The 60,948-nt window shown below is 33.3% G+C and overlaps 8 protein-coding genes across 8 annotated transcripts; 2 read left to right on the forward strand and 6 right to left on the reverse strand.

The window, feature by feature from the left end:
• Positions 1-4,193: 4,193 nt before the first annotated feature.
• LOC11418384 (auxin efflux carrier component 8) lies at positions 4,194-7,836 on the reverse strand. Its single transcript, XM_003621065.4, has 6 exons — positions 7,296-7,836; positions 6,333-6,510; positions 5,844-5,929; positions 5,464-5,621; positions 4,585-4,661; positions 4,194-4,490 (listed from the first exon to the last, which is right to left on the reverse strand). Exons 1-6 carry the CDS (start codon positions 7,834-7,836, stop codon positions 4,424-4,426), a joined length of 1,107 nt encoding a protein of 368 aa, XP_003621113.3. The 3' UTR covers positions 4,194-4,423.
• Positions 7,837-15,948: 8,112 nt separating this feature from the next.
• On the forward strand, positions 15,949-17,870 carry LOC11406962 (pectate lyase). Its single transcript, XM_003621067.4, has 3 exons — positions 15,949-16,331; positions 16,450-17,143; positions 17,270-17,870. Exons 1-3 carry the CDS (start codon positions 16,138-16,140, stop codon positions 17,735-17,737), a joined length of 1,356 nt encoding a protein of 451 aa, XP_003621115.1. The 5' UTR covers positions 15,949-16,137; the 3' UTR covers positions 17,738-17,870.
• Positions 17,871-21,956: 4,086 nt separating this feature from the next.
• LOC11406963 (AP2-like ethylene-responsive transcription factor At1g16060) lies at positions 21,957-24,342 on the forward strand. Its single transcript, XM_024770259.2, has 8 exons — positions 21,957-22,364; positions 22,456-22,538; positions 22,688-22,696; positions 22,786-22,874; positions 23,161-23,234; positions 23,349-23,399; positions 23,493-23,569; positions 23,675-24,342. Exons 1-8 carry the CDS (start codon positions 22,144-22,146, stop codon positions 24,256-24,258), a joined length of 1,188 nt encoding a protein of 395 aa, XP_024626027.1. The 5' UTR covers positions 21,957-22,143; the 3' UTR covers positions 24,259-24,342.
• A 2,233-nt stretch (positions 24,343-26,575) lies between these two features.
• LOC11422955 (receptor-like protein 6) lies at positions 26,576-31,994 on the reverse strand. The gene is made up of 6 exons (XM_039827564.1): positions 31,954-31,994; positions 30,220-30,350; positions 29,176-29,389; positions 27,977-29,017; positions 26,755-26,998; positions 26,576-26,626 (listed from the first exon to the last, which is right to left on the reverse strand). Exons 1-6 carry the CDS (start codon positions 31,992-31,994, stop codon positions 26,576-26,578), a joined length of 1,722 nt encoding a protein of 573 aa, XP_039683498.1.
• A 4,022-nt stretch (positions 31,995-36,016) lies between these two features.
• Positions 36,017-38,737, reverse strand: LOC11409111 (receptor-like protein 7). Its single transcript, XM_003621073.3, has one exon. The coding sequence runs from the start codon at positions 38,735-38,737 to the stop codon at positions 36,017-36,019; it is 2,721 nt and encodes a 906-aa protein (XP_003621121.1).
• Positions 38,738-43,073: 4,336 nt separating this feature from the next.
• LOC11420299 (receptor-like protein Cf-9 homolog) lies at positions 43,074-44,471 on the reverse strand. Its single transcript, XM_024769791.2, has one exon. It carries the CDS (start codon positions 44,469-44,471, stop codon positions 43,074-43,076), a length of 1,398 nt encoding a protein of 465 aa, XP_024625559.2.
• An 81-nt stretch (positions 44,472-44,552) lies between these two features.
• LOC112416328 (receptor-like protein 7) lies at positions 44,553-45,685 on the reverse strand. Its single transcript, XM_039827227.1, has one exon. The coding sequence runs from the start codon at positions 45,605-45,607 to the stop codon at positions 44,678-44,680; it is 930 nt and encodes a 309-aa protein (XP_039683161.1). The 5' UTR covers positions 45,608-45,685; the 3' UTR covers positions 44,553-44,677.
• A 1,607-nt stretch (positions 45,686-47,292) lies between these two features.
• Positions 47,293-57,479, reverse strand: LOC25497487 (V-type proton ATPase subunit d1). Its single transcript, XM_013592074.3, has 9 exons — positions 57,363-57,479; positions 57,035-57,142; positions 56,813-56,915; positions 56,364-56,444; positions 56,171-56,256; positions 56,026-56,085; positions 55,872-55,920; positions 47,820-47,954; positions 47,293-47,682 (listed from the first exon to the last, which is right to left on the reverse strand). Exons 1-9 carry the CDS (start codon positions 57,410-57,412, stop codon positions 47,551-47,553), a joined length of 804 nt encoding a protein of 267 aa, XP_013447528.3. The 5' UTR covers positions 57,413-57,479; the 3' UTR covers positions 47,293-47,550.
• Between the last annotated feature and the right edge of the window lie 3,469 nt (positions 57,480-60,948).

Raw genomic sequence — 60,948 nt, forward strand, 5'->3', positions numbered from 1 at the left:
CTTCTACGTTTTCGCGCATAAAAATCAAACCGTTAATCTGTTTTCGATGCCGTTTTCACCTACTTGTTTATGACACTTAGCCCTATCTTAATGTACAGAAAAAGTCAAGTTTCAACATCCTCAAATTCATTTTACAAACCTCACACAAACACTCATTTTCCAAAACGGTTAACAAATAAATTTTCAAACGAAATTCCCGTTTTCTCCCAAAACGACTCGACTATCATAACCACAACATAAAAACAGAAATTCCATCAAGTTTAACTCATCCAACCACATAGACAACTCAGTCAACAACTTTGTATATCAAATTCCACTTTGGGTTCTTCACATGAACATCTAGCACAACTTCACTGATACAAACAACTTATTTCATAAAATGGAATACCCTGATATCATTCAACAACAACAACATATCTACTTCAACAACACTTCATTTAGACATGAATTCAACCATAATTCAACAACACAATATCCAAATCCAACAATTGAGCAAAACACATAAGTATCCATTTTCATCAAACCAACAACAACAACTTATTTCACAACAACAAAATTATGAATCATGCATACCCAAGTCATGAATTAGCATCCATAACATCACTTAACAACGACAACATCTATTGATCATGAAACTTATCACAATTCATCAACAATCATGCATAATTCACCAATTGAGCATAATTTACAAACTACCCATTTTCGTACATCATGAACTTGCAATTTCATCATCAACAATTCATTTAACATCAAATTAACATATTCAAACATATATCTACAACATAAGCACGAATTTCAAAGATTGGGTTCATGATAATCACTTATTCTCATAATCAATTATGCATAGAACAAGAGAAAAAAAATTAACTAAATGATTATGATAAAGACTAACCCCCTTACCTTAGATAAAGATTAATTCCAACTTAGGCTTCAATTTAGCTCCTAAGTTCACTCCAATTTTTAATTCTTCAAGTTCTTCTCTCTAACCCTTGCTCTTCTCTTCTCCCACTTTCTCTCTCTACCTCTCTCTAGAAAATATCTTATGAAATGAATGAAGTGATATTATCCTAAGACAACTCATTAAGTATAACCCTTAATGAGCCTAACCTAGTTTCTAGTGGGCTTAACCCATTTATATTCAAACCACAAATATTTCTACACTCCAAACGATATTTAACTAATAACGGTAAAATGTCACTAACGGTCACTAAACGGTAAGATCTTAATTTTATTCTAGGAACTTAGTAAAATAACTATTCTCACTAATCACTAAAAGTAATTCCCACCAAAAATTATAATATTACCTGTTCTCACAAAATGACCAAAATACCCTTAAGTCGAAAATGACTAAAATACCCTTCTAACTTGGAAACCCATGAAAATGCACCCAATGATGATTAATCACACACAAACACATAAAACACATAATAAAAGTAATTAAAATAAATCTAGTTAAAAATCGGGCTGTTACACACCGTGCTGAAGTGTAAAAATGAAGAATCAGGAAACTATTTTGAGAATCATATCGTCAAGATTTGTTTCTACCTATTCTTGGGCTCACTACAAGTATGTTTTAGCATAATATTCACCTTCATCTCCACATTTGGAGCCTCTCGTGGAATTGCAGGCTTCAAGTGTTTGACAATCTTGGTAATTCTTGGGCATGGTGTTTGTTCTTTCTTCCTGAATATCCTGTTCACCCTCCGGATGAACATTGGTGAAAACAAGAAAGACAGTGATGAAGATCCCTCACCTTTCTCTTTGTTTATTGTGTTATGTGCTATTCTATCTGCTGCAACATTGGTGATGGTGACTTCTTTTAAATATCCAAGCCAAAACAATGGCTGGTTTCAATTACTTCCAACAACGCACTCCCTTGGAGAAGACGATGAGATAAAGACGTATGAAACCGATGAAACAATGCATCTTCAACACATTGCAAAAAGTAACCTTCGTGCTTAATAATTGTATAGATTCTATTGGTTCTTTAGCATTTGTCAATATTGAATTCTAAATTCATTTATTCGTTCATAATTGTTTTCAAACAAAACCTGCAACTTCCTTTAGTTGTAAAATTACAATAAATTTTTTGAATATTTTCAATTAACTCGAAATCTATATCGTATCTTAAAACTAAAATTAGCAGTTCAGAGATAAAAAATAGATGGACAGAACCTAAGAGTAAATATTATAGGCTCTATTTGGATAAAAAAGCTTAATTAAGTGCTTATAGCATAGGTGCTTATCATACAAGTGCCTATAGCATAATCACTTATTATGTATAAGCTATTTCTATGCCAAAATATTAAATAATGTCAAATTGTTTTCATATAAGCTACAAACTCTTTCATAAACTATCTTAGAGAGTCAATAAACTATCTTTCATAAATAGTAAATACCCAATATGTGAATAATTGAGTCAATTTATTCATCCAAGACACATTAGCATGACGTACTTCTCCTGTTTGAATCGGGGTTTGAAACCAAACTTCTCTTCACGAGGATAGATGGGGCGATTTAGGTAAGATCCATTGTAGATCCAACTTTCTATTCACTTGTGGGATTCGGGTGGTCTAGGGGGACCATCATGGCTCCTCTCCTCTCGAGAATTTATACATCTCTTATCGGTATATGGACAACTATCTCTCGAGCACATGTTTAGGTTTGACCTCAATAGAAAAAGAAAAACGGAGCACCTAACAACATATCTTCACAGACCAAGAACTATGAGATCACCTCTTTCATTCTAGGGTGAAGGTGGGATCGTACCATTCTCTTCATTCTCTTGACTCGAAATGGGAGAAGGTAAGAAAAAGGATCTTAGAGTGTCTCTTAACGTCTTCTTTTTTCTTCTCATGAGATTCTTCGTCCTTTCTTTTTCTTTATTTCCATTTTTGAATTATTCAATTCTCAATTACAAGAGATGCATGGAAGGACTCTTTTTTCGAATCACCACTTAGTTTAGTTTTATTTTTGTAAGCAAGGGTTGAAGCCCAAGGAGAACCGAGGGGTTTAACGATTCGGTATGGTTAGGTTTTGATTAATAAAAATGTTCAAACCAATTAAATCTATACCGGTTTGATTTTTGATATTTTTCAAAAGTTGAACCAAGCCAGATTAAATCGACGATATATTTTGGTTTGGGTCGATTATGTACATCAGTACACCTGAAATGAAATTAAAAAATAAATAATTAACTTTTGCTTAGTTTTACCAACATCATAACTGAACGGATTCAGAACTATTACATCAAGTAAAATGATAAATACATTCAAGTATGCATAATGATTCAAATTCCATTACATTTCAAAATGACCATTCCAAAATGGCATAATTCAAGTTTGGATACTAATCGAGACAACAACACATTACCTACAAATTAGAAAAATAAAATGCAAAACAGTTAAGACAAATAACATCTCCTAATTAATTATCACCTTGTGATCCTTGGGTTTATGGAACTTGTGAACATTGAGATTACACAACGAAAATTGGTTTTTAACTTATTTTTTTTTGAAGAGAACATGTTATGTACTCTACTAATGAGCATGAGTTGTGTCAATTCTCACATCGAAATTCATTCATATAAGATGAGTTATGTATGATGAAAGAAAATGTGTTCCAATATTTTTTTTTTAAAATTCAAGCCAATTGACATGTTTCAATTGATAGAGAAGCATGATCAAACTCAAAACAACATCTTCGAACACACTCTCTTTCGTCAGCACTCTACTTATACATAGGAATTCAATATGAGAATATGCAATCTTAGTAGCATAGGACACAATTTAGATCCGTAATTAATAAAATTTAATAAAAAAAAACTTATACAAAAGTCTAATACTTTTAAAGGAAAATACATTAATAATTCAACATTAATTTATAACCTCTACTTAGAAAAAGATATTTGTGATTAAAATAAAAATTTTATTTGTGCTAGTAATCTTATCGTGTAAGTTAATTCTTTTTTTGTAATAATCTCTATTAATTTCATAAATGATTAAACTCCTTTTTTTTTTTTTTGGTACAAAATTATTAAACTCCTTTATTGATGTGCTGCTATTTTACCTTATGATTATCAATCTTAACCCTAGTCTAACGAAGGAAATAATTCGGTTGATGAATTAAGAAACATTATCGGAGTTTAAAATAGAGGTCCCAGGTTCGATCTCAAAAACAAATTTAACCACCGATTTAATAATCAAACTGAGATAAAGCTACAATAATACATTTACTTGTATACACACAGCAACACTAATTTCTAGGGTGCCTCTAAAAAAACACTAAATTTTTTAGGGTGATAACATATTTTCTTATCATTAATCAATACTATTTATACTTCACTGTGTAAAGTGTTATATTTTCAAGCAATGTAATGTAACTGTTTATAACTGTTTCTAGCATATATATTTAACACAACCCTTCAAAGTGCTAAGAGGAAGTAGAAAGCCAATTCCACCGGCAAGGCAATGAGCATTCCTAACAAGATCCTATTAACAAGAAACAAGAACAGCATCAAATCTTAAACAATGTAAAATATATGTATTAAAAGTTTATGAAAGATGCTTTGAAATTACTACTTACGCAGTGCTTAAGATGGATGGATGGACATTATATTCTTTAGCAAAAACAAAAGGAACAATTCCTTGTGGTAGAGCTGCCTGCCACATGCAAATATCATATATTAATATTTAGGGCATCCAACAGTCACACAATCAACACATCGGAAATTGTTCGATTAAGATCAAATGGTCCACATTACAAGTTTAGCGAGCATATATCTCATTATATTAGTAGTTAGATCAAAATCAACGGCTGAGATTATCAACTGCGTAAATGTGTGACTGCATGCAACCCATTTCTTTCCTTTTGTTTTAGTTCTCAAATTTTAAGGAGAAATGAATTCTAGTAATTTGAAGTTTGGCCCAGAAGGTAAGTAAAATCTGGTTAAGAATTATTTTAGTCAAGGATCAAACTCTTGCACTTCTGATCGATTCAACCTTAACTTGCAACCACTTGAATCCAACCATTTCTAAGGAGTAAAATTACACATTTTAGTCCTTGAAATTGTAAAAAAAACTTGATCAATTTAGTCCTTCAAATTTATGAAATAACAATTTAGTCCCTAAAATGATGGAATTTTTTTTTTCAATTTAAAGGATTAAATTGATCTATCATTAAAATTTAAAGGACTAAAATCTCTCTTGACTCAATGTATATTATTTAATCTCTAACTTTAAATAAAGGCAAAGGTTGAGGGCACATGTTAAGAACCTTATTATAGAAATACATTTATAAAAAATTGTGCATTCAACTTTTTAAAAGTTGATATGTTATATTTTTCAATGCAAAATTATTTTTTTTGAGTTGTTTAACATGTGCCTTAAAGGCATAAGTTAACATACCCTTAAATAGATGATCTGAAAAGTAGTACAGAAAAGAAAATTAAAGAAAAGATGTCACCTGAACTATTGCAACTTTAAACAATGTGTTTCTTAAACCAATGACAATGGATGCCAAAGCCATTAGAGCAGGTCCTACCAACACTTTCAGTCCAATTGCAACCACTGTATTCCTTGGCCCACATGCTATGATGCTTGACTGTGATGCCATAAACAGACCTGATAAATTAATATCCATCAATAAACACACAAAAAGACCTTTTAATGCAACTATAAGAATTTGAATATTGTTATTTACACTTAATTAATTTAATGAAAATATATTATTATTGAATGTCAATATAAAACTAATTTTACATCGACAATGTATATATTTTAAATCCTTATTTTCATAATTTATAACAAGAAAGGAAACTAAGGATAATTTATATATAAACATACCTAAGCTGAACATTGCCATACCAAGACCTCCATTGGACAACAGTTCTATTGAATGATTAATCACTTGAGGCATATGTATCCCCCACCTGCAACATGTTATTATTTATAACCTTACTTATGATCTCCTTGTGACTAGGAAATTATATCCAGAGAGATTAATTTCTATAAACTAACAGCTATGAAGCACGGATACGGATACTGACACGACACGGATACTTACACGTCGACACCACTAATAATTTGAGAATATCATATAATTTAGTGTATATATATGTGTCAGTGTCGTATCGATGACGGATACCAGGATACGTCTGATCCTAGGAGTGTCATAGACTAACAGTATAAAACATTTTACATATGCATTCAATCAAATCATACCATTGCGTCAGTTTGTGATGTTACTCTCTAAAATATCTCTCACAAATATCTAGATGGTGAGTTCTAATTGGATATAGAAATTAAATCTATATATACATACATAATAATCACCTGAACTGTATGCTTGACCAAATGATGCCTATTAAAGAGGCAAAAGTATTTGGATTTCTGATTAGCTTCTTCCCCACTGTGACAAGAATGGGAAAGATCTTCATTTTTCTTTTTGTTCCAACAGGTTCTTCATCTTCTTCTCTTTTTGATTGTATTTCACTCGCCGATTCCGATTCTCCTTTAAGTAAACATCAGGAACTGAATGTAAGAAGCATGGTTCTAAATTGCATTTGCAGAAAAATGCAGCCAATGAAGCCACATTTGCAGTTACAATACCGTTGCAGAGACCTCTAAAACCTTTATATTACGAGTATAATTGCACTTGCAAACCACAATTTAAAACTATGTTAAGAAGATAGAAATGATACCATTTCCCTTTGCACCACTATTAAAATCCAAATATTTTACCATATAGACTACCATGAAGCATAAATGTGATGTAACATAGATCAAGGTGTTAATTTATAGTAATTCATAACTTGTATGTTACTAAAAAACGAGGATATAAGTTATCATAAAAAAATCATTTGAGCAATAAATTTAGATGCAATGTGTATCTAAATGAAGTAAAAAAGAAAATACCACATGGAAACAAGAGACAGTTAAAATGTAAGTTCTGGCCCTACATTGATTGTTTAGATTACTTTATTTAGATGAAACAAGATTAATTTAAGCATATGTTATAATTTCTTACATGATTTAATAAAAATGAATACAAACCATATCTAATCTCAAATGCCATTGATAAAAAAAAAACAAGTGAAAATGATACATGTTTTTGAATTAGTATTTGATAAACACATACGAAAATTGCAAACAAAAAACACAGGAGACTTGATTGCAGAGTTCGGCCAATTATGCCTACGTATCCAGCTGTAGAGCGGATGCAATACCTTTTTACTAATTAAAATCCTTATACATTGTAAGATAAGATTTAATTGCTTGTTTGTTTGTTATTTGTACCTGTGTCTTGTGATGGAGGTGCAGATAGCATGTTCTTGGCAGCATCAAACTCATAAAGAAATAAAAGCAAATTGTACCAAATCATACTTTGCAAGAAAACAATCTGAGCTAACAAGACAATAGCTTCATCCTTATACATTGCTTTTAACAATGGAATTCCAAGAATCAAAGTATTAGGAAGTGTTGATAATGAAAAACCAGTTATAATCCATTTCAAACCACCTTTACCACTAATCTTAATAATTGCTGTTAAGAGAACAAATGCAAGAAGTTTCTGAATGAAATCAGAAAACATTAGTTTTAGGCTCATTTTGTAGATATTGTTGGAAGAAATGACTTGAAATGATAAAAGAGGGATTGAGAATTTTGCAACAAATTTGTTTATTCCTGAACATTGTTCTTGTGTGAAGATCTTAAACCATTTCACTGAGACATAGGCTAGTATCATTGTTACATATAATGGGACAGTTGTTGTTATTACATGATAAACATTGGCTAAGGAAATCATGTTGTGGATAGATGTTGAAACATTTAGGGTCATCTACTGTTTATGAAGCTGTCTTGCATGCTTTTTAGGGTACTTTTAATTTAGTGTTGAATAATGAATGACTACGATTAAATTAACTTTTTAATTTGTCGTGTAACAAGTGTGAGGTAGAAGTCTCACTTTAAATGAAAAAGTGAATTTTAAACAATATATAACAGAGACGATCAATAAACTCTGTCACCTAAGTTTTGGGTAAATATATGGTGTCCAACCCACTTGTATCTCTCAGACTCCTTTAATGACCCAACAATGGTATCACCTGATTACTAATGTCACCACTTTCAAATTGAAGTTCAAAATACTAGACAATAATGTCGTTGATGTTGATTCAATAAAAACGATTTTGAGGCAACAACATCAATTGGGTCACACTCTCAGTTCGCGGGAACGATTTATACCATAAGCTATACTTATAGAGAGTGACACCGATTGTTGTTAGTTTCAAACGATTTTCAAACATCGGTCTGTCGTAGACCATATAAGACAATTTCACGCATAGAATACACTTTAATTAATAAGATTTTTCATATGCTTTCTTTTATTCAAATAAGCGATATTATTTAATTGATAAAAATTACATTGTGAGAGAACCTTGTATCATATTGAACTATCAACCTCATCGATAGTTTAGGATGAAATTAACATATAGTGTTTATTAAAGAACTTGAGATTTTCTTTTTTGTCTAAGGAAATTTCATATGAACTCAAGTTACAATTAGTGTTCTTCCATAAGCAACCCCTAATTAAGCTCTAATCACTTAAACTAGAGAAACAAAGGTTTGTATATGCAATATTTGATTGCTAATTTAAGCTTTTCCTTTTCCCCTTATATCTTGGATCTTTCAACATGCACATCAAATTAGTTTCATTATTCTCTTTTTTTCTTAATCCCTTTATTTAAACTATTAACCGCATGCTTGTTACACATAATTTTTTATTTCACTTTGCAATCAAAAATCTTATGATGTTTTGGTGGATATGTAATGATTCGACAATTATGTGATAATTAAGAAAAAGAGTTTATTAATAAACAATAAATAAAGTGAATGTATTAAAGTCCACAGGAGCCAGGTACAAAAGATTGATTCCAATTTTCTTCTTGTCATTCTTTCGGTACGTAGGTTTCTTTAGCAAAAGCAAAGCTAGATTAAGACCAACATGCTGACCCAAACATTTAAAATATTATAAGTCATTATATAATTCACTTTTTTAATGCAGAGAAAAATAATAATTCAAGTTCGTAGTTTTGGTAGGGTCAGCTTTTGTCTCAAATCTTTAAGAACAAGTAGTAACGATCTTCAATCAGGTATATGCAAACTTTATGACATTAGTCATTAGATTTTTTTTACAGAAGAGGACAAAGCATAAAGAAAAAGAAAACTAAGAAATTCAGGAAATATCATCAAACAAATGACTCTGAAGTTCATTAGGGAGAGTCTCCAAAATATGAAAATCTAAAAAATCTATTGAAATTAGCAAGCCAATTTGCACTTCTGTTGTCTTCACACCAAGTATGGTTAATTTTGACAGTCTAACTCAAACTCAAAAGATGTCGAATACGCATAATCAAAGTGGGAGTCGTTCGACCACTAAAATTATAATTTTCAGTAATCATATCGACCAAGATCTTAGTCATTAGTCATTATATCTATCTATCTTTTAAGAAAACAAATTGGTCGGTTCATCGAATTGAAAATGAATTAATACGTTTGTTCATACATATCAACAATACTAATATTTGTTGTTCAATCGATTTTCATCGTTACAACTTTTCTTTCTTTTTAAATTTGAGTTATTTTTTATTTATCAACGCGGTTGAACTATGGACGAAAAGTCTTATCGGTTGATCTCCGGTTTGATTTTAAAAATATTACATTATAGGGAACTTCTATGGTACATCCACAATTTTGAGTGTACAGGTATTCTTGTTGCACAAAATTTATAAATTAACGATCACTTTAATGAAATAAAAAGGTATTTATCAATATTTATATTTTAGAAAACATCATTTCATAAGAAAAACCATCATTTCATTGTTTATAAGGATTATATTAAAAAAATTACATTTTGTCATAAAAAATAATTAATATTCATTGTTATGAGTAATAAAAATTCTTAAAAATTAAATTTTATTCCGTCGAAGCTTTTGGTAAATAAAATTTAATTATCTTAGTTGTCAATGATAGAAAATAATTATTTTTCTTCAAAAAAACAACTGATTTATTATTAATTTTACGACTTGGTGTACCGATACACCCAAATTCATTGGATGTACCATAAAATTTGCCTACATTATATGCTAAAACATACTTTCGTTAATTTTTTCTTTATTAATTAGTTTAAGTTCTCTTTTCCTTTTTGCTAATGAAAATTAATAGACTTTTCAATGCTGTGAAGGAAGAATATGTTGATTGTGAGTTAAGCAACAAAGGACTGTGGAAAGAACTGTGTGAAGAAGAATACTTTCCAGTTTTGGTCAAAAGTGTGAAAACAAGTGTTCAAGTAGGGAATTTGCTTTCAAAAATGTGATTTTTTTGCCATAAAAGACCAATCATCTCTTTTTTTAGATTGTGTTTGTAAACGAATATTAAAACCAAACCATGAGAGATATTATATTCCAATGATAGTAACAAGATTAAGAGAAATTCTTGTGTGGTCACAAAATTTTGCACACAATACTTGAATACTCAGAAAAATGAAAAAAAAAGGAAGAAAGAGAGAAGAAATACTTGATATGAAATTTTTGAATAATTAAATGATATGTGTTTTTATATACGCGTACGAAATTTGTGTCGAAAATCTTGTGTCCATTTAAGTATTTTTCTAGGATTAAAGCAAAGTTGCGCGTTGATAACCAATTTCTTTATTATAGTTTATAATCGAACAAATATATTGAAGAAATTTCAGTATTAATTCTTAAATTTTGTGGTTTGCTTATTCTTTGTCTCTTACCTTTGTCAAATAAAGTCTAATTTATATGTAATTGGTGTAATCAATAACCTTTTGAAAGTGCACAATAGGTAGTGTTTTTTGTTTTTCTAACAAGGCAAGTTTACTTACAATAGTCACATTGAGGGATTCTATTTAGCTGATCATAACAAAGATTAAAGGACATTTGTCAGACAAGAAAACTTGTTGTCTAGACAAAGTTTTCGACAAAAAAATGCTCCTAAGCTTAATAGGTACACAATCCACAATGTCCTATTTCATTACGGTTGGCAATGTTTTGGATTCGAGTGTGAGTAATTACATTAAAATTATTATATAAATGAGTTAAACTTGGATATATAAGAGAGCATAAATTATATATCCAAAATTTTGCTTGGAGATGTGATCCATCGATCTTTTGGTAATCTTTGATTATTAGTTCATTGTTGCTTCCATAACTTCCACGAGATTTTTTAACAAGTGATATCAGAGCTTTAGTTTGACTATGTGAGAGACAAGAAGTGGTTTTGATGTATTAATTAAATCCTCATATCCGACTTTTTTGGATGAAGCTATGAGACATGTTATGTTTTTTTTTTTTTTTTTGTCCCTCAAGAAATCGGACATGTTATGTTAATTGTAATGACAATGTAAGAATAAAATGTGGTTTGTCTTATATTGAATATGAATATGCTAAATGTTAGATATATATTTAAGATATGTGACACATATATTTAATACTTTAATTATTTTTTTTGTACGGAAATGTGGTGTTCCAATTTCTTGGTGATCTTAGATCATTAGTTCGTTATTGTCGTGGGTGCTCCCCACCACTAGTGACCTTATTAACAAAAATTGCACATCAGTCTCTTTGATCTCTATTAATTAAAAGCTTAAGTTAATAATAATTTCTTTTTTGGATAAGCCAAGAGAAAGGACATACATGAAGAGGTAGCACCGACATCCCAACTAGGTTGGCATCCCGATGAACCTTCATCCTATGCCGTAAAATTCAAAATATTATTAGAAGGGGGGGGTCTAGACCAAATCCTCAAAATAAGAAAGAATTAGGAAAAGAAAACCAACAAACTGACATCTGTAATTAGGCAAACCGCATCTATCCCGAAAGAAATCAAAGTTCAATTCTGGAAGTAAAGTCGTCAACCAAACTAAACCTTGTACTGCATGCCCCATATTAGCCAACCTGTCAACACAACAATTGCCTTCGTGATAAATATGAGAGGAGATAATCTGCACACCTATAATATTCCAATAGAAGAAATTCATTGGGCAGATGGTGAGGGATCTCCTGTGGAACAGGTTCTATACGGAGTGAAAGGAGCTTCAACTTTCCTCTTGTAATAATCTTTGATCCGCTGCCAAAGCTCCATATCATGTTGAATCCTTGGATTACTATGATACACACAATACCAACTTCATGTGTGGCTAATGAACTTGCAATGGGAGCCGAGCTAGACATAATGGCCGCGACCGCATCCTCTGTCAGCACAATTTGCATGCCTAAGCTGCTGTCTACGGGTACCGAGTATGCAGCAAAGGCAGAGGTTGTTGGGAAGGGGTCTGAAACTGAATTAATGGCATAGGCTTGTGTGACTGAACCATCTACCAGTGTTGTAGGGACTGTGTGCATCGCAATATGGTGTGGATGCACAACTGTGGTCGAGGGCATGTCTTTAGAAGAGGTAGTGACTTCCTCGTTCACTGCAATGTTCAGAACCGGCGAAGTGCTCACCTCCCTAACCGAATCCAAGGTAGCACCATCAAAATTCTCATGCACGTCTACGTGCTCTACATAAGTCAAAAGCAGAGCAGCAGCAACAAGAAGCTTTGGAACACCGTCGTTCCGAGATTTCGGCTGTGTTCTATGCACTTCAAGGGGGTGCACGTCATCGTGTGCAACATCGGTAAGCAAGTCCAAAACACGGATAGCTAACTGAGGTAACGCGCCCTGAGGAATTGCATCTAAAACATTTTGTAAAGCAAAACTAAAAGAGTTGCTCAAAACATCCTTAGGAGGAGCAATGTTTTGAGTTTTAGACCGTTCTTGAGTATCTATGATAGTAGTTGAAGTTGAAGGGGATGTAACATCCTCAAAAATCATTAACTACTCCACTAGGGTGATGTGTTTACTTAGCATAGAGGCAATGTTTTGAGTTTTAGACCGTTCTTGAGTTTTAGGTTCCTTCAAGTTGTACACAATTGCTATCTTATAGATGCGGGTTTCTAGGGTGATGTGTTTACTTAGCATAGAGGCAGATTGTAGATAAGATTAGGTAGATGCATTATGAATTTAGATTGGTGTCTTAGATTTTAGAATGCTTTTATCCAAACATTTGGTGTTCTTAAAGCCTGAGCATCGTCCTATTTTCTAGAGTTCACGTACCTAAGATGGTTTGAGATAGTCCTCGACCTAAATTTTAAAAAATTTAAAAAATAGGCTGATGGGGTGAATGTTAATAATAGATTATGACACACAAACCAAACGAGTCCTGTTATAGATTCTGACCAAAGTAGTCTCAATTGGTCTCAAGCATAATTTCCATGCATACTTGAAAGTAATATAATGTGAGTAATTTATTGGAATAGAATGTGAACTTTTTATCTAAGATATTGACAACGTATACTATAGAAACCTACTAAAAAAATAGTAGTAATACAAAGATTGAGGTTCTAATGTGTCATAATTTATGGTTCAACCTATTATTATGGTTCAACCTATTACTAAAAAAATAGTAGTTGAGAAGAATTAGGATTTTGTGGTTGTTGATGACATTGGTTCGGAGAATGACATTCATGAGCATCAGGTTGTAATGTTTCTAATGATATTGAGCATTGTTTCAAAGACATCGTTGGAAGTATCATCAACAGATCCAATTTTAAGTAGCGTTGCTCAAAAAGATCTTGCAATTACCCAATAAGTTTTTGACTCTAGAAATTCCAAAGAGAATGCTGCTGATAATACAAGTTTCACACCCAATGTGTCAAAGAGTTACCGAATGAAGATGAAGTTCAAAATTCAGAATATCAAACACACTACTCGATACAAGGGTGATCATATCAAACATTACTCATTAAGTTTCTCTTTTGAAGCATTAGGAGTGTTGCATTGTCGTTCATTCTCTCCGACTGGGGATGTTATGGTTTGAAAAAATTCGATGGATGAGGAAATTCGATGGGGATTTTAGGGATCTCCTAGAATATCCAATTCTCGATTCCCTTAACTCTTTTTTATGTTCTTATTGTCTTTTGTCTTGGGTACGACACATCCCCCAACTCTTTGTATTTCTTTATCTTTTATTAATAAATTTTTGAGTATGTTTGTAAAGGATTTTTAGTTCCAGAGCTGTCAAACTAGATATATATGTCTATAGCGACTTTGATGCAAATTCATACTCTTGTTTTAACTAAAAAAGACTTAACACACGTTCACTTATTGTTGGATGAATTTATTAGCAAATTACATTTTTAGATGTAGTTAATATTTTTTTAGTCAATTTCTTTAAAAAAATAATTATTATTTTGTTTATATACTTATTCTCGCAAACAATCTAAATACCGGCCGGCTGGTTTACATAAGCATAGTCACATTACATTACCATTTTTGGCACCAAAACATCTCATGGTATTCCACCATCATTATGGAGGGGCATGTTAACAAAGGTAGCACCTCAAAGTCTTGTTAGCTTAGCACAAGTTGAAGGGACATTGCTAAATATATAGAGGCTGAGTTCAAATCTCAGACACCACATTTATTCATCTTAAGAGATGAATTTTTAACTATTAGACTATTTGACCAACGAAAAAGGTAGCATCTGAAAGGCAACTCAAATACGAAACACATGATATAATTATCGATCAACATTTAAGTGAAATGGCTTATGTACGTAGTGGATTAAGGTTTTGGAAGAAGATATGGAGTCAATTTTTTATATTTTTTTATGGTTGCTCTTATTTCAATGTGATGATCTACTGGTCTCTTCTCATGACATGACAATGGTATCAAAGCTTATAATTTATTTAAATAGGACCGACTCCCTTCATCAAAATTCTTTTTGACAATGATGGTCACACATCATCTTCCGTGGATAGAGTGACAACTGATAAAGAAGGTGTAAGTGTATGTAAATGAAAAAACCTCCGTTTGAAGAGAAGCATACCAAATGAATGAATGAACTTACATTTGAGAGAGAAGTTATTGTTAGTTAGTGTGAGCTACAAGTTTCATATTAAACAAAAAAAGTCGACGTTGAGCATCATATAAATAACACGAACTCATATACCTAATGTCTATTTATGTTGTTGCACTTTGCCTAATTTGATGATAATATACATTATATACTATACTTTGCAAAAATTGGGAAAAATGAAATTATCATTAATCAAAATGGTAGTAAGAACAATTTTGTTACTTCCCTAAGAAAACAATTTTGTAACTATGTTCAAGTAGATTTGAACTTTGTCTACTAAAATAACAATACAACTTTAAGTCTTACCGATAAGCTGACACATCATGGACATAATATACTATGGCTTAGAAGATTTGTGTTCAAATGATCCAAAACCCATTGCTTTGAAGTTTATGTAATTTGCTTATTGGTGTATTTGGTTATTATTTGTTTACACTCGAGTACTTCTACTCAATTTTTTTTAAAATTATTCTATGTGAATTATTTTGGCTCATGAAACACACAATAATGTGTGAATAAATTGTCATATACCCCTAAAAAAAATTGTCATATATAATTCAATACAAACAATATTGACAAGTAAAGACATATAAATTATTTTGAAGCAAATAAAAAACAAATTAACAAAGCATGTTTATCCGTATATAACGGTTAGAATGTGAGACTTTTTCAGTATGGCCAAATTTGGCAAATTTTAACCAAAGGAAATAGTCATAAGAAGTTATTATTATAAAACTATTACGAGAATTTGCTGGCCAAGTGGATAGATTCATAGCCATTGCTATTTCAAGCAAATATTATTTGTATGAGGACCCTTTCTTAAGCAAATTTCAATGGATCAAGAGTAGCCTAAGAAAATAGAACGGTTATCCACCACATAAGGTTCTAAATATAGAACCAAAACTTTCATTTCTACCATTATATAAAGCATGAGAGTTTACCATAACTCATATACCCAGCAATATATGACTTCAACACAATAAAAACAATCTTGGTTTAATATTTGGCATTGGTGCTAAGGTCAAGTAATTTTTCTATTGAAATCTCAAGACCTTACCCATCCTTGTCATACAAACCAAGAACAAAAAAAAAAAAAAAAAGTTGTTGAAGCCTATACAAAACCTTCATTATCAAGATATATTCAGCTATTTGAATAATAATGGCTGCAATTGCAATGAAGATTAGCTTTATTTTGTTGGTTTTGGCCATAACTATTCCATGCCTTGAGGGTCGTATTGGTGAGTTTGATGATTACCTCAAAGCACAAGCTGAGATGGCTCGTCAAATTGCTTTCAAGTCCTATGTACCCAATCCTGAAAACATCACAACCGAGATCAATATTCACGTTCATTTGTACTTTCTATAACTTTTCTATTGTTATATTATCATCTATATTATTTATTTATTTATTCATCTTGATTAATCTTGTTCCATTCTCAAAGAATATGATATAATTTGTCTTTGTAATTAGGGCAATGGAAGCGGCAATGAAAGCAGAAGCAAATGACACAAGGAGGGAACTAATGAGCCAAAAATCACGTGGTGGTAAAGGACGTCGTAGAGCAAGATGTATGGCCACCAATCCAATTGACAGTTGTTGGAGGTGTAGAAATGATTGGGCCAAAAACCGTCAACTGTTAGCCACATGTGCAAAAGGATTCGGTAGAAGGACTACAGGAGGACTTGGTGGAAGGATCTATGTTGTCACAGATCCTTCCGACAACGATTTGGTGAACCCAAGACCTGGAACTCTCCGATTTGGTGCCGTTCAAAAGGGACCACTTTGGATTATTTTCCAACGTAACATGGTCATTACATTGACTCAAGAGTTAATGGTTTCATCCGACAAGACCATCGACGGTCGTGGAGCCAATGTGCAAATTAGGGAAGGTGCTGGAATTACCATGCAATTCGTCAACAATGTCATCATTCACGGTCTTCGCATCAAGAACATTAAAGCTAAGAATGGTGGTTTGATTAGAGACTCTTTCGATCATCTCGGAGTAAGAACAAGGAGTGATGGTGATGCTATCTCTGTCTTTGGTTCATCAAACATCTGGATTGATCATATTTCCTTATCTAATTGCGAGGATGGTCTTGTTGATGTCATTCAAGGCTCTACTGCAGTCACCATCTCAAATTGCCACATGACCAAACATAACGATGTAAGTATAATTCATTTTCCTTAATCAATGCCCTAAGGGCACGTGTTAGCATTTTCGTTTAGAATATTATACCACGTACACTACATTGCTAATTCGGTCGATGTATATTGTATCTATATATTTTAGGTGATGTTGTTTGGAGCTAGTGATACATATCAAGATGACAAGATTATGCAAGTCACAGTTGCATTCAACCATTTCGGACAAGGATTGATTCAAAGAATGCCAAGATGCAGATGGGGATTTTTCCATGTTTTGAACAATGATTACACACATTGGATCATGTATGCCATTGGTGGAAGCTCAGCCCCAACAATTCTTAGTCAAGGAAACCGTTTCATTGCTCCTCATAACAATGCTGCAAAAACAATTACACATAGAGATTATGCACCAGAAGCTGTTTGGTCAAAATGGCAATGGAGATCAGAAGGTGATCATTTCATGAATGGTGCTAACTTTATTCAATCTGGTCCTCCCATCAAGAGTCTTCCATTCAAGAAAGGGTTCCTAATGAAACCAAGGCATGGATCTCAGGCTAATAGGCTTACCCGCTTTTCTGGGGCACTCAATTGTGTTGTGGGTAGACCATGCTAGAATAATAAATAAATACCTAAAGTATATTCATTAATGTACTTCATATATGAAGAAAATAAACAAGGACAAAATGATTGGGAATGTTAATCCCTTTTCAACTTTGATCTTTGGGAGTAACTTCAACCAATGTTTTTTTTTTTTGAGCAAATCTTCAATTAATGTTATTATTGGATTGGAATGATCCAAATTTGATCAATTGATAAATATTATTTTTGTTTCTTTTTATTTATATGTTTTTTTTTCATGCAACTTTTGTTGGATAGGATTCTTAATTCACTTGAAATAGTTTTCCTTCCTCAAATCTCTCTCTCATTCTCATCGATTTTTTTTTATTATAAGAAAAACAACTTTATTAAACAGAGAATTAAATTAAAGCATCTCCAACTATAGAATTGATTTTGAGTTCTAATTACATCAATCCCTACTTATAAAGGGCTCTAACATTCTGATGGATTATAATTTCAATCAGAATAGTGCAAACCTAACTTCGTGAGTCTCTCTTATTCTTCTTCCTTTTTCTCTCGCATGATTCTTGCTTATTTAGTTAAGAGATGAATAAACTATTACTTCCGTGCTACTGCCTACGTGAGTTTCTCGCAAGAAATTCGATTCAATTTGTGTTTAGTGATCTTAATATTGTATCAGAGTCATTAATGAGAACATGGGATTGAATTTTATTGATTTTGTGTTATTGAAATCAAATTCTAATAATGTTCTCTTTGTATGAGTTCAATTTGCTTATCCTTTTGGTGCAGTTCATGGTTTGAATAATGGTAATTCTCATTCTACTTTATGATATACATACATCTTGAATTTAAATGTGATAGTGTTTTGTGCCTTTGGTAGCTGATGGTCTTATTTTGACATTGTTGTGAGTGATTATGAGGTAATAAGTTCCATTCTCATTGTACACATGAATGTTTTTAATATTTTTGGTAAAATGTTTTTTACCATAATGTCTTTGTGATTTATGTATTGGTGGTGTTGAAGTAGGACCAGAGTTGCTGTGAAAGTGAGGATAGAGGATGTTGGTTAGCTAGGAACCAGAGAATATTGGATTGTTATTGTTTGAGAGACTTCCATTATTTGTCTTCAGGTTTGGAATTTTTGTTTGTGTTGTGTTTTAATGAAATATATTGAAGTTAGGCTATTCAGCGTATGTTTGGATTAACGGTGAGGATGGAAAATCGTGGTTGCACCAAGATTTTGTTGAAGCTTCAAAATGTAACTTTTGTTAAAGTTACAGTGTCTCGCTGTGATTGTCAATTTCATCGTTAATCCAATCATGTACTTAATAAGATATTAGTTATGCTAAAAGCTAATAGCAGCATGCTATAGTGAAAGCTTTTAAAAAAGAATTTTGTGCAGTGATGCTTTGTAGTGTGGAAATTGAGTTAAATTAATGTGGTTGATGTGGCTTCAATCACAGTTGCACAAACATCAAAAACCTTGAAATGTTTATTATCAAAAGTTTGGTTTTTCTTGATATGTTTGAATTGTGCAGGAGTTTTGGGTTGGAAATGAAGAACTTGTTAATATTTATGAGAAGAGATTTGGTGATGCTGGTTATATTCATTTTATGCTTGGAAGGACTAAGAACCGTAGTGATGGTATGTTACAACTTACAACGTACCCCCTCATTGAAAAAAATACACTTTTCAATTCTCAGTTTTGTCCATGTTTTTGTAATTATGAGTCCCATCACACAAAGTTCATGTTAATAGATTTAAGTTAAGAATATCTAGATGAGTGAACATTTCTTGTGCTTTAATTCAATTAAGTTGCTTATGAGATAATTAAGATTTGGGGAGAGTTAGGGATGAGAGAGGACTTCTCTCTAATCTCTATGACCTGTTTGGAATGACTTATTTGAACCAATCTACTAGCATAAACATTTGTGATACTCTTTGAGAGAGTTTAGGTAATCAACTCATGTCATGTTCAATAATTGTTTTCAGCTTACTTACATAAGCTTTCTAGATAGCTTATGTAAAAAGCTTATAGCTTATCTGAAATCAGTTTGACTTTAATTTATCTTTTGTAAAGAAATAGCTTATACATAAGTAATTATCTGAAAAACACTGAATTAAGCGGTTTATCCAAACAAGGCGCTTAATGGGGCAATGGTTAATAAGCACAAGTTCGAGGCGCAATAAGATCTACACTTGTATCCACTATTTAGTAACATATATGATACAAAATTAGTTAGAATTGAACCTAAAATTGTTTGCTAGATATTAACTGCAAAGTAGCTACAAATTAGTAGCAAAACAGGTAACAATTTTTAAGTGTTACTGAAATCATTTAGTAATATGGACTTTACCTAACATTAATCAAATGTTACCAAACCTAAATAGTAACATTTTTTTTATTTACTTACATTTTTTAAATGTTACAAAATCTCATATATGTAGTGGTGTATGTTTGAACCAACATTCCTACCCTCCAAGACTTCATGAGCAGTCCCTGTAGAATATTCCACCAAATCTCCCCATAGAGTTTTCACTTTCAGAATAGTTTCACTTTTTAACATGGCAGCATTGACAGGAAAAGAAAAATTCTTTGGAGGAACAGAGGGGGAACTCTTGTCCAAGCAAGTGAACAAATAATTGGAGCTGACATGTGAGAAAGCATAGACTGAAGCACATTCTGCAAACCAAATATATCTAAAGTTACTGCTCCATTAAAGGTCTTGCGCCCTTGGAGGTCTAAACTCTAAGGGTGCATTTGTCTTGCTAAACAATATGTATTAGACAAAATAACACAAGACAAAACAACACAACACAAGGCAGAACAACACATGATAAACTCGTATGGTATTACATAAGTTTTGGTCTTATACAATTTTTTATGGACAAAAACTATTTTTGTATTTTTTATAACTTCTACGTGGGACAAAATGTTTTGTTGTGGTTTAGTGATGGACAAAAATTTATATTTTTGTTATGTTCCTTGCCTCTAGTTTGTCCCGTCCCAAAAACAATTTTTCAAATCAAACATTATACAATTGAAGTTGTCCTTTACTATTTTTTAGCAAATCAAGCGCATCATAAATTTGTATTGTCTGGCCCTTTAGTCAAGCCGTGTAACCACTAGATACCCTAGCTAAAACAATTTAAAAAAACTCTATCAGGGAGGAAAAGTTGAAAGCAAATTTGCTTTTGCTTAAACCAGAAGTCTCAAGCCCAAATGCAAATGACAACGATGTAAATTGAGTGCATATTATTAAATATGAAAGTTTTCCATTATTCTAATAAAAAAATGTTTCAAATTATTATTTAATTCGATAAAGTTAATTTACATTGAGTTGTTAAGTTTATTACGTAATGTAAGTAGTATAAGATAATAATTATAAAATATTTCACATTATAGTATATTCTTAATTATATAAAATATGTGATATATAGACTTGTGGATGAATAATTTATGCACATATTTATCATAGGAAATACCGTAAATTATAGATAGCGTAGGGTAATCAAACTCCAATAGATGAATCCAAAAAACTAGATTAAAAAAAACTTCATTATATGCACTGATGTTGTCTTTTATTGCCTGTTATTAAATTAGAAAACTAAAGAATTAATTTATACACACTAAGAGTGTAAATTTTTTCATAGAGATATATCCAATTAAATCATAATATAACATATACCATTTTCCTATTTTTTTTTATAAACTTTTGAGCATGCAGAAACATCATTATAAATGAAGGTGATCAGTGATAATCTTTTCACTTTTTCGTTTCTACTAATTTTTGGCATATTAAATTTGTGCATAGTTAATAAATACAAAGATATAATGGCCGCAATTGCTAACTAAGTGTAAAAATGTCGAAACTGTTAGCTCGGACGCTATAAACGAAAAACAATTCTGCATGTTCTATTTTTTGTATGTGTAATTGTGACATCAGTTGTTTAATACATATTCAATACCTATGATCTAGCCAAAATTGTTCTATATTTAGAGACACAGTAAATATCTACCACTTATAGCATATATATATTTTTTTTGGTACTACGTATTTTTTCTATTACTAGCAAATTTGTTAAATATACACATATTACCTAGTAAAAGTAGGGTTTTGACTTAACTTTTGGGACATCATTATCACTTTGGGAAAGTGGTTCTTAATTAAGCAAATAAAATACTTTTGTAATTAGAGCTGGCTACACAAAATTCCCCATGAAATTATCGTCACCCTTGTTTGTAACTTCAATCATTTAGTTTTGTTGGTAACAATAAATACAAAACAACATAATAATACCAAAAAAACCATGCATCATACAATTATTATATAACACACCTTGCACACATTGTATCAAGTTCAGTACTAAGTAGAGAAGAATTAGGAACAAACTCTTTCTTACCTAACATTAACAACATCAAATAAATACAAGAAATTTATGGCAATGTTGATAGAAAACGAAGTCATGTGTTTAGGAAAGAGTCAAAGATCCATGGATGGAAAAGAGGTAAAAGGAGCACGTCGTGTTAAGAGACAAAGAAGAGATGCTATTGTACCAAAAATAGGTGATGATGCTAACAAGATGGCACAGAAACAAGTTGGAGAAAATTCTACAACTAACACTTCAAAGAGAAGCTCAAGATTTCGTGGTGTTAGCAGGTTAAAAAACTTGAATATACACCAAAATCTGAACCGTCCAGCTATGAATTACTTGTGCTTATTTTTCTAATCACAGTTGAACTGTAAATAGGCATAGATGGACGGGTCGATTTGAAGCTCACTTGTGGGACAAGCTTTCTTGGAACACAACACAAAAGAAGAAAGGGAAGCAAGGTAAAATTTCTTTCTTTATGTTTTAGCATTAACCCTGTTAATATATTGTTGCTCATTTCATTTGTTAACAACTCTAACATTTTTTTTCTTCATGTTTATGATGCTTTCCATTTGGAATTTTGGCTGGATTTTGATATTGGAACTAAAAGTTTACCTTGGTGAGTATCTTATATATTAAAGCCATTTCGATAAATTCATTATTTTATTTAAGTATAAGATGAGAAGTTATATGTTTCAAATATTGTAGGGGCTTATGATGAAGAAGAATCTGCTGCAAGAGCATATGATTTAGCTGCACTTAAGTATTGGGGAACATCAACTTTCACTAATTTTCCGGTATGATGATAGTAAGTTAGCAACTAGCTATGAATAATGGATTCGGATCGACTGCAATCAACAATCTCAAGCGTTCACGTAATCAGTATATTAGCGGTTGTTTGATCAATCCAAATCGAACGGTTCAGATCGTCCAATCTTGAGCCAACGACCATAAATGTATTGACTACGTGAATGCGTGAGATTGTGACGGTTGGCAATCCAAATCCATGAAATACTAATATATAATTTGTGTGGTCTAGATGCAAATGATTGATTCATTTAACACTCCTTAAAATTTCAACAGATATCAGATTATGATAAAGAGATAGAGATAATGAATACTATGACCAAAGAGGAGTACTTGGCCACATTAAGAAGGTAAATACTAAATAATACTAGAAGATAAGAATTTCTTAATATATGTTTGTGTAAATTCTGCCATAGGTCACCCTATCATGAGGAAATGACATTTTTATAAAATTGATTTAACAGAAAAAGCAGTGGCTTTTCAAGAGGTGTCTCAAAGTATAGAGGTGTTGCAAGGTGATAATACTTCTAATATTCAACAATAATTGGCTTATGAATTGTTTGTGATCATCATAAATCACTAATTAATACTTGATGAATATTTTGCAGGCACCATCATAATGGTAGATGGGAAGCAAGGATAGGGAGAGTTTTTGGAAACAAATATCTCTATCTTGGAACCTATAGTAAGTTTAATTTCAACATGCCATCATGTTATGACTAAAATAAAGATATAGCTATCTTTCATTCTATAAAATTTCAGTAACATATCTTATTATTTACCAATATAGGTACACAAGAAGAAGCTGCACGTGCTTATGATATAGCTGCAATTGAGTACAGAGGAATTCATGCTGTGACCAATTTTGAATTGAGTAGCTACATAAAATGGTTAAAGCCAGAAACTACTACAGAAGAAAATCATGAATCACAAATATTACAAAAAGAGTCTCGAACATTAGCACCCCCTAATAACTCTACTCTATTGCAAGAATCAAAGTTATTAGCCCTTCAAAAGAGCTTTTTCATTCCAAATGACCTGAATTCAACTGAAAAGCAAGAATCATCATTTGAAAACAAAAACTATCATTTCTTGAGCAACAAGTCAACTTCTCCAACCGCGCTTAGCCTTCTCCTTCGCTCTTCGTTGTTTAGAGAATTACTTGAAAAGAATTCAAATGTATCTGAGGATGAAGTTACAAAAGAGCAACAACAACAACAAATAACTAGTGATGATGAACTTGGAGGAATCTTCTATGATGGTATTGACAATATTTCATTTGACTTTGATCCCAACAGCTGCAACATAGAATTGCAAGAAAGAGACTTGCATTCAATATCTTGTTTATATCAATACTTAAATTTTGGACAATAAAATAATGACTTTCGTTAAAAGGACATATAATTGATGCGAGGATATGTAAATGAAAATCACGATATGTTGAAAGCATACGTGTAATTTAAATTCCATAATGATATATACATGTTTCAATTGCAACTCATTGTTCATGTTCTATAAAGTAGCGACACAAGTGCAGACACCAAAGACACGAACAAATATATTATTTAATGCAATCATATATTATTATTATTATTATTATTATTATTATTATTATTATTATTATTTTCATTCTTTCTTCTATTGCATCGTAATATGTGTATGCTTAATGCTCGAATCTCGCATATTAACTCTCCCAACTATGATTCAAGTTTAAGGTCCAATTCCTTTATTTGATGATACCCTGCCGTTTTATTTTTTCCAGAAGACATATCAAATGACAACAGACATTGAAAAACTCACACGCTAGTGAAGGAGTTGGGGCATGAATCTCGGTCACAATGTTTGGCCTAACAATTTCGGCATATTTGTCCGTAAAACTAAGCCTTATGGACTAATACACTACACTTTTATTTCTAGATGTGCAACAGTAATTGAGAGAGTTTTTGGAACTAAAAAAGTAGTGTCAAATATATGCTGCAAGGATTGGATGACATTTTTATTCTGAAAAAGGTAATGGTAATGACCAGTCTAATACCAATTTTTTTTTTTCAAAGATTAATCACAAATACTACCACAAGAGTCTCAAACAGTGGCATCTCCAAATAACTCTCTACTCTAATACAGGAATCAAAGTCATCAGCCCTTTAAAAGAGATTTTTCATTCCAAGTTAACTAGAGTAATGGCATAAGACAGAGCATGTTAATGTTAACAGATGCTAATCTAGCTCGCAGTGGCACCTGGCGCTTGGGTGCAATCTACTGTGACAGCAACAGAAAGGTGTTGGCATCTGCTACTTAATGCGAGGGTTTGAAGATCCAACCACGGCGGAAGCTATGGTGCTCTATAAATCTGCGCAAATGGCGATAGATTGTTGTTTTCGCCGATTGAATTTGAAAGTGATAATGAAGTGCTCATCAGAATGTTGAATCACAGGGATTTGGGAACTAGAACTTATATTGGGAATATAGTCAAAGGCATCCGCGATAAAACTAGAAGTTATTCCACTCGCATAGTTTCCTTCTATGTAAATGATTTGATCAATTAATAAATCTCAAATCTGAATTACAAGTAATTCACAACATTCGTTGCAAGTCTTTCAACATCAAAACTTCATACAAAGCACAGTCATACTAGAGGCAATTACAACAACAAAATAAGAAAATAAATTACTTGATTAGTTTCAATAATTACTTGATTGTGCAGGACTTTTTCATGCGTTTCAGGAACAAATTTTGAGCTCAGTTTATGGGTTGCTGCTTTCAGCAATCAGTGGAAAATAGTTTTGCTCCTTCATGAATAAACTATATAACAAGGTTATTTATTTCAGAATAATTTTTTCGTTATTAATGGAAATTTTGTTTTGAGTTATTAAGAGAAAGGTTGTAAATTGATAACAAAGGCATATAAGTTGTGCACCATCATGGACAACATATTGGTGAAGATGCAATTACAAGAACAAAAGGAAACTAAAACAAATAAGAACCATAAATAGAGAGGACTTAGAAAATTATTTCTTTGAAATTCAGCAAAAAGTCCACCACCATACCCAATCGGAACTGCTTTCCATTCCACCCTGAACAACTGTTGAGAGAAAGATCTAGTGCTTCAAGGTTAGTTGCTTGAGAAGTTGAGAAAAACGAAATCTTTCAAGCCGCCTATGACATTTGGTATCTCTTGGAGCCTTTCTAGTTGAGCAAAGCTTCCATGATTTTGTTTCTTGAAATATTAATTGCAATTGCAGTGCAAAACTCTTGGAGCCTATCAATAGATGGTGCTTGCAGAGAAATTAGATTTTTGAGTGTGTCTCGTAAAATAGATGAAATTGTCACATAACTTTTTGAAGCATCTCAAGTTTTGTTGAGCTTTGAATTATGCTTTACAAGACTAGAAAATTTCAGTTGCAATAGATTAACTGAACTACCTACAAGACTATAGACAATTATTGTTGAGCTACCAATAGATTATCCTTTCTACTTGATGCTTTCTTGAAGTTGTTAAGCCTAGCTAGAGACAATAATTTGTACAACTGTGAAGAAACTCATATAATGAAGAAATTGATTAAATATTGCATAATCTAATACAGCTTCAATTTTGAAGTGAAAATAACTAGCAAAAAAAAAGACTATATATACCTCAATGAATTACCAAAATGTAATTCAATGCACGCTCTTTCAAACAACTTTATTGCTTTTACACAGAAAGGAAACTCTTACAATATGCAATTACAAGAACAGAAGAAAACTGAAACAAATAAGAACCATAAATAGAGAGGACTATAACATAAAAACAACTCATTAATGTCTCTTAAAAATCTTATTAAGCAAAATTATAACTGAAACGCTAAGGCAATCTCTACACCATGCAAATACCTGGAGAAAGTAAGTGTTTCCCAATGCCACTCCAGCATCAAGTCCACCGCCATATCCAATCAGAACTACTGTCCAATATAATTCAAAGAACGATGATCCTGAGTCGTCGTCGTCATCATCAGAAGTAGAAGGCCCTGCATGATCTATACACTTCTTTAACAACTGATCACCACACAGATCTTGATTACCCTCAAACGAGTCATCTTTGAATGTAGAAAACTGATTATTTTGTGGTATAGGACCTCTGAGATTGTTAAAGGACACATTTAAGAACTCCAAAATGGTGATTTCTGTCAACTGTTAGGGAACTTTCCCTGAAAGACTGTTGAGGGAAAGATCTAGTGCTTCAAGGTTTATAAGCTTCCCTAAGGATGATGGTATGCTACCAGTAAGGAGGTTATTTGACAAGTTGAGCAAAACAAGACCCTTCAAGTCTTCTATCACTTGCGGTATCTCTCCACTGATTTTGTTGCTTGAAATATCAATGGCTATTAAATTGTACAAATTTTGAAGCTTGATATAAACCCTTGAAAATCCTTTGTTAGACATTGTGAACGAATAGAAATTATCTTCTTTTGTAAGAGATAGTCCTTCTTTGTTCAAACTTTTGTAAGACTCGTATTGTAATTGACTTGTGTTGGAAGTATTCATTGCTTTCCAACTTTGGATCATTTCTGTTGGAAAACTGCCAGAGAACTCATTGTGAGAAAGGGTCAATGATGTGAAGCTTGGAAAATGTGCATTTTATGTTGCCAGAACACCTAATGTCTCCATGGAATTCATTGTTACTTAAAGACAATACCTTCAACTCGGTAAATCTCCCAGCCAGAATGGAAATGAATCATTGATATTGTTATGACTAACATCGATGAACTCTAGCCTTCTGTTGTTTACCAATTCCCTTGGCAACTCACCCTGCAGATTGTTGTTACTGAGATCAATCATCTGAAGATAATTTCCTATCATGTATGTTTGAGGAATGAGGCCAGACAATTTGTTCACACCTAGATCCAGATTTTCTAAAGATTGGCTAAAGTTCCCCAGACATGAAGGAACATTACCGCTTAAGTTGTTGAACGATAAATCAAGAATCAATAGTGATTGAGATTGCATATGGATGGGGATATTTCTCCGGTCAATGAATTGTGGTTATACCAAGCCATGTAGACTTTGTTTCTTCCACAACCAATTGGGTAGCGATGTTATATTGTTTAATGACAACCGAAGAAAGTCCAGATCAGCCATATCTCTTATAAATGTTGGAATCTCAACTAAATTGCATGAAGCCAGTACTAAGGATTGAATTGCATAATCAATCATACGAGATGAACTATTTCCACTATGCAATGACAGTTTGTTGAATGATAAATTTAGAATTATTAGATTTTTGAACTTCAAAAAAGTGTCAAGCTCTAGCTTTCCATGCAAAAAATTATAGGCTAGGTTCAAGATACCTAAATTTGTTTGGTTCATTATCCAAGATGGAATTTCACCCATTATACTGCTATTTCTTGCAATAAATACTTCTAGCGTGAGATTTGCAAAAGATAATGGGATTCCACTGCCAATATTGACTGATGATATATCCAATCCAGTTAATGATGAAAGCCTACCTACCCATGAAAAGGTTTCAATAGTAAATTCATTCAAAGCAACCTCCAAGGTGCGTAGCTTGGTAAGATTTGCCAAGGATGCAGAAGGGTAGCCCTTAAATTTGTTATTTCTAAGGAATATCGCCTTGAGTTGTGTGAGGTTTCCAAGTGAAGAAGGAATATATCCAAAAAAATGGCAATCTCGAATTTTTAGGACAATTAAAGAACTAAGCTTTCCAATGGATACAGGCAGTGCACCATAGAAACCCGTATCATCAAGTAGTAACTGGGTGAGTGAACTAGATTGAAAATTAGGAAAACTACCATTGAGATTTTGATTATATCCCAAATCCAGAAGTTCCAAGTTTGGAAGACGAAATACTCCAACAGGAAATTCACCATACAATTCAGAATTGTAAAGAGATAGTTTTTTCAACGAAGTTAGATTTGTGAGTGTGTCTGGTAAAGTAGATGAAATAGTCACAAAACTAAGTAGAAGAGTTTCATGTTTTGTTGAGTTTTGAATTATGCTTTTGAGGCTGGACAATTTTAATTGCAACAGATTGGATGTACTACCTTTAGGATGTACTACAGCTCTAAAGCCTCCAAGATCAAGAGAGAGCAACATGAACAACTGTGAAACTTGTGGTGGAATTTCTCTAGAAAATAAGCTAAGAGTGTGTTTGGATGGGGGAATGTTTTGAGCGAATGTAATGTTTTGAGGGAATTCAACTACTTTGAGGTGAGTTCAAACAATAAAATTCACCTTGAAGTAGTTGAATTCCCTCAAAACATTACTTTCCCTCAAAATATTCCCCCATCCAAACACACTCTAAGAGAAAGGTTCAGAAATTTTAGTCGTGGAAGCTCACCTATCTTAGACGGGATTTTGGAGTAATTGAAGTCATTGTCAGAAAGATCAAGAACTTGAAGGTGCACAAGGTGAAATAGACTGCTATTTGCAACCAATGTACCGTAGAGTTGACTGCTACTAAGATCAATGTGAATCACTTGATTTGTGTGCTGATGACATTTAATGCCATCTGTTGTGAATCCGGTTGAAACTCACACCAATGAAAAACAAAGATGTGTGGAGCAAGAGATAGTGGTAATCTATGAGTCAAATGGTTTCCAAGCAAACAACAACAAAAACCGCCCTAGACTTGTTTAGAGCAAAACCACACAAAGAGATACCAAAGCAAAAAAAAACAAGATAAGCAATAAAAGGAAGAACAAAACACCAAGAAGATTGTTGACCCAGTTCAGCCAATATGGCCTAATCTGGGGGAGAGAGCAGCTCTCCAATCCAATATGATGAAAGTGTTACAAAGGGTTACAAGAAACAATAGCATTCAAGCTTACACAAGAACAAGCCCTAGATTCTACCCATATGTTGTTTCCCCACTCTCACAATATGAACCCTAAAAGAGAAGACACTAGAGGAAGCTTTAGATCCTCCCCCAACTAATGAACTCCTCACTACCCAAGGTGATTACAATGTTTTTCCCAACCCAAGAGACACTCTCTACAAAGACACTCAACCCTTTGGTTCCCTCCTTTGTAATCCAAGTTCTCTCTCTAAGCTCTTCCAAGCTCTCTTTTCAAATCTGCACAAGAACACAATATATACTAGCCTTCCTCTGAAGCAATCGTGCCACGATTTCCAGATCGTGTCACGATTTGCGTACAACCCAAGGTATGACCAGTCCTTATCAAGGATACTTAACGAGCAAGTTTCTGAATCGTGTCACGATTTCCCAAGATCGTGCCACGATTTGGCGTCCTGCAAACTAGCTCACGGCACCTCAAATCGTGTCACGATGCCAAAATCGTGTCACGATTTCTCTGTTCTTCCAGACCACAAATTTGAAGCCAATATCAACACCATCCCATGAGCAGCAATCTGTGCTGGAATTCCAAGATGCTGCTTTAGGATAACTGAGAGGGTACTCGGAGGCTTTCTTGTTGATGTTAAAGCCTTCCTTAAATTGTAAGAAAGCATGGCTTTCATCATCATGACACTTTGGCTTAATTAAAGAAAAACATGTAGTAAATGTGAAAGTGAAAAGTGAATAAAGGAAAAGAAATTTTACAAACAAAACAAGAGACCAGACAAACACCAATATTGTATCTTAATATTTTGAGCTGAAAGTTTTGAATGAAATGCTAGACACATACTAAGTGGTTCTTATAGCAAAGGAATGGAGTGTATATAACAAATAAAAATGTTTTGTAGTGAACTTGATTATCATTGACCGGGCATTTTGGTTTAGGACTAACCTCACAAGTCTATATCTTGGCTTAGCCCATTGGAGAGGCTAACTTGATCAACTCCAAAAAAAATTTGTCTCCATTATTGTTTAAATTCCAGAAAGATATTTGCATCTTGGGTCTTATAGTTGATTCTACAATTTTATTTCATCTTTATTGTATTAATTTCAGACGCATGCATTTTATATAAGACTTTGATGCAATGTCCATTATCATTTGACTTCCACAATTTTCACTTTATGTCCATTCATTGCTTTTGCTTTCTATTTTCTGTAAATTTGTCTCTATTGTTAGACTCAGCAATTTGCTCTGATTTTTTTGCTACTTGCATTTTTTGAAAACAATTTAGTAATATTTTCTGTCAGTTGTTCCTGTCCAATTCATTTCGTATTAAACACAACCATTTGTTTTCTCCCTTCATATACTCAACATTTTATTATTTGGTTGTATGCATAAAATTCAATCTAGAACTGACTATCCATGTAGAACTTGCACAAAATTATTAATAATCACTTTATAAAGTTAAGCATTTCCATAATTAGAATGACACAAGCTACTGTATTGTAAAATTAACTAGTTTTATATGTAAAATAATTTGATTAAAAAAATGCATTTTAGGACTACAATTTCTTTTACTAACATTTTAAGACTACAAATATTAATGGAAGATATTTTAGTAGTGGTGTGGAATACTTTTGGAAAAATGGAAGATATTTTAGTAATGAGACGTGAAAAGTAGGATCCCAATGCTTGTATGCTATAGTTTCTTACTATGAGTCGGGGTCTTTTTGATAATTTGGAGAGAGGGCTTTGGGTATTGGAAAGAAAATAAACCAAGTAGAAATCATACATTTTGTTTTAGAGATTGTCTTCCCCAAAATGTGGCAATCTTCCTAAGCCTTGGCCATAGAAGAAAGACATTAAAAAAACAATGCCTAGACCAATATATCAATGTTTATTCCATGTAAGAGAATTAAGGCTCAAAAAACATACTAAAAGAAATAAACTAGAAATCAGTGGATGTTATAGACAACTATTATGATTCTCAGGCAATCGATGAAACTGCTCAAAAAAATGAAATGAAAGTTTCAAAGAGCCCAAGAAGGGCAGTCTTCTAGCGGTACTGGTTAAGGTCATATAACAGCACTTAAACCAGGGATAAGAGGAATAATATAGTTGGAGCATATTACACTGACTTCGGAACTAATAAAAAAACAAATCTACCAAGAAACACAATCTAGAAGGGCCCAAGAAGCGTACAAATTGAAAGAGGGAAAACACCATCTATCCACCAATGCAACAATCAAACATATAACACATTAGATGCATATCATACCTGATCAATGTCCTTACAGACAGCAAGTTCCTCATGACCATATCGGTAGCTGTAAAAAATAAGTCGGTCATTAGTAAAATAAGCATTACAAAGTAGTATATTGATTTATTTATTTTTAAATATTCAAGTGAAGGATGAGAGCTTCCAACAAACCGAAGTTAGAGTACAACTTCCTACGGTCATCTCTGGTAAGCTCAGTTCCAATGCTGCACAACGTGGAAACCATGGATGCTAGTTATGCAGGTATCCAAATAAACGAAAACATTGTACAAAACCTTCTTAGTGATTTACCTGTTTATGGTAATATTCACAGCCCTTCTATCAGCCTCAAAAGCTAGAAGGTCAGACATTATCTCAGCAGTAGCACCACCAAATTTCTGTTTGCGAATAACATTGAAGTTGGGGAAATCACAAGGGAGTGCAAATAAATAGCTGACAAAAAAGAGAGTTGGACCGTTCACCTAACAAAATCTGTAAAAATCTGTAAAGAGTGTTCCTCATTATTTCGATGTTCATGTCATCCAAATCCTGAAAATTAACCAAAAGCATGAGCACATACTTCAAAAAAGAAAAAACCAGTTGCATATTCCTCTTTTTGTCCGTTTTTTCTTTGTTCTCTGTTATAGTACTCTGTATATACAACTCAAATTAGGCTCTTTTTTTTCCCCCCTTCATGATTGCAGGTTTGTTAGTTTTGAGCAGAGAACTATGATTCTCGAATGAATGATTGAATTGCTGTTAGATATCAATTCTCCAAACTTTGATTCAAATGTGAGGTCCAATTCCTGTTAGATATCAAATTAATCACTTCTGTTTTTGTGATTTTGACTATAATTTGTGGGGACATAGTAATCCTATATATGATTAGTAAATGACATTTTTATAAAATTGATTTTACAGAAAGAGCAGAAAGAGGTGTCTCAAAGTATAGGGGTGCTGAAAGGTAATAAATACTCCGAATATGCAACAATAATTGGCTTATAAATTATTTATGATCAACATAAATCACTAACACGTGATGAATATTTTGGAAACAAATATCTCTATCTTGGAACCTATAGTAAGTTTAATTTTCACATGCCAACATGGTATGACTAAAAAATTAAAATAAGTATTTATTTTAAGTCACTGAGAGAATACATGGAACAATAATTGTAAGTGTTCAATTTAGTAGAAATAAGTTCACCAATAGTCCAGTCCCTTAGAACTATCAACTCAGGCTGCCTAGTCTGTAACTGTCAACTTTTTATTTAGTAAATGGACATTTTAGTCTTTGAAATTATAATGGTCGGTCAAGCTATACTCTAAAATTTGCGAAACAGTAATTTAGAAATCAATTTAAGGGACAAAATTACTTTTGTGCAAACTAAGGATAAAATTAACGTATCTTACCATTTCAAGAATTTAAAAGCCTTTTTACGCCAATTTTTTTCTTATGAATCAGAACGACGATTCACCAAAAATAAAAGACTAAAAGGTGCACTCACATGATTATACACATACAGAAAATAAAGATATAGCTATCTTTCATAAAAATCTCAATAACATATCTTATTGTTTACCAATATAGGTACACAAGATGAAGCTTCATGTGCTTAAGATATAGCGCCAATTGAGTACAGAGGAATTCATGCTGTAACCAATTTTGAATTGAGTAGCTACATAAAATGGTTAAAGCCAGAAAGTAGTACAGAAGCAAAACATGAATCACAAATATTACAAAAAGAGTCTCGAACATTAACACCCCCGAATAACTCTACTCTATTACAAGAGTCAAAGTTATTAGCCCTTCAAAAGAGCTTTTTCATTCCAAATGACCTGAATTCAACTGAAAAGCAAGAATCATCATTTGAAAACAAAAACTATCATTTCTTGAGCAACAAGTCAACTTCTCCAACCGCGCTTAGCCTTCTCCTTCGCTCTTCGTTGTTTAGAGAATTACTTGAAAAGAAATCAAATGTATCTGAGGATGAAGTTACAAAAGAGCAACAACAACAACAAATAACTAGTGATGATGAACTTGGAGGAATCTTCTACGATGGTATTGACAATATTTCATTTGACTTTGATCCCAACAGCTGCAACATAGAATTGCAAGAAAGAGACTTGCATTCAATATCTTGTTTATATCAATACTTAAATTTTGGACAATAAAATAATGACTTTCGTTAAAAGGACATATAATTGATGCGAGGATATGTAAATGAAAATCACGATACATTGAAAGCATACGTGTAATTTAAATCCCATAATGATATATACATGTTTCAATTGCAACTCATTGTTCATGTTCTATAAAGTAGTGACACAAGCGCAGACACCAAAGACACGAACAAATATATTATTTAATGCAATCATATATTATTATTATTATTATTATTATTATTATTATTATTATTATTATTATTATTTTCATTCTTTCTTCTATTGCATCGTAATATGTGTATGCTTAATGCTCGAATCTCGCATATTAACTTTCCCAACTATGATTCAAGTTTAAGGTCCAATTCCTTTATTTGATGATACCCTGCCGTTTTATTTTTTCCAGAAGACATATCAAATGACAACAGACATTGAAAAACTCACACGCTAGTGAAGGAGTTGGGGCATGAATCTCGGTCACAATGTTTGGCCTAACAATTTCGGCATATTTGTCCGTAAAACTAAGGCTTATGGACTAATACACTACACTTTTATTTCTAGATGTGCAACAGTAATTGAGAGAGTTTTTGGAACTAAAAAAGTAGTGTCAATTATATGCTGCAAGGATTGGATGACATTTTTATTCTGAAAAAGGTAATGGTAATGACCAGTCTAATATTAATTTTTTTTTTTTTTAAAAATTAATCACAAATACTACCACAAGAGTCTCAAACAGTGGCATCTCCAAATAACTCTCTACTCTAATAGAGAGTAATGGCATAAGACAGAGCATATTAATGTTAACAGATGCTAATCTAGTTTGCAGTGGCACCTGGCGCTTGGGTGCAATCTACTGTGACAGAAACAGAAAGGTGTTGGCATCTGCTACTTAATGCGAGGGTTTGAAGATCCAACCACGGCGAAAGCTATGGTGCTCTATAAATCTTCGCAAATGGCGATAGATTGTTGTTTTCGCCGATTGAATTTGAAAGTGATAATGAAGTGCTCATCAGAATGTTGAATCACAGGGATTTGGGAACTAGAACTTATATTGGGAATATAGTCAAAGGCATCTGCGATAAAACTAGAAGTTATTCCACTCGCATAGTTTCCTTCTTTGTAAATGATTTGATCAATTAATAAATCTCAAATCTGAATTACAAGAGTCAAAGTTATTAGCCCTTCAAAAGAGCTTTTTCATTCCAAATGAAAAGCAAGAATCATCGTTTGAAAACAAAAACTACCATTGCTTGCTTGAGCAACAAGTCAACTTCTCCGACCGCACTTAGCCTTCTCCTTCGCTCTTCGTTGTTTAGAGAATTACTTGAAAAGAATTCAAATGTATCTGAGGATGACGTTACAAAAGAGCAACAACAAATAGCTAGTGATGATGAACTTGAAGGAATCTTCTATGATGGTATTGACAATATTTCATTTGACTTTGATCCCAACAGATGCAACATAGAATTGCAAGAAAGAGACTTGCATTCAATATTTTGTACATAGGTTGTCTTGTTTATATCTCTAATACTTAAATTTTGGGGGAAGTAATATCCTTTGGAGAAATAAAGACCATATGGATACTCATGAGGTACAATTGTATATTAATTAAAAAAATCGACGGTAAATGAGATACACAAGTCTCATTTATATGACACTTTGACAAAAAATTGTATCTAACTCTAGCTTGATTACAATTCATTTATTACCTTTGTTACACAACACCAAAACATACAAAGCATAAATACATAATAATATTTCATTGGCTGGACTTGCTTTATTTCATAATAATATTTCATACCAACAACAATTAAAATACATACAAAGCATACTCTTACTAAAGACAATCACAATAACAACATGAAATTTGAACAAATGAAAACCATTAATGCATAGGAAATATATGTTTTTTGCTTTTAACTCAAAAGATCCTTTTAAGCCATTCAAATACCTCTGGAAAGAAAGTGCTTCCCAATGAAACTCCAGCAACAAGTCCACCGCCATATCCAATCAGAACAACTGTCCAGTATAATTCAAAGAAAGACTCTGAGTCGTCATCATCATCGGAGGTAGAAGGCCCTGCATGATCTATACACTTCTTTAACAACTGATCCCCACACAGACCTTGATTACCCTCAAATGAATCACCTTTGAATGTAGAAAACTGATTATTTTGTGGTATAGGACCTGTGAGATTGTTAAATGACACATTTAAGAACTCCAAAAAGGTGATTTCAGCCAACTGTTGAGGAATTTTCCCTGAAAGACTGTTGAGAGAAAGATCTAGTGCTTCAAGGTTTGAAAGCTTCCCTAAGGAAGATGGAATGCTGCCAATAAGCATATTATTTGACAAGTTTAGCAAAACAAGACCCTTTAACTCGCCTATCATTTGTGGTATCTCTCCGCTGATTTTGTTGCTTGAAATATCAATGGCTATCAAGCTGTAAAATTTTTGAAGCTTCTCATAAACCCTGGCCAGTCCTTTGTTTGACATTGTGAAAGAATAAAACTTTTCTTCTAACGTGTGATATTGTCCTTCATAGTTCGATCTGAAGTAAGACTCGTACTGTAATTGACTTGCGTTGGAAGTATTCATTGCTTTCCAACTTTGGATCATTTCTGTTGGAAAACTGCCAGAGAAGTCATTGTGAGAAAGGTCAATGATGTGAAGTTTGGAAAATGTGCATGTCATGTTGCCAGAGCACCTAATGTCTCCATGGAATTCATTGTTAGTTAAAGACAATACCTTCAACTCGGGTAACTCTCCCATCCAGAATGGAAATGAATCATTGATATTGTTATAACTAACATCAAAGAATTCCAGCCTTCTATTGTTGACCAAAGCCCTTGGCAACTGACCCTGCAGATTGTTGTTGCTAAGATCTATCTGTTGAAGGGAATTTCCTATCATGTATGTTTGAGGAATGAGGCCAGATAATTTATTCCCTTTTAGATCCAGACTTTCTAAATATTGGCTAAAGTTCCCTAGACATGAAGGAACATTGCCGCTTAAGTTGTTGAACGATAAATCAAGTTGTGTGAGTGATTTGAGATTGCATATGGATGGGGATATTTCTCCTCTCAATGAATTGTGGTTAACAGCTAAGCCGTGTAGACTTTCTTTCTTCCACAACCATTTGGGTATCGATGTTATATTGTTATTGGACAACCTAAGAATTTCCAGATTAGCCAGATCTCTTATAAATGTTGGAATCTCAACGAAATTGCATGAATCCAGTACTAAATATTTAATTAGAGAATCAGCCATACGAGATGAACTTTTTCCACTATACAATGACAGTTTGTTATATGATAAATCTAGAAAACCTAGGTTTTTGAGGTTCAGAAATGTGTCAAGCTCTACCTTCCCATGCAAAAAATTAGAGGCTAGGTTCAAGTAAACTAAATTGGCAAGATTCATTATCCATGGTAGAATTTGACCCTTTATATTGCAATCGGTTGCACCTAAAAATTGTAGCTGGGTGAGATTTGCAAAAGATAATGAGATGTCACTGCCAATATTGACTGAGGATATGTCCAAGACATTTAATGATGAGAGCTTACCTACCCATGAGAAGGTCTCAATAGTAAATTCATTGCGACTAATATCCAAAACACTTAGTTTTGTAAGATTCGCCAAGGATGCAGAAGGGTCGCCCCTAAATTTGTTATTTCTAAGGTATATCCCCATGAGTTGTGTGAGGTTGCCAAGTGAAGAAGGAATATATCCAAAAAAATGGCAATCTGGAATTGTTAGAATAACTAAAGAACTAAGCTTTCCAATAGATACTGGCAGTGTACCAGAGAAACCTGTCTGATCAAGTGCTAACTTGGTGAGTGAACTAGATTGAAACTCGGGAAAACTACCATTGAGATTTAGATTAAATCTCAAATCCAGATATTCCAAGTTTGGAAGATGAAATACTCCAACAGGAAATTCACCATACAATTCAGAATTGTGTAGAGATAGTTTTTTCAATGAAGTTAGATTTGCGAGTGTATCTGGTAAAGTAGATGAAATTGTTACATAACTAAGAAAAAGGGTCTCAAGTTTTGTTGAGTTTTGAATTATGCTTTTGAGACTGGATAATTTGAGTTGCAGCAGATTCAGATTGTCTGTAGCCATGAAGCCTAGATCAAGAGACAACAACTTGGACAGCTGTGAAACTTGTGGTGGAATTTCTCCGGAAAATAAACTACGAGAAAGGTTCAGAAATTTTAGTTGTGAAAGCTTACCTATCTTGGATGGGATTTGAGAGTAATTGAAGTCATTGTCGGAAAGATCAAGAACTCGAAGGTGCACAAGGCGAAAGAGACTGCTATTTGCATCCATTGTACCGTAGAGTTGGCTGCTACTTAGATCAATATGAATCACATGATCAGTGTGCTCATGACATTTAATGCCATCCCATGAGCAACAATCTGTGCTGGAATTCCAAGATGCTGTTTTAGGAAAACCAAGAAGCTTATCAGAGGCAATCCTGTTGATGACAAAGCCTTCCTTAAATTGCAACAAGGCATGGCTTTCATATTGATGACACTTTGGCTGAATTTGAGGAAAACATGTAGTAAATGTGAAACAGAAAAGTGAATGCAGTAAAAGAAATTTTAGTAACAAAACAAGAGACCTGACAAACACCATTGTATTTTAATATTTTGAACTGAATGTTTTGGATGAAATGCTAGACACATACTAAGTAATTCTTATAGTAAATGAAAATGTTTTCTAGTGAATTTGATTATCATTGACCGTGCATTTTGGTTTAGGACTAACATCATAATTCTATATCTTGGCTTAGCCTATTGGAGAGGCTAACTTGATCAACTCCAAAAATACTTTGTCTCCTTTATTTCCTTAAATTCCAGGAAGGTATTTGCATCTTGGATCTTATCGTAGATTCTACAATTTTATTTAATCTTTATTGTATTTATTTCAGACCAATGCATATTATACAAGACTTTGATGTAACATAATATAATCTCTAATCAAATTATGTGGCCAATCCAATACACAAGGTCTATTGATGTTTTACCATGTAATGAGGCTTTCTTATCTTCCACAAATTTCATTTTCTGTCCATTTATGGTTTTTGCCTTCTAATTTCAGTACATTTGTCTCGATTGTTTGACTCAGCAATTTCCGCTAAGTTTCTTGCTACTTGCATCTTTGGAAAACAATTTAATATTTAGACTTAGTCAATTGTTCCAGTGGAATTTTATTATCTCAACATTTTATTATTTGGTTGTATGCATAGAACTTTAATCTAGAACTGAGTATCCACTTAAGAGCTTGCACAAAAATATTGAATATAATTTTAAAAAGTTAAGCATGCATAATTGAAAAAATATAATTTATATGTACATTTTTATTAAAAACTAGTTACAAATCCGTGCTTCGCACGGATTGAATAATGTATCTTATAAAAAAAATTGTTCTAAAGGAAAAATGAGCAAATTAAGGAACTATGCCACAAATCTTCATAAATAAAGATTGAGATAATTCATTCCTTAAGTAGTCCTTCAAGGATGCTTTCAATAATATGTTCATTTTAGTTCTTCAAAAACTATATCATAGATGTTCATTACCAATAATTTTTGAAAATTATTCTTCAAGTAATCCTTCAAGGATGCCTCACTATTGAATTTTTCAAGAATTCATTGAGAATAAAAGTTGGTCTTTTAAATTTTTAGAAACCAACAGATTTAAACAAAATTTGAGACTTTTGAGTTCTTCTGAAACTCAGAGAGAATAAACTCTAAACAAAATTTGAGAATTTTGAGTTCTTCTGAAATTCAGTAAAAAAAATTGTGTTTTTAAGCAACTCTTCAGGGATGCGACACGTTTGAATTCATCAGGAATTTATTGGAAAACAATTTGACTTTTTAAGCAATCCTTCAGGGATGCAACACCTTTGAATTCATGAGGAATTCATTCGAAAATAATTTAAGTTTTTAAGCAATCCTTCAAAGATGTGTTCCCTTTTGAATATAGTTCTTCGGCAACTATATTATAGATGTGATCAATCTTTTATGCAATCCTTCAGGGATGCATGAATGTTTAATTAAAAATAAACAAACAGTATATAATTTGCATAATAACGATAATATGTATCTATAAGGCATTGATTCCAAATTGATGGAATTGCAACAATAACCTATAATCATCGAAACAAAATTACAACTTATTATAATGGATTAAGAAGAATTATTTACCTTCTTAGTTGATTAGAGCGTGTTGATAACGTGTTATAAAACTAAGTAAATAGAAACAATAATAGAGAGAAGGAGAGGAAGAGAGAATAGAGAAATATAGGGAAATATAATAGCTTATGGACTAAGCCCAATCATCTATTAGTATAGCCTATTAACTCATTTGCTATTTGGACATCCACTATTAATATTTATAACAGTTTTTTAGTTTTTTTTTTAAATGTTTAGAGATAAAATAAAAAAGTTAATATATATATATATATACACACACATACATATATATATAACGCATTCGAAAACTGCCGTTTTGTGACTTCAAATCGCATTTAAATATTTGTCTTCAGTTTTTTTTTTTTTTTAAATAAACAAATTCGAACACGTTTACCTTTAAATCCATAAGAAACAGTAAACACAATTTGAAGATCCATATAAAGGTAATAAGATGTATTTTAGTTTTTGTTCAATTTTTAAAAAAATAAAAATAAAAAATAATTGTTTTACGTGTTTTTTTAACAAAATCTAAATTATAAGACGACTCAACCATCGATTTTCTCTCATAATATTTTGAGTCCAAATGAGTTAAAACAATTTTTTAAATAACTTGAATGGGAAGCAAGAATTGGTAGAACAGTGGCCTTGTAGAGGTGTTGCAAGGATACCTTAATACTACTTCTACATGTGCAACAGTAATTGAGAGAGTTTTTGGAACTAAAAAAAAGAGGAATGATATTTTGACAACCAATTTTAAACAACTTTTTGTGATAACTATAAATACATGTTGCAAATACTACCTTGATACTACTTTCTAGTGTCAAATACATGTTGCAAGCCAAGGATTGGATGAAATATTTTTTTTCTGAAAATGTTAATGGTGTAAATGACCAGTCTAATACCAAAGAAAATAAAAAATTATTAAAGATTAATCACAAATACTACCACAAGAGTCTCAAACAGTGGCATGTCCAAATAACTCTACTCTAAGTCTCTAATACAGAAATCAAAGTTATCAGCCCTTTAAAAGAGATTTTTCATTCCAAATTATAACCTTAATTCGACTAAAAAGCAAGAATCATCATTTGAAAATAAAAACTATCATTTCTTGAGCAACAAGTCAACTAGAGTAATGGCATAAGACATAGCATATTAATGTTCACAGATGCTAATCTAGCTCGCAGCGGCACCTAGGGCTTGGGCGCAATCTACCGTGACAGCAACAGAGAGGTGTTGGCATCTGCTACCTGGAGAATGCGAGAGTTTGAAGATCCAACCATGGCGGAAGCTATGGTGCTCTATAAATCTGCGCAAATGGGCTATAGATTGTAGTTTCGCTGAGTTGAATTTGAAAGCGATAATGAAACGCTCATCAAAATGTTGAATCGCAAGGATTTGGGAACTAGAGCTTATCTTGGGAATATTGTCAAAGGCATCCACGATAAAACTAGAAGTTATTCCATGCCCTGGCCACATGGATGGAAGTTATTCCACCTAGCATTGTTTCCTTCATTGTAAATGATTAGATCAATTAATCAATCTCAAATTAGTTAAAAAACAAATTAACGAAATTGAAGAGAATGTAATAGTTTTTGGACCAAAATGATGAAGAGATCTATTATCACATTATGTCTAATACTAACTTTTTGTCCAATGCTATGTGAATCTAAAGAAAAAAGTAATGATTATATCACTGAATCAGCTAAACAACATAGGAAACTATGTCACAGTACGAGTATCTTTCTAACCGTATATATCCTTAGGAAGTAATACATGACAAAATTATGTGATGGTAGTGATTTGATAGTTTATGCCAGTTATTAGAGAAACCAAGTGGTAGAGTTTAAGTGGTAAAAAACGAATACCAATTCATCGGGAGACAAGGTTGAATCGATCGGGAGAACTCATTTTGAACCCTGGCTAGAACAAACCTTTGCCAGAGCTTATTTATTTGTTCCTATTCCTTCCCAATTGGCTTAAGCCCTTCACTTTGAGACTCTCTTGATGCAGATCATATTGATGCACATGAGGTAACTTTGTCTCTGACACTCATTTTTAACACAAATCTGAATTATAAGTAATTCACAACCTTCGTTGCTTGTCTTTCAACAACAAAACATCATACAAATCACATTCATACTAGAGGCAATTACATCAACAAAAGAAGAAAATACATAACTTGATTATGCAGGACTTGTCCATGTGTTTGAGGAACAAATTTTGAGCTCAGTAAGTATATGGTTTGCCGCTTTTAACCATCAATCGAAAATATTTTTGCTCCTTCATGAATACACTATCAAGGTTATTTATTTCAGAATAATTTTTTCATTATTGGAAACTTCGGTTTAAGTTATTAAGAGAAAGGTTGTAAATTGATAACGAAAGGCATACAAATTGAGGTAACATAAAATTGATTTTTGATGCAAATTATTTCATTTTTGTTTTACTGGAGATTTGAAAAACGTTTTTGGTACTGTGCACCATCATGGACATGGTGGTGCAGGGTAGAATCCTATATTATACATATAATGAAGAAATTAATGAAATATTGCATAATCTTTATTGCTTTTGGAGTAAAAAGAACTAGCAGAAAACGAAGACTATATATAAGAATTCAATTCAATTCAATTCAATTCAAAGCACGCTCTATCGAACAACCTTTATTGCTTTTACATACAAAGGAAACTCTTAATATGCAATTACAAGAACAGAAGGAAACTAAAACAAATAAGAACCAACTGATATGTTTATTGCTTTGGAAACATAAAAACAACTCACTAATGTCTCTTAAAAATCTTATTAAGCAAAATTATAACTGAAACGCTAAGGCAATCTCTATACCATGCAAATACCTGCAGAAAGTAACTGTTTCCCAATGCAACTCCAGCAACAAGTCCACCACCATATCCAATCAGAACTACTGTCCAGTATAACTCAAAGAAAGAATCCGAGTCGTCATCATCATCAACATCGGAAGTAGAAGGCCCTGCATGATCTATACACTTCTTCACCAACTGATCCCCACACAAACCTTGGTTACCCTCAAATGAATCACCTTTGAACGTAGAAAACTGATTATTTTGTGGTATTGGACCCGTGAGATTGTTAAAGGACACATTTAAGAATTCCAAAAAGGTGATTTGTGCCAACTGTTGGGGAATTTTCCCTGAAAGACTGTTGACAGAAAGATCTAACGCTTCAAGGTTAGAAAGCTTCCCTAAGGAAGATGGTATGCTTCCAATAAGGTGGTTATTTGACAAGTTGAGCAAAACAAGACCCTTCAACTCGCCTATCACTTGTGGTATCTCTCCGCTGATTTTGTTGCTTGAAATATCAATGGCTATCAAGCTGTAAAATTTTTGAAGCTTCACATAAACCCTGGCCAGTCCTTTGTTTGACATAGTGAAAGAATAAAACTTTTTTTCTAACATATGATATTGTCGTGCATACTTCGATCTTAAGTAAGACTCGTACTGTAACTGACTTGCATTGGAAGTATTCATTGCTTTCCAACTTTGGATCATTTCTGTTGGAAAACTGCCAGAGAAGTCATTGTGAGAAAGGTCAATGATGTGAAGTTTGGAAAATGTGCATGTCATGTTGCCAGAGCACCTAATGTCTCCATGGAATTCATTGTTACTTAAAGACAATACCTTCAACTCCGGTAACTCTCCCATCCAGAATGGAAATGAATCATTGATGTTGTTATAACTAACATCAAAGAATTCCAGCCTTCTATTGTTGACCAAAGCCCTTGGCAACTGACCCTGCAGATTGTTGTTGCTAAGATCAATCTGTTTAAGGGAATTTCCTATCATGTATGTTTGAGGAATGAGGCCAGATAATTTATTCCCTTTTAGATCCAGACTTTCTAAATATTGGCTAAACTTCCCTAGACATGAAGGAACATTGCCGCTTAAGTTGTTGAATGATAAATCAAGTTTCCTGAGTGATTTGAGATTGCATATGGATGGGGATATTTCTCCTACCAATGAATTGTTGGAAACATCTAAGATTTGTAGACTTTCTTTTTTCCACAACCATTTGGGTAGCGAAGTTATATTGTTGTTTGACAGTAAAAGAGTTTCCATATCACTAAGATCACTTATGAATGTTGGAATCTCAACAAAATTGCATGAAGCCAATCGTAAATCTTGAATTAGAGAATCAGTCATACGAGATGAACTTTTTCCACTATACAATGACAGTTTGTTAAATGATAAATCAAGAAAGACTAGCTTTTTGAGGTTCAGAAACTTGTCTAACTCTAGCTTTCCATGCAAAGAATTAAAGGGTAGGTTCAAGACAACTAAATTTGTTAGGTTCATAATCCAAGATGGAATTTCACCCTTTATATTGCTATTTGCTGCACTTAAAAGTACTAGCTGAGTGAGATTTGCAAAAGATAATGGATGTTACTGTCAATTTTGACTGAGGATATATCCAAGGCAATTAATGACGAGAGCTTACCTACCCATGAGAAGGTCTCAATAGTAAATTCATTCAAAGCAACATCCAAGACGCTTAGTTTTGTAAGATTGGCCAAGGATGCAGAAGGGTCGCCCCTAAATTTGTTATTTCTAAGGTCTATCTGCATGAGTTGTGTGAGGTTGCCAAGTGAAGAAGGAATATATCCAAAAAAATGGCAATCTGGAATTGTTAGAGTATCTAAAGAAGTAAGCTTTCCAATAGACACTGGCAGTGTACCAGAGAAACCTGTCTGATCAAGTCCTAACTTGGTGAGTGAACTAGACTGAAACTCAGGTAAACTTCCTTTGAGATTTGGATTAGATCTCAAATCCAGAACTTCCAAGTTTGGAAGATGAAATACTCCAACAGGAAATTCACCATACAATTCAGAATTGTATAGAGACAGTGCTTTCAATGAAGTTAGATTTGTGAGTGTATCTGGTAAATTAGATGAAATTGTTACAGAACTAAGATAAAGGGTCTCAAGTTTTGTTGAGTTTTGAATTATGCTTTTGAGACTGGATAATTTGAGTTGCAGCAGATTGTCTGTAGCTCTGAAGCCTAGATCAAGAGACAACAACTTGGACAACTGTGAAACTTGTGGTGGAATTTCTCCAGAAAAGAAGCTCAGGGAAAGTTTCAGATGTTTTAATTGTGAAAGCTCACCTATCTTGGATGGGATTTGAGAGTAATTGAAGTCATTGTCAGAAAGATCAAGAACTCGAAGGTGCACAAGGCGAAAGAGACTGCTATTTGCATCCATTCTACCATAGAGTTGGCTGCTACTAAGATCAATGTGAATCACATGGTCTGTGTGCTCATGACATTTAACGCATCCCATGAGCAACAATCTGTGCTGGAATTCCAAGATGATGTTTTAGGATAACCAAGAAGATCATCAGAGGCTAAGTTATTGATGACAAAGCCTTCCTTAAATTGCAACAAGGCATGGCTTTCATCACCATGACACTTTGGATGAATTTGAGGAAAACATGTAGTAAATGCGAAAGAGAAGAGTGAATAAAGAAAAAGAAATTTTACTAACAAAACAAGAGACCTGACAAACACCATTGTATTTTAATATTTTGAACTGAATAAAGTGAATGTTTTGGATGAAATGCTAGACACATACTAAGTGATTCTTATAGTAAATGAAAATGTTTTATAGTGAATTTGATTATCATTGACCGTGCATTTTGGTTTAGGACTAACATCACAAGTCTATTTGATGTTTTATCATGTAGTGAGGCTTTCTTATCTTCCACAAATTTCATTTTCTGTCCATTTTTGGTTTTTCTTTTCTAATTTCAGTACATTTGTCTCTATTGTTTGACTCAGCAATTTCCTATGACTTTCTTGCTTCTTGCATTCTTGGAAAACAATTTAATTGACTTAGTCAATTGTTCCTGTGCAATTTTATTTCATACCGACATAACAATTTGTTTTCTCCCTTCATATACTCACCATTTTATTATTTGGTTTTATGCATGAAATTCAATCTAGAACCATGTAAGAGCATGCACAAATTTATTGAAAAATTAACTATTTTATATGTACAAATTTTTTTATTGAAAAACGCATTTTAGGGAAAAGATACTTGGAAAAATGAATGAAATTTGTACCGTCCTGATGTTGAGATTTCTTACTATGATTCGGGGATCTGTTTGATTGTTTGGAGAGAAGGTTTTGTTGGGAAGAAAATAAACTAGAGAGAAATATTTCGTTTTCTTTGTTTGAGAGATTGTTTGTAGAGAATAATAAATTAAATATACTAACATTAATATGTTTTAAATTTTGAGACTTCTATAATAACATAAATTGAATTTAAATTTTTTATCTAAATTCTCTGAAACTTTCATCCAACGCAATTTTTTTAACTTTCTCAAATTCGAAGGATTTTGTATTACTGAAGAAAAACAACAGCTCAAAGTTTTCTCTTTCCAAACCCCACCATTCTCCCAAATAGACTCTTGGTGATGCAAAAAGAGTTAATCAAGCAAGAGACTATAGTATGACAGTTTCTTTTCCCACCTACAATATCTGATTCTTGTAACTCAATATCTCTTTGTAAAGAAACTCATATCATTATAGTGGAACGGAAAGCTGCTCTCTCCCCCAGACTAGGTCATCATTAGACCGAACTGGGTAAACAAATTCTTGTGTTCTCCTTCCTCCTTATCTCTTGCTATTTTTGTTTGGATTATTTGCTACCCGCTTGTTTTGATTACTTGGTATTAATTTGCTCCACGCATCAAGTTTTTTATTGGTGTGTTTCTCAACGAATTCACAACAACCCTATTTTGGGATTCTAAAATCGGAAAAAATGGGAGGATTTTAAACGTATTTTATGCTTTTGAAAGATACAATCCAAAATACAGTTGGGCACGCGAGAGGCAAATAAGGTGAGATAAGAAATTCACTTATAGCATAGTTCTCTATTTGCCTTTTGACAAAATGTGGCAATCTTCCTAAGCTTTGCCCCCAATCTTCTAAATAATATAAGAAAGACATTAAGAAAGTAATGCCTGAACAAATCTATCAAAGTTTATTTCATAAGAAAATTTATTATCACAATTCACAACATACAAATTCAATATAAGTGTTTTTAAATCTGAACATAATTTAATCAAATTTGACAAAAGATCTCCCATCTATATTACAGAAGATTTTACTTATTTGTATCACAATCTTCTCTAGTCTCTAATGATCGGCAACTTGGGTGTAGAATGCAGACACAACAATTAGTCCAAATGAACATACAAGCTATAACAATGAGTAATCAGACTAAAATATAAAGACAACACTGTCATGAAGTCTCGACTTTTGATTCTGAGCCACACATTCTGAAATCCACATAAGATTTCTTATCTCCTGCTCCCTTAACCTCATATATGCGAAGAAAACAGCATAGTGAAACTGCAAATATAGACAAATTAGGATGGCTTAGTGAATGAATAAAACATACGTACACCATACAAAAACATTTATAATTAAGCCAGTCAATATCCTTCCAACTTAATATTATGATATTCTGAACTGTTAAAAAAATTAACCTGTTGCTCAAATGCTAAGCAATGCCTCTTGACTTCCTCCTCATAGAATGCCTTGTCAAGCATCTGGCTCTCCCCATACGATAACTTCGCAAAGATAGATTGATAAGGAGGGTATTTTTCCATAACAGCACGAACCTACGCGAGCAACTGAAATTCTGGCTTCGTTAGCTTAAGATGTTTCACACGATGTTGCAACACTTAATCAAACAGATTCAGATGTTTAACAAAAGATTGAAACATTAAACTAACATCAAACAACAAAAGCATAAACAAACAGAAAGGAAAGGAGACACAATAATTTGTTAACCCAGTTCGGTGCAACGTCACCTACTCTGGGGGCTACCAAGCCATGAAGGAAATCCACTAGTAGATCGTATTCAAAAAGCTCTCAGCAAACCACGTTTGCACTTGATGACCTAGACTCTACCCGTAATGATTTCAGCCTAAGAACTCCTAGACTTGAGATCCCATCCCACTTCCTTATCTCTCTAATCACAGACCCTGTGATTTACAATTCAATTATCAAAGCACAATAGAAGTTACCTTCCAACACAATAACAACATACACCTTTGTTTCACAACATTGGTGCAGCCTTACAACTACCTATCTCCTTGCTTAAAAGCTCTGGACTAGTGCACAATTACAACTTAAGTGACAGTCCTTAACATGTATCAAAAGACACACGAAAGGCTCACAAAAATGACTCAAAACCCTAGACACTCTAATTTGCTTAGTGACGGCTTGAATGGTCTTCAGGTCTTGCAGTCCTCTTCTCTTATACTGAAGCGATCTGATCATCATGAATCACGGGCTCCAGAAACAATCGGGCGATCAGTTACAAGTCAAAGGTCCAAATAAGGAAACTTACCATAACAGGCTTGGCAAATTTAATTGGACATTATGATCACCTTAAAAGATATTCCTAAGAAGCTTGCACAATCTCAGGAACTTAAAGTTGTTCTGATCTTCTCCTTAAACACGCAGGTTTGACCAATCATAGATTGGCGTGGACTTCCTTAAATAGCGCAGGCGCGTGCGTAAAAGAAGGCGAGGCGCAGAACACACAGCCAGGCCTTGATGTCAGAACATTGTGTTCCACATCCGATATGAATATTTGTTTTAGGCAAAAAGAAGCCAACATACAAATATCCAACAATCTCCCCCTTTGGCAAATTTTTGGCTAAAACAACTTCATGCCAATCTAATCAAACCGGAGAGATAAGCACATGCACAATTTTCTTCAATCATCAAAAACACAAATAAAACATCCATGAAGAAAATACACAGCTCTTGGAAAACTAAGAGGTACCATACATATAAAACTTCAATCACATCACAATCTTCAAGACTTCAGAATTATATTATGATCTCTGAATCTACTCTCATAATTTTTCAAAAACAAAACACCATATGAATCCAGTAGATGAGAGAATAAGATACCAAATAGAAAACCAGAGAATTGCAGCAGCGGATATACAGGAAAAATAATTTCCTGATAGAACATGCAGAATATACTGATGTTCAGACATTCGTAAAAGCATCCACACATAATGGAAAAAATAAATTTTCATACACAGCAACTGCAGAACATAATCACTCCCCCTCAATTAAATAATCATTGAGTGATTACTTAAATAGCCTTACTCCCCCTGAACATGTGCATCCAAGGTTTGTAGCTTCTGCTGGCATCTGTCCTTACAGCTGGATATTACATAGGTATGACCACTTTATTACTCCCCCTTTTTAGCTAGAAAATATGCCATACCCAGTAACCCAGTAGTGAACCACTTACTGCTCCTTATGCAAGCAAACACCCAACTTGCTCCTTAGATTCTCAAATTGTTTGACATCTAAAGCTTTGGTGAAAATGTCAGCCAATTGTTCTTCAGTGGCTACATGCTCTAGAGTTACAACCTTATCTTCAACCAGATCCCTGATGAAGTGATGTCGGATGTCAATATGCTTTGTTCTGCTGTGCTGAATAGGATTTTTGGAGATGTTGATTGCACTAAGATTATCACAGTACAATGTTAGAACACTTTGTTATACATCATATTCTTCCAACATTTGCTTCATCCACACCAACTGAGAACAGCTACTTTCTGCAGCAATATATTCAGCTTCTGCTGTTGAGAGAGACACAGAGTTTTGCTTCTTGCTAAACCAGGACACCAGATTGTTTCCAAGAAAGAAACATCCTCCTGATGTGCTTTTTCTGTCATCTGCACTACCTGCCCAATCTGCATCACAATAACCAATCAATTGAGAGTTGTTACTATGAGAATACAGAACACCATAGTCTGTGGTGCCATTGACATATTTCAGAATTCTTTTGACTTGAGCCAGATGGCTCATTTTGGGCTCTGCTTGATATCTTGCACAAACTCCCACAGCAAAAGTTATATCAGGTCTGCTTGCTGTAAGATAAAGTAGACTTCCTATCATACTCCTGTATAGACTTTGATCAACAGCTACGCCATTTTCATCCTTTGACAGCTTTAGATGAGTGGCTGTTGGAGTTCTTTTATGACTGGCATTATCCAGTCCAAATTTCCTCACAATATTCTTAGCATACTTGCTTTGAGAGATGAAAATAGTGTCCTCCATCTGTCTTATCTGTAAGCCAAGAAAATAGGTCAATTCTCCTACCAGACTCATTTCAAATTCAGATTGCATTTGTTGAACAAAATGTTGAACCATTTGGTTCGACATTCCTCCAAACACAATATCATCAACATATATTTGTGCTATCATGACTCCTCCATGTTCCTTCTTAACAAACAAGGTCTTGTCTGTACCACCTTTCTTGTATCCTTGATTGATCAGAAATTCTGTGAGTCTCTCATACCAAGCTCTGGGAGCTTGTTTTAAACCATATAAGGCCTTCTTGAGTTTGTAGACATGATCTGGAAAGTTTGGATCAATGAAACCTTTAGGTTGTTCAACAAACACTTCTTCATGCAGATAGCCATTTAGGAAGGCACTTTTAACATCCATCTGAAAAAGCTTGAATTTCAGAATACAAGCTACCCCCAAAAGCAGTCTTATGGATTCCAACCTGGCAACAGGAGCAAATGTTTCATCAAAGTCTAGCCGTTCCACCTGTGTATAACCTTGGGCCACCAGTCTTGCCTTGTTTCTTGTGATGATCCCATTCTCATCAGACTTGTTCTTATATATCCATTTTGTGCCAATGACATTTATGTCATTTGGCCTAGGCACCAATTCCCATACTTCACTCCTCTTGAACTGATTGAGCTCTTCTTGCATGGCTTCAATCCAGAATTCATCAGTGAGAGCTTCTTTTACATTCTTAGGTTAAAACTTGGAAACAAAACAGGAGTTGGAAACAACTTCATTAGATCTTCTTGTTCTGATTCCTTGATTTGGATCTCCAATAATCAGATCTTGAGGATGATTTTTCTGTACTCGGATTGAGGGTCCCTTATTTGCTTCAGCCTGATCTACCTCAGCAACTACAGAAGTAGCTTCAGGTTCAACTTCAGTCTCTGGTACAACATTTTCTTGAGTTGATGTTTCAAGATCAGCTTCAACATCAGGAACAACTTCAGAGATTTCTTCTTTGACACCATCATCAATTACCACATTAATGGATTCCATGACCACTTAAGTTTTGTTGTTGAAAATATCCCAGAAAAATTCCTTCATCACTCTTAGGATCCATCTTTTTTCTGTAGTCTTTATCAGCAAGAATGTAGCACTTGCTTCCAAAAATGTGGAAGTATTTAACAGTAAGTTTTCTTTCCTTCCATAGTTCATACAGAGTAGTTGTAGTACCAGTTCTCAAAGTGACTCTGTTGTGAACATGACAAGCTGTATTCATAGCTTCAGCCCAGAAATGGTAGGGAAGATGTTTAGCATGAAGCATGACCCTAGCAGATTCTTGTAGAGTTCTGTTTTTCCTTTCCACCACACCATTCTGTTGGGGTGTTATAGGGGATGAGAACTCATGTCTGATTCCTTCCTTTGCACAGAATTCATGGAATCTGGAATTCTCAAACTCAGTCCCATGATCACTTCTTATCCTGACAATGCCTCTATTCTTCTCCCTTTGAAGTTGAATGCAAAGTTCCTTGAAAGATTCAAAAGTATCTGACTTTTCTCTAATGAAGTTCACCCAAGTGAATCTTGAGAAGTCATCAACAACCACCAGAACATACCTCTTTCCACCAATACTGGCCACTTGCATTTGTCTCATTAAATCAATATGAAGAAGTTCAAGAGTCTTAGAGGTACCTTGATGTTCCAACCTTGGATGAGACACCCGTATCTGTTTACCAATCTGACATTCTCCACAAATACTTCTTTCAGTGATGTCCAGCTTGGGTAACCCTCTGATTGCATCATGAGATATGGCCTTCTTAACCCCTTGCATATTCACATGTCCCAATTTTTGGTGCCACAGTTTAACTTCTTCATCTTTGCTTATCAGACAAGAAGACAAATGAGCCTTTTCTTGAGACATCCACAAGTAGCAGTTGTCCTTTGATCTAGTCCCCATCATGCTCAATTTTCCCTTTCCATCCAAGACCTGACATTCAGTTTTACTGAAATTTACACTTAGCCCTTGATCACACAATTGACTGATGCTGATCAAATTTGCAGTTAGACCATTTACCAACAAGACATTACTCAGCCTAGGAGACCCTTCTCTAACTAAGTCTCCAATCTCAACAATTTTTCCTTTAGCACCATCCCCAAATGTAACACAGCTTTTTGCATAAGTTCTAACATTTTCCAGAAAGCTCTCAACTCCAGTCATGTGACGGGAACAACCACTATCAAAATACACACTTAGGTATCCATTCTTTCTTCAAAGCAGACCTAGGTTGATATTGCTTAGGTATACCAGGTAAATCAAAACAGAAGGATTTTTTATGTCCTGGTCTGTTACAGAAATCACATCTCAAGGTGGAAGATTCTTTCACTGACTCAGAGATAGAAAGTTCTACTGAATGTTCTAACATCTTATCTGGTACTGATACTTTACTAGAGGAGGTTACAAACATTATTTTCTTCACAGGTTTTTTATTTCTATTCTTCTGATAATGTTCTAGGGCCTGGGAATGACTATTGCTATGATGTTCTTTCTTTAGGTGTTCATGAGTGAATCCTATCCCATTAGGTTTCCCTACAATTTGACTATTTAACATCCTATCTAGTACTTCAGTTCCAGTAGTCATCATCTTAACTTGTTTAAGAACATGGTCAAGTTGGGACTTAAGAAGAATTACCTCATTGTTCAGTTCAGTAATCTTGGACAGATGCTTACTTCTTTCTTGTAAGAGTTGATTAATAGTTGCTTCATGCCCTGAAGTGAATTTGGCAGAAACAGCATTAGTTCCTTCTTGATCACATTTTGGAAGAATAACTTCTTCACAGATAAGCTCTTCATCAGCAGAATCATAAGATGGCTCCACTCTTCCAGTCATGGCAGTGACATGTCTAGCCGCATCACTATCAACATCTCCATCTGTACCTTCATCATCAGATCAAGCCACAATCATCCCATTCTTTTGTTTCTTGAGAAAGGTTGCACATTCAGTTCTGATATGCCCATAACCTTCACATTCATGGCATTGTACTCCTTTGTACTGACTATTCTTTTCATCACCTCTGTCATATTTTGGATTCCCTTGTTGCCTGTCGGTGTTGAATCTGAAGTTCCGCCCATTTCCTCTGAATTTGTTGTTGACTTGTTTCATAACTCTGTTGAATTGTCTACCAAGCATGGCCATATCTTCTGTTAGCTTGTCTTCTTCTGCATCTTCATCCTTTCCAACATCATCAGCTGTGCTTGTTGTGAAAGCAATGCCTTTTCCTTTCTTCTCAGTTCTGTTGTCAACAACAAGCTCATAGTTCTGAAGAGAACCTATGAGTTCTTCCACTTGCATATTGGATACCTCCTGTGCTTCTTCAATGGCTGTTACCTTCATGTAAAATCTCTTTGGAGATCTGAGAATCTTTCTTACCAATTTCTCATCTGACAGCTTTTCCCCAAGGGAATCAAATGAATTTGCAATGTCTAAAACATTCATGTAGTAGTCTTGAATAGTCTCATCCTCTTGCATTTTCAGACTTTCAAATTTGGTTGTTAAGAGCTGGATTCTTGAGCTCTTTACCTTAGAAGTTCCTTCATGAGTTGTCCTGAGGATGTCCCAAGCATCTTTGGCAACATCACACTTTTTGATGAGTCGGAACATGTTCTTGTCTACCCCATTAAAGAGAGCATTTAACGCCTTCGAATTTGCAAGAGCCAATTCATCTTCAGGAGCAGTCCATTCCTCTTCTGGTTTCAGATCCGTTGTTTTGTTGTCATCCTTGTCAAGAACAACAGGATGTTCCCAACCTCTCAACACGGCTTTCCAGGTCTTGCTGTCAACAGACTTTAGGTAAGCACTCATGCGAGACTTCCAATAGTCGTAGTTGGTTTCATATAACAGAGGTGGTCTGTTAACGAATCCTCCTACTTTCTCCATATTGCCAGAATAGAACTCCTCTAGATCTCACCCAATAACAGGCAGGGTGCCTGCTCTGATGCCAATTGAAATTCTGGCTTCGTTAGCTTAAGATGTTTCACACGATGTTGCAACACTTAATCAAACAGATTCAGATGTTTAACAAAAGATTGAAACATTAAACTAACATCAAACAACAAAAGCATAAACAAACAGAAAGGAAAGGAGACACAATAATTTGTTAACCCAGTTCGGTGCAACGTCACCTACTCTGGGGGCTACCAAGCCATGAAGGAAATCCACTAGTAGATTGTATTCAAAAAGCTCTCAACAAACCACGTTTGCACTTGATGACCTAGACTCTACCCGTAATGATTTCAGCCTAAGAACTCCTAGACTTGAGATCCCATCCCACTTCCTTATCTCTCTAATCACAAACCATGTGATTTACAATTCAATTATCAAAGCACAATAGAAGTTACCTTCCAACACAATAACAACATACACCTTTGTTTCACAACATTGGTGCAGCCTTACAACTACCTATCTCCTTGCTTAAAAGCTCTGGAGTAGTGCACAATTACAACTCAAGTGACAGTCCTTAACATGTATCAAAAGACACACGAAAGGCTCACAAAAATGACTCAAAACCCTAGACACTCTAATTTGCTTAGTGACGGCTTGAATGGTCTTCAGGTCTTGCAGTCCTCTTCTCTTATACTGAAGCGATCTGATCATCATGAATCACGGGCTCCAGAAACAATCGGGCGATCAGTTACAAGTCAAAGGTCCAAATAAGGAAACTTACCATAACAGGCTTGGCAAATTTAATTGGACATTATGATCACCTTAAAAGATATTCCTAAGAAGCTTGCACAATCTCAGGAACTTAAAGTTGTTCTGATCTTCTCCTTAAACACGCAGGTTTGACCAATCATAGATTGGCGTGGACTTCCTTAAATAGCGCAGGCGCGTGCGTAAAAGAAGGCGAGGCGCAGAACACACAGCCAGACCTTGATGTCAGAACATTGTGTTCCACATCCGATATGAATATTTGTTTTAGGCAAAAAGAAGCCAACATACAAATATCCAACAGCAACCATGTAAAAGAATTAAGGCTAAAAAAGCAATACTAAAAGAAATCAACTAGAAATCAGTGGATGTTATAGACAACAATGATGAATCTCAAATATTTCAGGGCGATACCAACAAGAAATTGGTAGCCAAAAGCAACTCAAATTGCAAATGAAGTAACAATGAAAGTGCACAAAAATATGAAATGAAAGTTTCAAAGAGATCCCTCAAACAAGAATCATCTACAAGTAGGGCAGTCTCCTGGCGGTACAGGTTTAAGGTCATGCAACGGCAATTAAACCAGGGATAAGAGGAATAATATAGTTGCAGCACATTACAATGACTTAGGTACTAATAAAAAAAATCGATAAATAATCTACTGCCCTAAGAAACACAATCTAGAAGGGTCCAAGAAGCATACAAATTGAAAGAGGGAAAACACTGTACATCAGCAATGCAACAACCAAACGTTTAACACAATTGAGATGCAAATCATACCTGATCAATGTCCTCACAGACAGCAAGCTCCTCATGACCATATGGATAGCTGTTAAAAATAAGTTGGTGATTAGTAAAATAAGCATTACAAATTAGTATATTGATTTGCTTTTTCTTATTTTTAAAAATATTTATCTGAAGGATTAGAGCTTACAACAAACCGAAGTTAGAGTACAACTTCCTACGGTCATCTCTGGTAAGCTCAGTTCCAATGCTGCACAACGTGGAAACCATGGATGCTAGTTATGCAGATATCCAGATAAACAAAAAGATTGTACAAAACCTTCTTAGTGATTTACCTGTTTATGGTAATATTCACAGCCCTTCTATCGGCCTCAAAAGCCAGAAGGTCAGACATTATCTCGGCAGTAGCACCACCAAGTTTCTGTTTGGGAATAACATTGAAATTGATGACTGTCAGGAGGAAATCACAAGGGAATACAAATAACTAGCTGACAAAAAAGAGACTTGGAAATCAAAAAGAGGCTTCACCTGACAAAATCTGTAAAAATCTTCAAGGTATGCCTTGTAAAGAGTGTTCCTCATTATTTCAATGTTCATGTCATCCAAGTCCTGAAAATTAACCAAAACCATGAGCACATAAATCAAAGAAATAAACATATGAAGCTATGCCAACGAAATTAATGCCTATAATATCAAAGTTTTGGTACTATTGTACTATTGCATGTGCATAATCCAAATTAATGCCTATAATATCAAAGTAGGAAAATTGTCTTCTGGATGGCAACCAAGAGCTATTTGCCTTCCAATTTTTTTTATAGTTTTACATTACATTTTTTTTCAGTCTATTTGGTGAAAATTAGGGGTAGATATAGATAATTTCAGGTTTATGCAATAAAACTATACTACAGCATTCAACACGCAGACTGATTGAAGTTGAACCAAAGAAAAGGGAAACGATAATTCTGGAGATGATTTACCTCTGATGTAATGCACTCAGAGAAGTATGGAGCCAGAGGAGTGTCAACAAGAACCAGCCTGTAAAGCTCCCTCATATTCTGAGCTACAGCCAAAGTGGCAATACTGAGGAGAATGCCACGGGGAGAAACAAAAGATGAAATCAATATTCTATGTACCAACAACAATATGCTGCAAAATGCATAGAAGACGTCAAAAAAAAAAAGGCATAGAAATCAGGGTACCTGTCAAACATGCCCAGTGGATGGCATTTTTCTAGAAGTTCTTGGACATCTCTCTCATGCAAGGTGCCAGTAACAATCAAAACAACATTGTCTATCATGTGACCATATCTGCAGAGTAAAAAAGAAAATATATTCATTTCAGCTTTACTTACAGACACGGGTACTGGAAACCACATTGATATTGAGTATTGGCACATCAACACCGGTAATTAACGACTAGTGACGGACACCAGACACGGTTTCAATCTGAAGTGACAGTGCTGTATAAACTTGTGTGTGCTCAGTAAATACAATAACAGAGCAAACAGAAAATGAAAAGTTCACATACGTGATATACTCTAAGAAGGTTGACAAGGGTTCTGTAGCTTGGCATAGCATGTGCTTGTAATCATCAACCAGCTTAAGAGTACATTTCTCCACAATTGTTGTTGTATGCAACGGAGAAGGTTCTGCAATAATTAAGTCGTCATCCATCAGTAGAAATCCATAATTTTAAGTACTACAAGTTATCATTAAGTATACACCCTTGAATTAATAAGAATACTAATAAGCTGAAAATTGAAACAATAATTTATGAAAATCTTCTAAATCTTAATTCAACAAAGAATATTGAACAAAACTTGCAGTAATAACAGTTAACTTTTACACAAATATAATAACAAAAACAAATGATATCTTACTGAAGTCTACAATAATAGGGTAATATAATCATAGACTCAATCAATCATTAATCCAAGGTAGAACATATATCCAAAACAACCGTCATTAAATTTTCATGACTAGGAAGCATGATTATCAAATCGAGATTAAATTTGTGAATTGCAAGATCTATTTTTTAAAATCGTGAATTGAATCATATTATGACTTGTAAATACATAACCAATAATTTTTATTCTAAGTAAAAACATGTAAGTAACTAGTGACGGATCCAGAAATTTCGTTTTGAGGGGGCAAAACTTTTTATATTAGAAATATTAATATAAAATTTTTAGCAATGTAAAATTGATAAAATAATAATGATTATTTAACCCTGACACTTCTGATCAAAGGCATGTCGCGTGTATAAAACGTGTGTCAGTATCTGACACCACCGACACAAGTGATTCTATAAAAATGTGAGTTGTGTTGTTTTCTAAAGAATTTATGGCTGTCCACATGTTAGGTGTCCATGCTTCATAGATCACAATTTTGCATATAATCATAAATAACAGAAACATTTCTGATCAACTAAGGATTTAATTTCGTTACAATTTTTCAACAGCAAACAATAAATTTCATCAAAAACATCTCAAAATTTCGATAAATTTTCCTTCATTTCAGTTATTGGCATTTCAAATCTACAAACAATTGAAATAAATATCGTGATTTCGTATGATCATTAAAAAAATAAAACATTTTTGATTAACTAAGCACTTAATTTTTATTGAACATCCAAATATTATGAAAAATTTCTCAAAACTTCTAGAAATAATTCTTCAGTTCAGTCATTAGCTTTACTGTTTGAATTATTGACTTAGCATACCAAAAAATTTATTGAGACACCATGGTATCTTATAATTTTCTTTCACAACTCTTACATTTATACACCCATAAATTTCATAAACTTATATAATACTATCTTCGTCCTTAATTATAGGACCCTTTTAGAAAAATAACTGGAACTAAGAACATTGAAAGTCGTAATAAATTTGTCTGTAATTAGTATTGCTTTTACATTTATATATCCTTTAAGAAAGAGGATTAGTGTATGTTTTCAACATAGTATTTACTGATGAATGAAGAAAAAAAATATAAAATAAATAAGGGTGTGTTGGTAAAAAATTAATTAATGTACTTGAAAATACTAAAGATGTCTTGTAAAAAGAGACAACGCTTTCTCTCAAAAGAGTCCTATAATTAGGGACAGAGGTACTATCTCATTTTCTCTTTATCTCTCTTCCTATCACATTAACAATATATCACATTTATCACATTACTCTCTATTATCTCTTTCTCTTGTAAGGTGTTAAATGATTTTGGGTGTTTATCAAAACATTTATCCTTTTGTTACTTAAGGTGTATATGATATCCAACATTAAGTTATTTAATGTCCATTTTTTTATATTTAATAAATTTGACGTTTTTTTTTCTCTCAAAAAAAAAATTTGACGTGTTTTCCTCAAAAAAAAAAATGACGTTTAGAATATTGGTACTTGGTAGCAACAAAATTAAGGTTACAAAAAATTTACTTAAAATTAAATAAAATGCAATAATTAAAAGTTTAATTAAACACGGATACAATAAACAACTTTGAATGATTCCAAAATTTATTGCTTTTTATTCCAAAATAACAATTAAGGGTGTGTTTGAATAGAGGGGAAGGGAGAGAAAGACTTACTTTTCTTTTTTAAATTACGGATATTATAAAATAATTTTTAAAAAAATGAATTAACAACATGATAAATAATTGATCATATAATACTTCAAAAACATTAAATTTATTTTAAAAAAATAAAAGTAAGTCTTCCCATCATTTTCTTTCCAAAACCCTCAATTCAAACACACCGTAACGAGGTTTTGTCATCATCATCGTCTTAATAATCATCATGATGAAAAGAAAATTGCAAGACCTAATAAACGTGTGTGACCCTAAAATACTCTAACATGTTTGTACAATTTTAATCTAATTCAAACACGTTGAAGAAGGTGAAAAGAGGAAAATTTGCTCGTGTTTGCATGATTTTTATAAACCTCTACAACTCTTTACTTTGTTGGACAATTGTGAAAATATCGCTGGAAAAAATTCCAACCCTAACAGCACTCTCAACACGTTCATAATAAATTATCTCTTATGGTGTGTTTGGTTGTAAGAAGAAAGTGTAAAGAGAGAAATTGGTGAGAGAAAGTATAGGAAGAGAGAAATAGAGTAGATTTGATGAGTTGTTTGATATAAGAGAAAGAAGAGAGAAATAGAAGAGAAAAAAGTGTGATTATTTTTTAAAAGACAAAAGTACACTGGAACATAAAAATTAATACAATTGTGTATTGTTTAAATTCTATTTTTATCAAAAACTATTATTGTTTATTAGTACAATTTAAAAAAGGAATAATTCATGCAATTACACTATTTTTCAATTTAATTAATACATTTATCTAGTAATGTATTTTAGATTCTATTAGTATCTTTTAATATATGTTAGATTTTATACAAAATAGCACCGGTGGGATTTCTTTAAATTGAAGTTACATGCACATATAAATAAATAATAAATAATATAGAAAAAAACTCAATACATAAAGTTACAAATGGATGCCCAAGTCCATTGCAATCGTATTAAAAAAGGGGTGTTTATCAAGGGTATAAACGTAATAACAAAAAAACAAGCTTCCCTTTTCTATTTCTTTGCTGATGAGGAGAGATTTGTAAAAGGTGTGGGACCCATTAATCTTGAGTCTCTCTTTTCTATTTTTCTGCCGGCAAATTCTATGGTACACTCAAAAATTTGAGTATATCGATACACCAATTTGTTAAAATAATAATTAAATGAGTTGATTTTTGAAGAAAGGTAATTATTTTCTGTAATTGACATTTATCAAAATTAAATATTATTTACCAAAAGCGTCGACAAAATAAAATATAATTTTTCTGAATTTTTATTACTTATAATAAAGAATATTGATTATTTTTTATAAAAAATTTTAAAAATTTAATATTTTTATAAACAATGGAATGATGTTTCTTATTATGAGATGATGTTTTCTAAAATATAAACATTCATAAATAGCTTTTTATTTTATAAAAGAATCATTAATTTATCAATTTATAAAGCAAGAGTACCGGTACACCTCATTTTATTAGGTGTACCGTAGAAGTTCCTTTTTCCGCCAACCAAACAAGAGAAGTTTTCTATTAACTATACAACGACTTTCTCTCA

This window comes from Medicago truncatula, chromosome 7, assembly GCF_003473485.1.
Source record: "Medicago truncatula cultivar Jemalong A17 chromosome 7, MtrunA17r5.0-ANR, whole genome shotgun sequence".
Lineage (NCBI taxonomy): Eukaryota > Viridiplantae > Streptophyta > Magnoliopsida > Fabales > Fabaceae > Medicago > Medicago truncatula.

Coding starts and splice junctions, on each gene's coding strand:
- LOC11406962 (XM_003621067.4), top strand. CDS start 16,138: ATGGCTGCAATTGCAATGAAGATTAGCTTTATTTTGTTGGTTTTGGCC. Junction 16,332..16,449: donor ATCAATATTCACGTTCATTT/GTACTTTCTATA, acceptor CTTTGTAATTAG/GGCAATGGAAGCGGCAATGA. Junction 17,144..17,269: donor ACATGACCAAACATAACGAT/GTAAGTATAATT, acceptor TATATATTTTAG/GTGATGTTGTTTGGAGCTAG.
- LOC11422955 (XM_039827564.1), bottom strand. CDS start 31,994: ATGGTCATGAGGAACTTGCTGTCTGTAAGGACATTGATCAG. Junction 29,390..30,219: donor ATGGGATGGTGTTGATATTG/GCTTCAAATTTG, acceptor GATTCACAACAG/ATGGCATTAAATGTCATCAG. Junction 26,627..26,754: donor GAAACACTTACTTTCTCCAG/GTATTTGCATGG, acceptor TATTTGTTTCAG/TTTTCTTCTGTTCTTGTAAT.
- LOC112416328 (XM_039827227.1), bottom strand. CDS start 45,607: ATGGGATGCGTTAAATGTCATGAGCACACAGACCATGTGATTCACATT.
- LOC11409111 (XM_003621073.3), bottom strand. CDS start 38,737: ATGGTGTTTGTCAGGTCTCTTGTTTTGTTACTAAAATTTCTTTTACTG.
- LOC11418384 (XM_003621065.4), bottom strand. CDS start 7,836: ATGACCCTAAATGTTTCAACATCTATCCACAACATGATTTCCTTAGCC. Junction 5,930..6,332: donor TGGTCAAGCATACAGTTCAG/GTGATTATTATG, acceptor AACATGTTGCAG/GTGGGGGATACATATGCCTC. Junction 4,491..4,584: donor CCATCCATCTTAAGCACTGC/GTAAGTAGTAAT, acceptor TCTTGTTAATAG/GATCTTGTTAGGAATGCTCA.
- LOC11420299 (XM_024769791.2), bottom strand. CDS start 44,471: ATGACTGATTCTCTAATTCAAGATTTACGATTGGCTTCATGCAATTTT.
- LOC11406963 (XM_024770259.2), top strand. CDS start 22,144: ATGGCAATGTTGATAGAAAACGAAGTCATGTGTTTAGGAAAGAGTCAA. Junction 22,875..23,160: donor CAACTTTCACTAATTTTCCG/GTATGATGATAG, acceptor AAATTTCAACAG/ATATCAGATTATGATAAAGA. Junction 23,570..23,674: donor TCTCTATCTTGGAACCTATA/GTAAGTTTAATT, acceptor TTACCAATATAG/GTACACAAGAAGAAGCTGCA.
- LOC25497487 (XM_013592074.3), bottom strand. CDS start 57,412: ATGCTATGCCAAGCTACAGAACCCTTGTCAACCTTCTTAGAGTATATC. Junction 56,086..56,170: donor GTGAATATTACCATAAACAG/GTAAATCACTAA, acceptor CACGTTGTGCAG/CATTGGAACTGAGCTTACCA. Junction 55,921..56,025: donor TACTCTAACTTCGGTTTGTT/GTAAGCTCTAAT, acceptor TATTTTTAACAG/CTATCCATATGGTCATGAGG.